Source organism: Bos taurus, chromosome 22, assembly GCF_002263795.3.
Source record: "Bos taurus isolate L1 Dominette 01449 registration number 42190680 breed Hereford chromosome 22, ARS-UCD2.0, whole genome shotgun sequence".
Classification (NCBI taxonomy): domain Eukaryota; kingdom Metazoa; phylum Chordata; class Mammalia; order Artiodactyla; family Bovidae; genus Bos; species Bos taurus.
The window spans coordinates 7,112,733-7,172,493 of NC_037349.1; the positions used below are offsets into that span (position 1 = coordinate 7,112,733).

At 41.6% G+C, this 59,761-nt stretch overlaps 1 protein-coding gene across 3 annotated transcripts; it reads left to right on the forward strand.

Annotated features, from left to right (window-relative positions):
• Positions 1-695: 695 nt before the first annotated feature.
• Positions 696-59,050, forward strand: CNOT10 (CCR4-NOT transcription complex subunit 10). 3 transcript variants are annotated; one of them, NM_001083755.1, is made up of 19 exons: positions 696-839; positions 16,057-16,151; positions 16,549-16,710; positions 17,916-18,066; positions 21,111-21,253; positions 22,326-22,412; positions 22,986-23,069; positions 24,414-24,531; positions 26,969-27,118; positions 28,886-29,088; positions 32,223-32,344; positions 34,139-34,315; positions 35,746-35,826; positions 50,721-50,834; positions 54,702-54,832; positions 55,754-55,789; positions 55,980-56,107; positions 57,611-57,686; positions 58,587-59,050. In NM_001083755.1, exons 1-19 carry the CDS (start codon positions 818-820, stop codon positions 58,736-58,738), a joined length of 2,232 nt encoding a protein of 743 aa, NP_001077224.1. In that variant the 5' UTR covers positions 696-817; the 3' UTR covers positions 58,739-59,050. The 3 variants fall into 3 exon arrangements, with proteins under 3 accessions (NP_001077224.1, XP_015314940.1, XP_024838717.2); XM_015459454.2 differs by lacking the exon at positions 696-839 and adding an exon at positions 9,809-10,082; XM_024982949.2 differs by lacking the exon at positions 696-839 and adding an exon at positions 9,814-10,082 and having other exon boundaries at positions 35,749-35,826.
• Positions 59,051-59,761: the final 711 nt, after the last annotated feature.

Genomic DNA, 59,761 nt, shown 5'->3' on the forward strand with positions numbered 1-59,761 from the left:
TTTAAACGCTGAATTTAGTTAATAATAATATATCAACCGAGGTGGTTTCTCATATGTGACAGACGTGCCTCAGTAGGGTACGTCTTGAATAATTATTCAAGATGCTCACAACAAGGGCAACTAGGTGAGGAGTACGCAAGAGCTCCAAGTATCATCTGCAATTTTTCTGTAAATCTAAAACTTCTAAAATAAAATGTTTTATTTTGCTTTCAAATACGGACCCGCAACTGGGCTTTCTCACAAAGCTGTGAGAAATTATTACAGGTGTACAAGCCAAGTGCAAGGCTCAATGCTTAACACATAGATATGAGGTGTAGTTGTGGTTTCACGTGAAATAAGGGACAAGAATTCCAATACTCATCAATTGTTACCAACTGTTATCAGTGTAAGCACAAGGGACCCCGTACAGCCCAGCCCGGCCAGCACACGCGCAAACGAGCGAGTGCGCGCGCGCGCGCACGCCGCGGGGGCGGGGCACCGAGGACGCTGGCGTAGGGCGGGGCCAGGCGCAGTTCCCACGCTGGCCTCGGCGCCCGGAAGTAGTGTGTCAGGGGACTCCGCGGGGCGGAAGCCGCGCATAAGTGGAGGCAGTGGCGCCGCCCGGGCAGGGGACGCTCTGGTGCGGTTGCTAGACGACGCGAACTAGCCTTCGTCACTTCCTTAGCCCGCCGACTGCCCACTCCCCAGGCCGGAACCCAGGGGCCCGGAACCGGGGTGGGCGCAGGCTCGTCCTCCGACGTCCAGGACAGCAGCCAGCTGGGCAGCTGGAGTGGAGGCCACGCCACCTGCAGGGAAGAATCCGAGCCGAGGCGGGAAGATGGCTGCAGACAAGCCGGCAGGTGAGGTGCCCGCGCGCTGGAGCGGCGGGAGCGGGCAGACCCTGCGCTGCTGCCGCGGGGCCCCAGTTGGGGACTTCGTGGCTGCTCTCTTTGGGGCGTGCATTTCTCTCCCGTAGACCCTCCTTCGGCCGCCGCTAATGTGAGTCTTTGGGCCCCAGGTCCAGTAGTTTCTTACCAAGTGCAACACGAAACCGCTTCTGTTCGCCTTTGCCTTGCTCTTCGGAATTTCTTTGGTTTAAAAAGCATGAGTCTAGATGGCCGTTTCACAGACTTTTCGGCTTCCCACTGGGGAAGGCAGAGCAAGGAAAGTTCACCCCGGAGACGCAGTGCCGTGATGCCCGTGGCTCAGGCTACGGCACTTAACTGGGTGACTTCGGCCACACCAGCCTGCCTGTGGTCAGCGACGTCCTGTGTAATTAACTTTGTCGAAACCACTTATTGAAATAGACATAACGTTATCGTGTCTCACTTCGGTCTGTGCTCTCTAGTGCCTTGTTATTTAGAACCTTTTTCCCTCTAGTTCATCAAGATTAATCTCAACGGTTTTCTTTATGGATTACTATTCCATTCCTAGACTCTTCTCTATTTGAGGAATATAAAATTCTTTCCTGCCTACCTCTGGGACGGTCTTGATACCTGTTTCCTGTAAGAAAATAATGTTCTCTGTGGCATCCATCCACGTTTTGTTGGAAGGCGCTTAAATTACGGGTTTTAGAAGTGGTCAACACAGACTTTTTACAATAAAATTTATATATTTTTTAAGAGGGAAAAGAAAATGTGCTCCAGGATTTTTTAATTAGATCCTGATCTCAATAATTGACAAACTGGATTTGATATTAAAGTGAGCCAATCCTGATACATGCGTGTGTGCTCAGTTGCTCTTTTCAACCCCATGGACTGTAGCCCGTCAGGCTCCTCTGTCTATGAAATTTTCCAGGCAAGAATAGTGGATGGCGTTGCCATTTCCTACTTCAGGGGACCGTGCCAATCGTAATACAGGTACAGATAAGTAAAATCATTAGAACATCTCTTCAGTAATCTAAGAAAAACAAGAGAAAAGATCTAGAAAGCAGGGCTAAGCATTTAGAGCGTGCTAGAGAATTTTAGGTAGGCTGATCAGGAAAAGCCTTTCGTGAGGTGATGGTTGAGCCCAGTGAAATGGAGTGAGCCTCATGGAATGGGGAGGGGTGGGTTGAGAGAAAGTTCCACGCAGGGAATAAGCTTGGCCTGTCCAAGTCTGACGGAGAAGGCGATGGCACCCCACTCCAGTACTCTTGCCTGGAAAATCCCATGGATGGAGGGGCCTGGTGGGCTGCAGTCCGTGGGGTCACTCAGAGCCAGACACGACTGAGCAACTTCACTTTCACTTTTCACTTTCATGCATTGGAGAAGGAAATGGCAACCCACTCCAGTGTTCTTGCCTGGAGGATCCCAGGAACGGGGGAGCCTGATGGGCTGCCATCTATGGGTCACACTGAGTCGGACACGACTGAAGCGACTTAGCAGCAGCAGCAGTCCAAGTGTGAACCAAGGGGACCAGCATGTTGTTGTTGTTTAGGTGCTAAGTCATATCCTACTCTTTGTGATTCCATGGACGGTAGCCTGCCAGGCTCCTCTGTCCTCCACTCTCTCCCAGAGTTTGCTAAAATTCTTGTCCATTGACTCCATAATGCTGTCTAACCGTTTCATTTTCTGCAGCCCCCTTCTCCTCTTGCCTTCAGTCCTTCCCAGCATCAGAGTCTTTTCCAGTGAGTTCACTCTTCACATCAGGTGGCCAAAGTATTGGAGTTTCAGCAACAATTATTATATACTAATAAATATATATATATTTATTTGCCAATGAATATTCAGGCTTGATTTCCTTTAGGATTGACTGGTTTGAATTCTTTGCAGTCCAGGGGGCTCTCAAGAGTCTTCTCCAGCACCACAGTTTGAAAGCATGAATTCTGAAGTACTCAGCCTTCTTTATGGTCCAACTCTCACATCCTTACTAGAAAAACCATGACTACTAGAAAAACCGTAGCTTTGACTATACATGCCAGTCTATCACTGCTTCCACTTTTTCCCCTTCTATTTGCCATGAAGTGATGGGACCAGATGCCATGATCTTAGTTTTTCGAATGTTGAATTTCAGGCCAGCTTTTTCACTCTCCTCTTTCACCCTCATCAGGAGGCTCTTTCTTTCCTCTTTGCTTTCTGCTATTAGAGTGCTATCATCTGTGTATCTGAGGTTGTTGATACTTCCAGCAGTCTTGATTCCAGCTTGTTATTTCATCCAGCCTGGCATTTCACACGATGAGCTTTGCATAGAAGTTAAATAACCAGGGTGACAATATACAGCCTTCTTGTACTTCTTTCCTAATTTTGCATGTCAGTTGTTCCACGTCCAGTTCTAAGTGTTGCTTTTTAGCCACATACAAGTTTCTCAGGAGACAGTTAAGGTGGTCTGGTAATCCCATCTCTTTAAGAATTTTCCACAATTTGTTGTGATCCACACAGTCAAAGGCTTTACTGAAGCAGAAGTTTTTCTGGAACTCCCTTGCTTCTTCCATGTTCCAAAGAACATTGACAGTTCCATCTCTGGTTCCTCTGCCCCTTTGAAACCCAGCTTGTACATCTGGCAGTTCTCAGTTCAGGTGCTGTTGAAGCCTAGCTTGAAGGATTTTGAGTATTACCTTGCTAACATGTGAAATGAGTGCAATTGTACAGTAGTTGGAACATTCTTTGGTGTTGCCTTTCTTTGGGATTGGAATGAAAACTGACCTCTTCCAGTCCTGTAGCCACTACTGAGTTTTCCAAATTTGATGACATATTGACTATAGCACTTTAACAGCATCATCTTTCAGGATTTGAAATAGCTCAGCTGGAATTCCATCACCTCCACTAGCTTTGTTCGTAGTGATGCTTCCTTCCTAAGGCCCACGTGACTTCACATTCCAGGATGTCTGGCTCTAGTTGAGTGACCACACCACTGTGGTTATCTTAGTCATCATGACCTTTTTTGTACAGTTCTTCTGTGTATTCTTGCCACCTCTTAATCTCTTCTGCTTCTGTTAGGTCCATACCATTTCTGTCCTTTATTGTGTCCATCCTTGGATGAAATGTTCCCTTGATATCTCTGATTTTCTTGAAGAGATCTCTGGTCTTTCCCATTCTATTGTTTCCCTCTATTTCTTTGCATTGGTCGCTTAAGAAGGCCTTCTGGTCCCTCCTTGCTGTTCTCTGGAACTCTGCATTCAGTTGGGTAGAGCTTTCCCTTTGTCCCTTGCCTTTCATTTCTTTTCTTTCCTCAGCTATTTGGAAAGCCTCCTCAGACAGCCACTTTGCCTTATTGCATTTGTTTTTCTTTGGGATGGTTTTGTTCACTGCCTCCTATACAGTGTTAAAAACCTCTGTCCATAATTCTTCAGGCACTCCAGATCTAATCCCTTGAATTGTTCATTACCTCCACTGTATAAGGGATTTGATTTAGGTCATACATGAAAGGCCTAGTGGTTTTATCTACTCTCTTCAGTTTAAGCCTGAATTTTGCAATAAGGAGCTCATGATCTGAACTACATGCAGCCCCAAGTCTTGTTTTTGCTGACTGTTTACAGAGTCTGCATCTTTGGCTGCAAAGAACATAATCAGTCTGATTTCGGTATTGATCATCTGGTGATGTCCACGTGTAGAGTCTTCTCTTGGGTTGTGGGAAAAGGGTATTTGATATGACCAGCATGTTCTCTTGACAAAACTCTGTTAGCCTTTGCCCTCCTTCATTTTTACTCTGTGGCCAAACTTGCCTGTTATTCTGGGTTTGTCTGGACTTCCTACTTTTGCATGCCAATCCCCTATGATGAAAAGGACGTCTTTTTTTTTGGTGTTCGTTCTAGAAGCTCCTCTGTCCTTGGAATTCTCTTGGCAAGAATACTGGAGTGGGTAGTCATTCCCTTCTTCAGGGGATCTTCCTAACCCAGGAATCAGTCCTGGGTCTCCTGCATTGCAGGCAGATTCTTTACCATCTGAGCCACTAGGGAGGCCCATAGGTCTTCATAGAACTGGTCAGCTTCAGCTTCTTCAACATCAATGGTTGGGGAATAGACTTGAATTACTATGATGTTGAATGGTTTGCCTTGGAATCGAACCGAGATTATTTCATTGTTTTTGAGACTGCACCCAAGTAATGCATTTTGGACTCTTGTTGACCATGAGGGCTACTCAGTTTCTTCTAAGGGATTCTTGCCCACAGTGGTAGATGGTCATCTGAATTAAATTCACCCATTCCCCTCCATTTTAGTTCACTTATTCCTAAGATGTTGATGTTCACTCTTGCCATCTCCTGCTTGACCACGCCCAATTTATCTTGATTAATGGACCTAACATTCCGGGTCCCTATGCAGTATCGTTCTCTACAGCATCAGACTTTACAGCCACACGCATCCATAGCTGAGTGTTGTTCCCATGTTGGCCCAGCCACTTCATTCTTTCTGGAGCTATTGGTAATTGCCCTCTGCTCGGAGAAGGCAATGGCACCCCACTCCAGTACTCTTGCCTGGAAAATCCCATGGATGGAGGAGCCTGGAAGGCTGCAGTCCATGGGGTCGCTAAGAGTCGGACACGACTGAGCGACTTCACTTTCACTTTTCACTTTCCTGCATTGAAGAAGGAAATGGCAACCCACTCCAGTGTTCTTGCCTGGAGAATCCCAGGGACGGTGGGGCCTGGTGGGCTGCCGTCTCTGGGGTCACACAGAGTCGGACACGACTGAAGCGACTTAGCAGCAGTAGCAGCTTCCCAAGTAGCATATGAGACACCTTCCAACCTGGGGGCTCACCTTCCAGTGTCATATCTTTTTGCCTTTCATACAGATACTCATGTCCATGGGTTCTCCAGGCAGGAATACTGGAGTGGGTTGCCATTTCCTCCTCCAGTGGACCACGTTTTGTCAGAACTCTTCACTGTGACCCATCATCTTTGGGCCCTGCATGGCATGGCTCATAACTTCATTGAGTTGCAGAGCCCCTTCACCACAATAAGGCTGCTATCCATGAAGGGAAAGGTGACCAGCATATTCCTTCTCAATTTACGACATTGTCTCTCCCCCAGCTTTACCATTCCTGCTTGTCCATATCAGTGCCCTTGCCTGGAATGACCTTTTAGCTCTGAAATCTATCTAGGTTTCAAGTCTTACCTCCGTTATTCTTCTACTTAATCATTCTTTGGTTTGCCAGAATTGAGTGCCAAGCCCTGCCTTTGATGTTGAAGAAATGGATGTGACACAGCCCCCGCTTTTGACGGTCTGCTCTTCAGTCTGTTAGAGACAGCCCTGTAATAGTGACACTCCCACTTGGGAAGAGCTATTAATGTGTGTCACAGAAAAATAGGGTTTAGAGTGATTGTTGCTTTGATTGGTGTAGGCTTATAGCCCACACTGTAGGAAACTTCCTGCCTGGATAACCAGGTTGACTTTGTATTAAGTAGGTAAGGATAGAGTTAAATAAAACAAAACTGGAAGCCCAGAGACTGAAACCAGCTAATGTTGTGGATTAATTTATTCAGTAATATTCACCAGTTTAGCCTACCCTGCCAGGCGCTGCAAAGTGTCTGTCCTCATGGAGCTTGTAATATACATGAAAGGCAGATAAATATGTGAACAATGTAAGAAATAATTAGGATTTCAAGCTGTGATAAATTGTGAAGAGGGACTCTCCTAGGGATTCAGTGGTTAAGAATCCACACTTCCTCTACAGGGAGCGTGGGTTCCATCCCTGGCCAGGGAACTAAGATCTCACATGATGCATGGTGTGCCCCACCCCCCAAAAGAAATGTGAAGAGAAAATAAGAGGGTAAAGGATAACTGAGAGCAGGGATCCTACTTTGAGTGGATTGATGAGAGGAGGAAGGGCTCTGTTAGAGACGACATTTGAACCAGACCCTGACGATAAAGAGCCAGCGGGCCGAATGGGGGAAGAAGGATACAGGTGGGAGGAGTATCCACTGTGCAGACCCCTTGGACAGCAGGAAGACCCCTGGAGCCTAAGCACCGTGAGGACAGGCACGTTTGTCTGTTTAGTAGTGTGCTACCTCCAGCTCCTAGACCAATAGCTGGTGTATCAAAGCACTCAGCATGTTCATAGCCTAGTCAGCAGAGGAAGCATAGCAAGAGGCGGTTAGAATTGTGGCAGAGGCCAGCTTCTTCCAGCCTTGTACAGGCCATGGAAGAAGGTGGGATTTCTTTCTAACTAAAGAGGAGCCTTAGAGATTTCGGCAGGGGCATCCAGGACCTTTTAGTGGCAGCGTGAGAGATCTAGTTCCGACCAGGAAGAGAACCCGGGCACCCTGCCTTGAGAGCTCGAAGTCTTAGCCACTAGTCCATGAGTTCTCGTTTTAAGTGAGCCAGCTAAGTGATGAAGAGTTAGGAGCCTGGGGTGTGAAGTCAGACAGCCTAGGTTCATCCTGCTTGTGCTACTTGTTATTTGTGTGACCTTGGGCAGATTTTTTTAAGAAACCATTTTTTTAAGCCTCAGTTTTCCTGTGTGGAGAAAGAGAATGATTATATCTACCTCACAGTTTTGGAAAGGGCTCAGCGTAGGCCCTGGTTTTTAAAAATGCCGACTAGTATTACTTTAGGGTAGGGGTTGATGGAGAAGAGGGGCAGGTGTGAGAATCTTTGAAGGAGTGAAATTGGCAGAACTTGTGGATGACTCGGACTAGTTGGTGAGCATGAAGCCTTGCTCTTTGAAAAAGGCTCTAAATTGAGCCTGTTTCTTCATTTGTAAAATGGGGGTCCTAATAGTCTTTTAGTTTATTCCTAATAGTTTCCTGATTTATTTACCTCACCTGGTTATAGCTTGTGACGATCAGCTGAGGTGAGGTGTGTGTTTGCTGATTACGTGAAAAAGGGAAAGACGACCAGATGAGTAATAGGAAGTCAGGAGAAGAGTATTTAAAGATGGCTTTGAAATCTTTTTTTTTTTTTGGCTTTGAAATCTTGAGCCAGGATGACTGTAAAAATGGCAAGAAGACATGAATGGACCTGGTGACCGTCGTATAGAGTGAAGTAGGTCAGAAGGAAAAAGACAAATATGTATTAACGCATACATGTGCAATCTGAAAAAATTGGTATAGACGATTTTATTTGCGAAGTAGAAATAGACACACAGACATAGAGAACCAATACATGGACACCAAGGGGAAAGGAGGAATGTGGGAGGAGCTGGGAGACTGGGGTTGACATGTATCACTACTGATACTATGCATAAAGTAGAGGACTCGCGAGACCTAGTGTGCAGCGCGGGGACTCCGCTCGGTGCTCTGTGGTGACCTCCATGGGAAGGCAGTCCAAAACGAGGAGATATATGTATACGTACAACTGGTTCACGTTGCTGTGCAGTAGAAACTAACACAACGCTGTAAAGCAGCTATACTCCAGTAACGGGTTTTTTTTTTAAACGGTAGGAAGAACAAAATGAGAGAACTTTAAGCCAAGGCTACTTTTATTTTAAACACCCCCAACGTTTTGATTGTTATTAAGTATATAAGGTAAAAAACATGAAGTCCTCTATCACTTCTGCACAGTCTCACTCTCCAGGTAACTGAGTTTGTGTGTTCTTCCAGACCATCAAATATATATTCATACACACACACACACACACACACACACACACACACGTATCCGACTCTTTGCGACCCCATGGACTGTAGCCCTCCAGGCTCCTCTGTCCATGGAATTCTCCAGGCAAGAATACTGGAGTGGGTTGTCATCCCTTCTCCAGGAGATCTTCCCCACCCAGGGGTTGAACCCCAGTCTCCCACATTGCAGGCAGATTGTTTACCACCTGAGCCTCCAGGGAGAACCGTATATATGTGTATGCCAAAGAAGAAATAAACTGTGCAATACTGTCTTGCCATTTGCTTTTTTCAAGGTCCAATAAGGAATCTGGGTTTTGTTTTTTAAACCTTTTTATTTTTTAATCAAAGTGTAGTTAATGGAGTCTGTACATAAATTATCTTTAAGTGACCTACATAGGATATTTTAAGTGTTTTTAAGATTTAAGAATTTAGTCTTATAATTCCAATTTAAAATGTATAATTGAGTAAATAATTGACTTAGAGTTGTGATTGTAAATTGAAGCCTTTATATTATTGCATGCACATAATTAAAGAGTCACTGTTCTCATAAGCTTAATTTTTTAGATTTATAAGCTATTTGAGTTCTTCGGAAATTTTGTATTTTTAAGTCGAAGATTGTTGCTAAAATGGGTTATATTAAATTATTTAAAGTGGTTAAAATTTTATGTTTGAAAGTGTAAGTGAAATCAAACATTCATCACAGCCCTTTAAAATGAAAACTCCAAATAGAGTAAGATATCTAAGTTGAATGTAAAAGTTTGAGGAAAAATCTCAGCTTTCTGAGCTCATAAATTAATAAGTATTAATATCTGAAAACTATAGTAAATCTATGCCCCCAAACTACTCTCAGGTATGAAAATAAAAATGCTTATCTGCGCTGGTAGTGTTCTGCTTTGCCTGTCTTCCCCAGAGTGTGCTTGCTTTTCTGTTCTTTATCTCTTCTGTGTTCAAGTCTGCAGCCTTGCTGGTCACATGGTGCTCCTCTGAGGTGTGGAGGAAGCAGCCATCGTACGTAGGACTTCACTAAGACAGGTGTACTTGTTCCAGTGATAGAAAACCACGTGTGAGGTTTGTGAACCTTGGCTGGATGGTGGCTTTAGTAAACCTGAATTATTTTTCTTTGAAATGGCATCTTTCTTATTTAAAATTTTCCTTCACAAAGGCATCAACATTGTTTTGCAAGTATAGCAGCAGACTTCATTAGGCCTTCATTTCTTTTGTCCTGGGGGAAAATTTTCTTTCCTTGAACCTCATCGGAGCTCTATTTGGAAAAGTGTAACTTGTATGGCAGATCCTCCTCCAATCAGATTTGAATTGTTAACATTCTGTACTGGAATCTGTCTGGGCTTTCAGTTAACTGACTTTTTTCAGTTTGGGGAAAGTGGTGTGTTTCTTTTCTACTTAGTTTAAACCTAATTGTTTGGTTAGAAATGAAGCCTGTTGGCTTAAAAAACGTCAAGGTTTGTGTGCCAAAGAGCTCTGTACGCCTCCATGGTCAGCCCTGTTCATTAGGCCAGAGTAGAAGGAAGGTCAAGCTTATGGATGAACGGTCATATACTCTTTCAATTGGCAACGGAGACTATTTTTGGACAAATAAAGACACATTGTGGAATTATGTGCAGACTCTTTCTGGTAAGAAGTCAGTTACCTCCAAAATGAATGTTTTAGAGACTATTCCTTGGAGAAAACTTGAAAAGTGCATAAAGATAAGGAAAATAAAAATAATAATCTCATTGAAGTAATATTTTTTTCCCTTAAGTTTTATCTTGAAGTAAAAGAATGTAAGTAGAATAATGGCTGGTTAACATGTAAGACGGAGAAGGCAATGGCACCCCACTCCAATACTCTTGCCTGGAAAATCCATGGACAGAGGAACCTGGTAGGCTGCAGTCCATGGGGTCGCTAAGAGTCAGACACGACTGAGCGACTTCACTTTCACTTTTCACTTTCACGCACTGGAGAAGGAAATGGCAACCCACTCAGTGTTCTTGCCTGGAGAATCCCAGGGACGGGGAACCCTGGTGGGCTGCCATCTCTAGGGTCACACAGAGTCGGACACGACTGAAGCAACTTAGCAGCAGTAGCAGCAACATGTAAGAGGCTGTTTATGAGCTCAGATCTCTAAAATGTCTGTGTCAGAGTCTCTTGTCAGCCTTAGAGTCTAGCTTATCAACGTGCTTCTGTCCTTATTTAGAGGATTTTAGATTTACTTTCACTTTTCACTTTCATGCATTGGAGAAGGTAATGGCAACCCACTCCAGTGTTCTTGCCTGGAGAATCCCAGGGAAGGGGGAGCCTGGTAGGCTGCCGTCTATGGGGTCGCACAGAGTTGGACACGACTGAAACGACTTAGCAGTAGCAGCAGCAGCAGGGGCTTCCCTGGTGGCTCAGTCTCCTGCCTATAGTACAGGAGACCTGAGTTTGATCCCTGGGTGGGAAAGATTCCTTAGAGGAGGAAACAGCCACCCACTCCAGTGTTCTTGCCTGGAGAAGCCCATGGACAGAGGAGCCTGGTGGACTTGTGGGCTACAGTCCATGGGGTCGCGGAGTTGGACACGACTGACGTGACTAAACCACCATCACCACCACAGTTTCTAGAGGATAATGATAGCAGTGGCCACATGAACCAATCTGTTCTAGTGGAAAGTAGAAGCTTAACTCTTCAGTGACTTGGTGAGTTGTCTTGTGTTTCCCTCTGCCCTGTATTTATAAATCACAATTTATAAATGACATTAGGACCCAGAAGCCCTGTTAAAGAATGTCATCTAATGTCGGGAGGCTGTATTTTTAGAAGAAGCTGTGGAGATAACTTGACGGCAAACTAAGAATTTGGGGTATTTGGTTTCAGTTTAGTGTACTTCTGTATGAGGGGAGATACGTCAGGTTTCCTTTAAGAATTTTTTTAAGTATTAATATCTATGCTCATTGTTAATATGTTGACTCTACCTAGAGTTGAGGTTCCATCTCAATCTAAACTCATACTTTGCTTTTTGGGGATCCTGAAATCCTGTGTCCTTAGTTTTACACATTTTAAAGAAATTGGTTTTTCCTGTAATTGGGCACTTGAAAGTTTTGCCAGGCAGGTGTATTGTGTAAGCAGTTGACTTAACAGAAACTCACTGTTACTAGCTTTTTAATGAAAAAGCTGTTTGACAGAGTCTTCTCAAACCAGTGAGCTCTCTTCATCAAACTATTAGTTTTTCCTCTCTGTTAGGACTCAGTTCTTATCTATCTGTATGCAAAGTGGAAATGAAATACTAATTTATGTAACTTTAATTATCAGAAGTAACACTTCTTTGAACCCAAATACCAGAATACCTCTTTTTTTTTTTTGTTAGCAGATCTAAGTCTTAGATAAGTTCACAAGTTGCATTTTGTTTTAAAGTATGTGGTGATTCTCAAGAGTATTCAGTCTAAGAATAGGGGTTTCACAGTGATCTAAGGAGCTGTTCACACTAAATGTAATTCATTGTTTATTTGTATATTTAAAGTGCAGAAATCAGTATTTTGTTTAAAAAAAAGCCTATCACAGAACGAGAAAGTGGGAAGGAAGCTAATATTTAGTTACATCTCTAACCAAAGAGATTGGTGGCCAAGGGAGACCAGACTGGAAATGTGACTAATTCTAAGACACGTGTTTTCATTGTACTGTGACGATAGGGAAACTGGGAGTCTTTACTGACTGTTGTTATGTGCCTAGCCAGGGCTTCCACACGCTCATCTCACACACCAGCAAAGTAATGCTCAAAATTCTCCATGCCAGGCTTCAACAGTATGTGAACCGAGAACTTCCACATGTTCAAGCTGGATTCAGAAAAGGCAGAGGAACCAGAGATCAAATTGCCAGCATCCATTGGATCATCGAAAAAGCAAAAGAATTCCACAAAAACATCTACTTTTGCTTCATTGATTACGCCAAAGCTTTTGACTCTGTGGATCACAACAAACTGTGGAAAATTCTTAGAGAGATGGGAATATCAGACCGCCTGACCTGCCTCCTGAGATCTGTATACAGGTCAAGAAGCAACAGTTAGAACTGGTTGTGGAACAACAGACTGGTTCCAAATAGGAAAAGGAGTACGTCAAGGCTGTATATTGTCACCCTGCTTATTTGACTTATATGCAGAGTATATCATGCAAAATGCTGGATTGAGTGAAGCACAAGCTGGAATCAAGATTGCCAGGAGAAATATCAATAACCTCAGATATGCAGATGACACCACCCTTAGGGCAGAAAGTGAAGAACTAAAGAGCCTCTTGATGAAAGTGAAAGAGGAGAGTGAAAAAGCTGGCTTAAAACTCAATATTCAAAAAACAAAGATCATGACATCCGGTCCCATCACTTCATGGCAAATAGATGGGGAAACAGTGACAGATTTATTTTGGGGGGCTCCAAAATCACTGCAGATGGTGATTGCAGCCATGAAATTAAAAGACGCTTGCTCCTTGGAAGAAAAGCTATGACCAACCTAGACAGCATATTACAAAGCAGATACATTACTTTACTGACACAGGTCTTTATAGTCAAAACTATGATTTTTCCAGTAGTCATGTATGGATGTGAGAGGGTTAAACTATAAAGAAAGCAGAATGCCGAAGAATTGATGCTTTTGAACTGTGGTGTTGGAGAAGACTCTTGAGAGTCCCTTGGACTGCAAGGAGATCAAACCAGTCAATCCTAAAAGAAATCAGTCCTGAATATTCATTGGAAAGACTAATGCTGAGACTGAAGTCCAATACTTTGGCCACCTGATGTGAAGAACTGACTCATTAGAAAAGACCGTGATGCTGGGAAAGATTGAAGTCAGAAGGAGAAGGGGAATATAGAGGATGAGATGGTTGGATGGCGTCACCGACTCGATGGACATGAGTTTGAGCAAGCTCCAGGAGTTGGTGATGGACAGGGAAGCCTAGTGTGTTACAGTCCATGGGGTTACGAAGAGTCTGACGTGACTGAGCAACTGAACTGAACTAAGGGCTTCCTAAAATCAGCTCTTTTGACACTGGGTTCTTTGACATGCTCCTGGAAAACAGTTTTCTAGGCCATTATCAAAAAATACCAGGACTTCCCATGTAGTCCAGTGGTTAAGACTCCACACTTCTGCTGCAGGGGGCACAGGTTTGATCCATGGTCAGGGAAATAAGACCCCACATGCTGAGCTGTGCAGCCCCACCAAAAAATGCTCATGCCATAAGGGTACCTATGGTTTAATGAAGTCTCACAAATCCAGAAGCAACCCACCCCCACCAGCCCCGCCGTAGTTTCCTCTGATAGATCTGCAGTCACTAGACCCCTTATCTTCTAAACCTTACGTTAGTTTTAGACAGACACTTATTTATTTAATGTTTGTTTTTGTTTATTTGGCTACACTGGGCCCTAGTTGCAGCTTGTGGAGTCTAGTTCCTCCACCAGGCATCGAGTTCCTCCACCAGGCCCAAAACCCAGCCTCCTGGATTGGGAGTGTGAAGCCTTAGCCACTGGAACACCGAAAGTCCCTAGGCAGGCATTTAAAAATAAAACTTAAAAAAAGTGATCAATGATCATTATAAAAATTTAGACAGTTGTTAAATGCAAGTTTGTGTGCCTGAGGCACAGTGAGGCCAAACCAAGATGTCAGAGTTTGGAGCAGAAAAAGATTTATTGCAGTGCCAAGAATGGAGAATGGGTAGCTTGTGCTAAAAAAAACCCAAACTCCCCCAACAGTTTGTAGCCAAAAGTTTTTGTAGGCAAAACCTGGGTTGAGAGCTGCAGGGTTTGTGGCTTTCCTCTGATAGGCTGGTGCTGAGGTAACCAGAATCGTGTGCTCAGCCTGAAGTTACCATCCTCCATTGGGTAGGGACAGAGTTCCTGCAAAAGAACTCAGAGATACATATATTCCTTGAGCAGGAACCAGGGCCCTGCCCTGCTGTTTCTCGACTGCTCCGTCTTCCCTGTTTGCTGTTTGAATCTGCCCTTTGAACTTAAGGAAGATCTAGGAGTCGGAAGCTTTTTCCTACAAGCAAGAAATGGGACAGGACGTGGGGGTGGGGGGGTGAGGGGGAAGGGTCGGAAAGTTTTGTATCCAGGAAAACACCATAGACAGAGCCCTCCTGGGTCTCACAGTTAAGAGCAATAGGAAGGAAAGTCATATCTCTCTCCTGTCCCATTCCCTGAAGGTAACGACTACAAACTGGATGTTAATCCTTCCAAATGTTATTCTGTATACATTCAGAATATCTGTGTATTTTTATAAAACATGGAGCTCTGTTGTATAAAACTGTTTGCAGTCTGCTTTTTCTATTTAAGAAGATGTTGAGGATGTTTCTCCACGTCAAGGCATTGTCAGGACTCAACTTTTAACAATTGTTTAGTGTGCCATTGTATTTCTATACCACAGTTTACTTAGCAGTTTTCTTAACTGAAGGATGTTTATTTCTAGTCATTCACTATTATAAACAGCGCTGCAGTGAGCATCTTTGTGTATTTGTAGAGTGAATACCTGGAAGTGGGGTTGTTTGGTCAAGAGGTTGTACATGGACAGGTATTGGTGATTACTTCCCAGGAGGTCTGACCAGTTTACACTCAGACTCGACAGGTGTTGTCCTTGAGTAGTTTAAAACTTGCATTAGCTGAGATTTTTGCATTTATTTGGGAATTTTTTTTAATAAAAAACTAATTTTTAAACAGTAAATTGTAGGGCAGAAATAATATATACAGAAACTTCTATTAAGGAAGCTTTTTAAATGTATTAATCCTGGCTTTTCGATTTCTAAGCCTATGAAAGCCTTCATTGCTTGGTAATTACCTATGAATTCTTATCGGTGTCATTTTCTCATTGTTAAATGTTACTACTTTCTAACTAGATGATAAACTTCTTGAAGGCATCTCACATGTGCTTATAAATTCTTCGTGTCTCTAGCGCCTAGCATAGGTTCTTGAATACGTGAGATTTGGGGTGTATTGCTGTGGTGGGAGGCAGATCTAGTTCTTTTTTTTTAAGACAGGAGTTGTTCGTTTTTCTTTCCTTCTTTCTGGCTGTGCTGGGTGCTTGTTGTGCGTGCAGGCTTTGTCTAGGTGCAGCTGGTGGGCTCTAGAGCGCTGACTCAGTAATTGTGGCACACGGGCTTAGTTGCCCCGTGGCATGTGGATTCTTCCTGGACCAGAGATCGAACCCATGTGTCCCCTGCGTTGGTAGGCAGGGAAGTCCCAGGTCTGATATTTTGAAGAGAGCACGCTATTCTCAGCCTGGATGTCCTAATGGACAGAGCTATAATCCTTATATAAAGATTTCCACAGCAAAGGGAGACATTTTTTAAGTTTTTGAAAGAATGCTTCATTCCTCAAGTATAACATTAGTTAGCAAACTTCCCTGATGGTTCAGTGGTTAAGAATCTGCACTTCTGATGCAGGGGGCAGGGTTTAATTCCTGGTCTGGGAACTAAGATCCCACTTGCTGCATGGCCAAAAAATAAAAATAAATACAAAAAATACCAATTATTCATTGTAGCTGAGAAAGGTCTGACTTTGGCAACTCCAGGAGGAAGAAGACAATTAAGAGGAAAACTCGGGACGCGTTCACTGGACAGCTGTTACTTCTAAAGAACTATCAAACTTGTGTGTTTGCAGATCAGGGAGCAGAGAAGCACGAAGGGCCAGGCCCGTCCTCTGGGATCACTGATCAAGAGAAGGAGTTGTCCACCAGTGCTTTCCAAGCTTTCACAGTAAGACACGGTTTCTCTTAATCTGTTCCATTTTTAGAATCTGTCAAGCATGAATATTTTCACTGTGAATTTATGATCTTTGCTCTGTACTAATTTAAGAGTTAGCTTCAGAGAGTAGGTTTAGGTTTAAGTTTCTTTAATTTTAGAGTTTAAATATCGTGAAAGGAATGGGAATAATAATAAATAATAATAAGCCATTGCCAAGTTTTTGTGTTTCCAAAATCATATCACAGTTTTTTAATTGATGTGACTATTATTTCATCTAGTGACTTTAGTATATTTAGGGGGATTATATCTTTGTAAAAGCTTTTAAATAAAGATGAATGAAATATATTTGGAAATGAATGTAAAGTTCTTAAAGTTGGTATGTGATTTTGTTTGTGTATTTTTGTTTTAGGCTGGAAATTACGATGTCTGTCTGCAACATCTTACCTGCCTACAAGATATAAACAAAGATGATTATAAAATAATATTGAATACAGCAGTAGCTGAGTTTTTTAAAAGTAACCAGACAACAACAGATAGTTTGAGACAAACACTTAACCAGCTGAAGAATCAGGTAATACCATACATGAATTTCATTATAAGGTATTGTGGTGCTCTCTATGAAATTAAATTAGTTAAGTAAAATTAATGTGACTTTTTATTTGATATTAATAGCACAATTTCTAATGTATCTGCAACATTTGTATTAGTTTTATTTGTATACAATTTATTTTCTAGGAAATGAAGGTATGCTATGTGATTTTACGTTCTGATGCGTTTCAAACTTGAACAGAATAAGCTAATATACAAAATCTGAATGAGCTTTGGAGTTTTGAGAAAGAATTAGAAATATATGAAAAATGTAGCTGTTGAGATTATAATCTTATAGCTTAAAGATCTGATTATTAATAATAATGTCATTGTTTTAGCATTTGGGGTCAGGAAATGATAAGTCTTTTAAATAGAAGATACAACTTATTTACGGTTTGTGACTTGCCTTGGTCATTGGTCTGGTCATAATAGCATCTCAAGGTTAGACTTTTGATACTGAAGAGGGCTGGTGGCAGACCTTCAGTGCTGACCGCACAGTGAGACCTTACGTAACTAAGAACCTCTGTCTGACATCTCACTTATTCTTCCCAGCAGCCCGATGAAGTAGCTACTACATTTTTTTTCTCATTTAATAGACTTGAACGCTAAGGTACGGATGACTTGTGTAAATTGTCCAAAGACACAGAGCTTTTACGTAGTAAGAGCTACATGAACCCAGTTCTGTTTGGCTTTTGAGCCCCCGTGCTAAATTCATGAGAACCACCATACTGTAGCGTGTCTGCGGGCCCAGTCAGTCAGTCGCGTCCCACTCTTTGAGACCCCATGGACTGTAGCCCACCAGGCTCCTCGGTCCATAGGACTTTTCCAGGGACAAATACAGGAACAGGTTGCTGTTTCCCCCTCTAGGGGATCTTCCTGACCCAAGGATCAACCAGGGATCCAACTACTAGAACTTGCATCCCTAGAGCCGGTGCTCCACAATGAGAAGCCCCCGCTCTGCGACTGGGCAGTAAGCCCCGCTCTCTGCAACTGCAGAAGGTCTGTGTGCAACGGTGAAGACCCAGCACAGCCAGAAATTTACAAAAAAACCTATAGGTCCTATTGACAGTGTGGGAGATTTTAGATTAAAAATGTTGGCCTGCCTTCCTGCTTATTCATTTAGATTCTCGGACCTTTACTCTTTATTTTCTCACTGTTAGAACACAATCTCCTTTGATTGTTCTATAGGTACACTCGGCTGTTGAAGAAATGGATGGGTTGGATGATGTTGAAAACAGCATGTTGTATTACAATCAAGCAGTCATCCTGTATCATCTGCGGCAGTATACAGAGGCCATATCCGTTGGCGAAAAACTTTATCAGTTCATAGAACCTTTCGGTATGTCATCTGTCAAGAAATTTGCCTATCTCCTCACACTTGCAAAGGTCTGTGATACTTGTGTCTAGATAACCTAAATCAGAATCCTTTATGAGTGTTTAAAGAAAGAAAAAGCAGTGTCAGATTATCTTAATGGTTAGAAAAAAAAAATTCTATCACTTCTAGATAAATCTAGGTTTTTCTTTAATATCCTGCTGTTACCCCCACCCCAGTCTTTGAAGATAACTGTTGGAAATGCTGTTTCTGATTGGAAAGATTCACTGATTTTTTTTTTTTCTTTGCTCTTTAAACACTGCCTTCGTGTACCTGATCCTTTCTTTCTTGACTGCTGTATTAAGGAAGGAGTGTTTTGGAAGTGAGGGGGACAGGGTAGTATTTTACTTCATATATTGCCTAATTGAAATTCTTGTAGGTAATCATAGAGTAGATCATATAGAATACAATTAGCTTTTTGTTAACTAGCTTACAGTTACCGGCCTCGAATAAGAATGCTAAGAAAAGTAAGGACCACTGCTCTGCGGTGACCTGAATGGGACAGAAATCCAAAAAATAGGGGTATATGTTTAAGTATAGCTGATTCACTTTGCTGAACAGCAGAAACTGACACAACGTCGGAAAGCAACTATACTCCAATAAAGTTAAAGTAAGGGCACGGAAAGAAGAGGGCGTGAATAAAGCACCAGCAAAGCTGGACCTAAGAAACGCGTAGAGAGGGCTGTTGGCTTCCAGCCTGTGAGCAAGCGGATTTCAGGTGTCTTGTTCTCTACGAGGTCTTTCTTCCAAATTCAAAACACTAGTGTGTGTTCTTGATTTATAGATCGCTGATTGCTGTTACGGTCACTATAGGACAGATGCCGCTTTGGGAAGATTCCAGGTCCCTGTGCTGACGGCTGGCTGGACAGCTGTCACTGTGGCTCCAGGGAGGCCTTTTCCAGGCACTCTTCTGTCCCTCAGCCCTGAGGACGCCGTGCCGGGCAGACAAGGCAGGAGTGGAAGACTGTGTGACTAGGGACCAGATCCTTGGCCCTGTAACGCTGGGAATCACAGTTCTACTTCTAGGATGGCATGGATGTGTTTTCTCTCTAAAGCTGGTTTTTAGAATTTCCGAAACAGTGGTCATCTGTACTATGAGCACAATATAGCAGAAGGGGATGATAGAGGATAAGGTGTTTGGATGGCATCACCAACTAAATGGACATGAGTTTGAGCAAACTCCAGGAGATAGTGAAGGACAGGAGAGCCTGGCGTGCTGCAGTCCATGGGGTCGCAAAGAGTCAAACACAACTTAGCAGCTGAACCACAAACACCAACTCAGTATTCAGATCCATTTCCTTCTTTGAAACTTTTTTTTACTTTATTACTTGCCTCTTCATACAATATAAGTTTATTGAGCAGATGCTGTTTTGGAGTCGGAAGATAATAGTGAATGCAATCAAGTCTTCACTTTCATTAAGCTTATCTTCTAATGGCAGAGAGAGCAATACAACAAATATGTATTGTGAGGTAGTTAAATCCTGGGCAGAAAGGATTACCCCTAAGGTGGGGTAAGAGGATTGACTGGGGATGTCATTTTTAGATAAGGTAATTGAGGAATGCCTGGAATAAGACAGTGTTTGGAAAGTGACTTGAGTGAAGAGGAGAGGCAAGTGCTGCAATGGGCGGGAAAGCATCAGAGCCAGAGGTTGTAGAGTACGCAGAGGCCCTGCGGTGATGGCAGTTCCGGGGAGTGAGAGGACGGTGTCACGGGGACAGGAGCAAGTCGGGGCCCGGGGGAGCAGCACACGTCCGGCACTGTGGCCTGGGTAAGGACTGGCGGGTTCTCAGCTGAGGTGGGTAGCCCTTCTAGACGTGTGACCTCGGCACGTCAACTGCATCGCTTAGTCTTAAGTGGATTCCACCGTGGCCGCTGTGTAAGCGCAAGCGTGGAATCAGGAAGGCTTGTCAGGCCCCGGATCGCACCCCGGCCCCATCACCGGAAGCATGGCGTCCCCACCCCTGGGCCACCAGGGGCTTCCCCTGAAATGTTCAGTTCTTGATTATAGCAGCCTTCTTTTCTTTTTGGCATTTAGTAAATTTTTATTGGAGTATAACTAGCTTCCTTACAGTGTTGTGTTAGCTTCTGCTGTACAGCAGAGTGAATCAGCTACGTATATCCCCTCGTGTTTGGATTGCCTTCCCATGTAGGTCACCACAGAGCGCTGAGTGGAGTTCCCTATGCTGCACACTAGGTTCTCATTCGTTCTCTGTTTTATGCATAGCAGTGTATAGGTGTCAGTCCCAGGCTCGCAGTTCATTCCATCCTGCATTTTTCCCCTCGGTGTCTGTATATTTGTTCCCTGTGCCTGTGTCTCTTCCCAGCAGCCTTCTCTTAGACCCTTTCCGTTTGTCTTCTCTTCTGGAAGGAAAGGAGAACGGTGTCATGTCGTGTACCAGCTTACCCCTCCTTCCTGCACTGGTTCTTTTTGTCGTTGGGTCTTCCTCTTGGCTGGTTCAGCTTCTGGTGTACTCCAGTCTGCATCTTGTTTCTTTTGTGTCTCTGATCCCCGTGTTTATTTTCTCTATCTCAGTGCCTAGAAAGGAAGTCTATTTTCCTAGAGACGCAGACCTTTTTAGAGTTAGATGGAACAAGAGATCACCTAGTCCACCCCCTGCCGTGAAGTATTCTCTCCACTTTTCAGGTTGATCAGCTCAGTTTGAATAGTTCTGTGTTGTGCAGAGGCTGTGCATCTATTAAGTAACCAGGCTCTGGAATTAGGGTTTCCTTCCACCTAACATAATACTCCTCATTATAAGCGCTGATATTTGGTAGAGACTTTGCCAAAGGAATTTCGGGCACTAGAATCCCTGATATGCGAGGCCTTGGGAAGCCTAACAGGAGGGCATAGTTGGTACTGCACTTGGCTTCCACACATGGTTCTGGGGAATGAACACTCCTTTAGGTAAAAGCCTCAGGCTTTGCTTTTTAGAGCTTTCTGTGGGGGGAATGGTCTGAGATATTATTTTGGATTGTGACTTTTCTTGTTTTTTCTTTTTTTTCCCCCCAGAAGAAAAATTTGCCCAAGCAGTGTGTTTTTTGCTCGTAGACCTGTATATATTAACCTACCAAGCTGAGAAAGCTTTACATCTTCTTGCTGTTCTAGAAAAAATGATTTCACAGGGAAACAATAACAAAAATGGAAAGAATGAGGTGAGTGCTCTGAGGTGATCAAATTAAACTGTAAAGTATGTTTAGTGTTTGTGGTTATAAGTAGTATTTTAATAGGTTTATTGAAATATAACTCACATACACAGAATCTGTCGTTTGAAAGTGTACGGTTCAGTGGTGTTTAGGGTACTCACATAATTGTGCAGCCATTACCACTATCTGAATTCCAGAACATTGCCGTCACTCCAGAAAGAAACCCTGTACCTGTGAGCCATCATCCCCATTCTCTCCTTCCCTCAGCCTCTGGTGCCCACTGGCCTGCTTGCTTTCTTCCTTTTGTTTAATGATAGCTTTGTTATTACTTTTTTTTTTTGGCTGCACTGGCTCTTAGTTGCTTTGTACAGGCTTTCTCTCGTTTCAGTGCTTGGGCTTCTCATTGTGGTGGCCGCTCTTGTTGCAGAGCACAGGCTTTAGTATTTGTGATGCATGGGTTTAGTTGCCCCACAGCATGTGGGATCTTCCCAGACTCTGGATAGAACTGGTATCCCTTGCATTGCAAGGCAAATTCTTAACCCACAGGAAGTCCCAAAGAAAGTTTTTTATTTTTTTTTTATTAAAGATTTATGTTATCTTTAGACTGTGGGGGTCTTCATTGCTGCGTGCAGGCTTTGTGTAGTTGTGATGAGTTGGCTTCAGTAGTTGGAGCACGCAGGCTCAGTAGTTGGGGTGGGCAGGCTTAGTTGCTCCAAGGCATGTGGGATCTTCCCAGACCAGGGATCAAACTTGTGTCCCTTGCATTGCAAGGCAGATTCTTCACCACTGGACCATAGGGAAGCCCACAGAGAAAGTTTTTAAAGAGGGAATGACATGATCTGTTCTGTTTTAGGAAGATAATCAGTTTTGCCCAAGTAACATCCCTGCTTTTTAAACCTAGCCCATCATTATACGCAACTGTGAGCTTAAGAGTTTCCTGTCACCCACCCAAATGGGACCTGGGATTCAGAATTTTGAAAATGTTCTCTAAGTGATTCAGATTAGCTCACTTGTAAATCAGTGATTTCAGTTATGGTCGAAAATATTTAATCTTGGATAACTTTGTTTTACTACCCTACAGACTGGTAATAATACCAACAAAGATGGATCTAATCATAAAGCTGAAAGTGGAGCACTAATAGAAGCTGCAAAGTCAAAGATACATCAGGTAGCGTAAAGTTTAAGAGGAGTTGTACCTGACATATATTTACTTGTAGTTATGAATAATGAAGGATGTGATCATTGGAAACAGTAAGTAATTAAAGGCATGCATGTTTATTGGTTTTGAAGTATTAAAGTTTAGAAGCACATTTATCTAAGTATATTTTGCTTAAGATGATAATGCAATATTATTTCTTTTAATTGTCTGTAGAAAATTGAGAGAAATGGCCCAGGAACGTATTGGATGATAAAAATAAGTTTGTAGAATTTGAAAATTCATTGTTAACCATATACAGTTAAGGATTGATAAGATTTTTGTTTGGAACTTAGATATAAATTTCATCAACCATGTTTTAGTTTTTAAAAGTGTATTCCAAGAGAGAAAACTTTTTTTTTTAATGTATATTCCAAGAGTACAGTAAAAATAATCAAAAAAAAGTTTTTTTAAACCCACTTTCACAAGTACCTGGTATAACTGTGTTGTGAATAGATTGGGTTTAATTTTCTTAACTAGAAAGTAAAACTTCAGCATGTGTAAATCCACCACGGTTCCTACATACTAGTGTTTTTCTTTTAACAGTATAAAGTAAGAGCGTATATCCAAATGAAATCCCTGAAGGCATGCAAAAGGGAAATCAAGTCTGTCATGAATACAGCGGGGAATGTAAGTTTCTTGACTTTTTTTTTTTTTAATGAGTAGCTTTTATGTCCCAAATTTTATTTGCACCGTAGGTATTTGTCAGTTTTAAGTAACTTACGTTTATTGTAGTGTATGTGTACTGCCAGATATAAACCTTTATGTTGAGTTCTGAGCTACTGATCATTCTGTGTCCATAATTTATTACAGTGTTTTTCTCACTTAAAACTATAACAAGCGTTTCCCCCTTAGTATATAGCTGTCCAGAATTCTGTGAGTGGTTTATCACAATTAACTTAACATTTACTGTTATTAGATATGGTAGTATTTTTTTTAGATTATACCCAAAACATTTATTAAAGGTAAATAATTTGATTGTTGCCCAAACCTGCCCCTTCCACATGATCTTTGGCTCGACAGTACCTTCAGTTTGATTGGTGCTAGAGTATTTTGAGTTAAAAATACCCTTTCCTTTCCCTCCGCTCCAACCCTGCACTGTTAAGTAGCCTTAAGACAGTAAAGAGATACTTTTAGGAAAACTGTAAATTAAAAGTGTGAAGTCATAAAGAGATACAGTTTATAGTAGGAAAAGTTCAGGAAAGTTGACTCTAGAAATCTCAGGCAGGATCCAAATTAGCCACTGGGTCAGTTTCAAGGGATTTCAGACCTGAGGGGTAGACTTGAGGCTATTATCAAGTCTTTTCGGGGAGAAAAGACATGATTCCCTTTCTTAAAGGATGCTATCATCAAAGGGAAAAGATGAACAGGGAAATAAATCATTGTTAGTCATACCCACATCAGGGAAAACTTCAGGAGCAAGTTTGAGGAGAAGCGAAAGATGGTCTGTGATCCAAAACACGATTATTCTGTTGTTGAAATAATCACCGTTGAAAACAGGCATTCTGTTAGGAAATTTTTCCATCCATAAAATGACACCTTTTTCCCCTTACATGGAAAAGCATTTAATTATTTGTACTTTGAGTTCTAATGAAGGTGTATTTGTGTCCTAGAAGATAAGAGAGATCACCAGTCTATAATAATCATTAAGATGAAGGATCTAGTTCTGTTAAATTGGCTTTCAGTTAATAGTATAATAGATGAAGACAGTTTGCAGACTATATTCTTATTCATATATGTTGTATGTGTTTTTTTAGGTAGACATTTAATAATTCAGGTTGTAAAGTGCTGTCTGCCAGGTTTCATTGTTTTAGATTGTGAAAACAATAGGAAAGCCAGAGACTGTAGTTTTCATGACCTTGACTTAACGTGGTTTGGTTTTGCTGTTAACCGCATGCCAGTGCAGTGGTGTGATTATGATCTCGCATTAGGTGTGTGAGAACAAATTGTAAGAAACTTGTGTTTTCTTTACAGTCTGCACCTTCCCTGTTTCTTAAAAGCAATTTTGAGTACTTACGAGGCAATTATCGAAAAGCTGTGAAACTGTTGAATAGTTCAAACATTGCCGAGCATCCAGGATTCATGAAAACAGGTAAAAGAAAATTGTGACGTGTTGGTGTTTTCTTCCTGATCCTTCTGTGCCTTGCTGCTTTTTGTTCTACGCCTAGGCTGCTATTCCAAGTGATTTTTTAAATGAAAATATTTTTTATTTCTGCTGCAGAAAATTCCTAGAATTTTCTTTCATTACTTGTTTCCATTTTAAAAGATGCCTCACTTCTGCTCCTTGTCTTTCACCTCAGGCACTCTTTCGGTCGTTCTGGTTTTAATACCAGCTTAGAAATTGTGTCCAAGGCATAAGGACTTTGGGAATGCGCTCATTTCCCAAATGAAATGACAGTGGTTTTACTTTTTCCCTTCTCTCCCATAAAAGCAGTGATATTATGAAATGTTTTTTAGACTATTATATCGAAAATATTTTTATAAATCAGGAATTTACTTATTGCTATGTATTCTTTCCTCTATTTGGAAAGCCTTAACAAATTGCTTAATATTAATAGTAAAATGAAAGGTAAAATTTGCAGCTCTCATTTAAGTTCATGTCATTGCTGTTTTATGGAGAAGGAGGAATAAAATCGGTTTATTCAAGAAATAAGGTTAAACTAGTGAAAATACTTTGGACTAAGTTCAGAACGCAAAAGATGAATAAATATTTGTTTCATCTGACATCCTGTTTAGACCAGTGCACAAAACACACATGTAAACACACTCAAACCTCCCCGTGTTCACCCCTTCAGTTCAGTGGAGTCATAAAGGAAAGAAAAAGGCAGTGTTTTCCATTACAGTTCTCTCAGGTACTCTGCTTATTCTGAGTACCCATGTCTAATTCTGCTAAATTTTTACTTTTCATGTTTTTATTGTCGTAATTTCCCCTCAGAGACCCTCTAACACCCAAACTGAAATGGTCTCTCAGACTAAAAAGATAATATACATTGCAGAAATTTTACCTAGGATTGTCTTGACACTGATTTCAGAATTGATGTTGTCAGTCTTTAAAATGGAGCCAGACATGTAGTTGACTAGTCAACACTTATAATCTAATAGGAAAGATTTTATATATAGTTGTATACTTTATGTATTGATATTTTTCATTGTATTTATTTTAAAATCTTTGCCATATATAAAATTCAGTGTTTGCTGCTAATAAAGTAGGCCTATTAGAGAAGATTTGGGAATAGAATTTTTCTTAATTGTTCATAATGCCACCCACGAGAAACAACCTCCTTTAAGACATACTTCTTACTCTTTTTTTCTTCAGCCTAGCTTTTTTCTTCCTTAAATATTATTGCTGCTTAATTTTAAGGTAAAATTTAAATTTAAATTAAAAATAAGTTAACTTTAAAGCAAAATGAAGCCAGCCTTCCGTTTTTAGCATTAAGCATTGAATGAGTATTCTGATTATTAATTTTATCAGTCTAGTTTGGTGTTTTATATCATTGAGGAAAAGACGGACTGTCAGCAAATTGTTTAGGAATGTTTGGGAAACCATTTAGAAAAAGAGAACTAAAGCTTGGGTTGCTTTCATTACACCAAAATAAAATCCAGACACATGCAGGATTAAAATGTAAAAATAAAATCATAAAGACAACAAAAGAAAACTTGGATGACTGTCTTATTTTTGTGGTGAAGAAGCCTTGATTAAACATTATCCAAAATCTCAGAACCGTACAGTTTAGAAAAGATGACTAAGTTTGACCACATAAAAATGTGAAACTTTTTATGATTAAAAACATAAGCACACACATACACACACTCTAACCAACTCACAAGACAGACGACAAGCTGGCTGCGGGGGAGTCATGGAAACACACGGGACAGAAGGTTTCTATAATGTACACGCTGGCAGGTAACCAACGGGAACACATCTGTAACCGGGTCTTTTAAAGGGATTAAGAGCTAGGAAGAGGCAAGTGTACAGGATAAGAAATACAAACGCCCGACTCACACAGGAAGGTAGATGCTCTGCCATCATCGTATTTAAAGGAGTGTGAATGGAAAGAAGAGTGAAGCCAAGGTTGAGCAAAACAAAGCAGGATTTTACACGTTCCATTTACATGTTCTTAAATACACTTCTGTCGCTTCTATAACTTGCTGCTTTCCTCCCAGAACTGTTGTGTGGATGCAGTTCATACTTATTACGTTACTAATAAATACTTCTTGTCTTCTGCATTTTTGTATCATTTGCCTGTGGTTATTAAAAATGAAGTCAGAAAAAGATAAACAGGCTAACAAAATCAGTATGCTTAAAAAAAAAATTAATATGCTAAATTTACTTATCACTTTTAATAAGGGATTTTAAGAGAAAGGAGGTTACAGAATTTTCAGATGTTTTCCTAAATTTCGAATGCCTTGTAAACTGTTCTCTAGTGTCTGAGTGAATATAGAATTTACTCAGGCCCCAAAAGCCTGATTCTTGTAGGATGTGTATCAGCAGTAAAATTTGTTTGTGGATAAATTTGTGTTTTTCTCAGGTGAATGCTTGCGCTGCATGTTCTGGAATAATCTTGGTTGTATCCATTTTGCCATGAGCAAGCACAATTTGGGAATTTTCTACTTTAAAAAGGCTCTACAGGAGAATGACAACGTCTGTGCCCAGCTCAGTGCAGGCAGCACTGATCCAGGTGAGCCCGCGGACGGGAGCCAGTTTGTGTTTCACTGCTCGAGGAAAGCATGATTTCAGAGAGCAAGTATCTGATTAAAATGCACGGCATGTGTCCTTACATACACATGATCCCACCCCAGAAATTGACTCTGGAGTTTTAGTAGATATTGCTACTTTGTGTAGCAAGGTGTTAGGGATAATAATCAAAAAAGTTTAAATTACATTCAAATTTGTGGATTTGAAATAACAGTAATCTCATGTGGTAATGTTATAAAGCAAAGTGTTTTCCTAAGATTTCTTAACTCTGCCAAACTAGTTTGTTTTTTTGTTTGTGGTTTTTTGGGTTTTTTTTATTCATTTTGGCTGCTCCAGGTCTGACTTGCAGCACTCAGGATCTTCTTCCTTGCAGCATGAGGCATCTCTTTAGTTGAGGCATGCAGGATCTAGTTCCCTGACCAGGGATCAAACCCAGACCCCCCTACCTTGGAAGCATGAGGTCTTAGCCACTAGACCACCAGGGAAGTCCCTAAACTAGTTTTATTCTAGCCTTTTTTTTTTCTTCAGGGGGTTTCATATGTGATACTGTTGGCAGCACCTGACAATCTTTAAGCAAATTTATGAAGTTTATTCCTTTATATTCTTAGTATATGGATCCTTGATCTGAAATCCTTAAAATCAGGTAATTGTGTAGCTTAAAGACTATTTAGTTGATGAAAAACATATCCAAAAAATCACACATAGTCTCTCTCTGTCCTTTTTTTTGGCCACACCACACGGCTTGTGGGATCTTAGTTCCTCGACCAGGGATCAAACCTGGGCCCCAGCAGTGAAAGCGCCAAGTCCTAACCACTGGACTGCCAGGGAATCCCTCCTCTCGTTTTCTTACGGCCTATGAAAGGAGAAGAGGGAGGCAGGGGAGAAGATAGTTAGATAGCATCACCGCCTCAATAGATGTGAATTTGAACAAACTCCAGGAGGTAGTGAAGGCCAGGGAAGCCTAGCATGCTGCAGTCCATGGGGCCACCAAGAGTCAGACGCAACTTAGTGACTGAACAGCAGCAATGAAACTTAGAATAAGTGAATGAACACTAGTCATTGTAGGTATAGGAAATTTTTGTTTCCATAGTAAAGTTCCCTAAAACCCTAACATTAGCTGAATACTTCTGGTTAAGAAAATACATGCTGATAAAATGACTGTGATGTGCTTAGTCCCTCAGTCTTATCCAACTCTTTGCAACCCCGTGGACTCTAGCCCATCAGGCTCCTCTGTCCATGAGATTCTCCAGGCAAGAATACCGGAGTAGCTTGCTATGCGCTTCTCCAGAGGATCTTCCCAACTCAGGGATCAAACCCAGGTCTCCCGCATCGTACGGGGATTCTCTACCATCTGAGCCACCAGGGAAGCCTAGCTGAACTGAAAGTGAAGAGGAGGGGCATCTTCTTACAGGTGCTCAGAGTGTGGAGAGGTAGTGTAAGGTTCATTGGAGTGAGAGAGGGTCCTGTCTCGGTCTCTGCCTTCCTGGAACATTGTTGCCTGAGGAGCTGGCACGTGAGAAGACACATCTCTGGCTCCATGAGCACAGACAACTGAGATGCCTCTGGAGGATATTTATTGGGTTGGGGGTGGAGATCATCATTGTGGTGGGAGGTGTTTACACCTTCAGATTGAGGATTGGGCTCCTCGGTGTCAGATGAGGTAGTGGTTGAGTACTTAGTGAAGAAATGTTTTCAGTGGAGCTGCTATTTTAAATCTAATAATTTGTTCTCATCTGCTTTTTATCATCAGGCAAAAAATTCTCAGGAAGACCTATGTGTACATTACTAACCAACAAGAGGTATGAGTTGCTGTATAACTGTGGGATTCAGCTGCTTCACATTGGAAGGCCGCTCGCTGCATTTGAGTGTCTGATTGAAGCGGTTCAGGTTTATCACGCAAACCCCCGCCTCTGGCTGCGGCTGGCTGAATGCTGCATTGCTGCTAATAAGGGAGTGAGTCTCTATCTTTTTGAACCCCCACCCCCACTTGCTGCCCCCCTCCCCTTGCTGACTCTCAGGGACTTTGTAAAGATAGTCTTCTGTTCCTTATCAGTTGGACAGAATTTAGTTTCGTGAAGTCATGTTTTCACTTTCTGGCTCTTGGTGAGAATGACCACATGTGTCAGCAGTCACGGTGAAAAGTTGAAGCCGTTCAGAAGGTCGTATCTGTTGCACCAGTGGTCTGCTAGCTGCCAGGGCAGGGGCCACGCCGTAAGCTGGCGTGAAAGTGCTGTATGCACCCGGAGATTAAACGGGGACTGCTGATAACACTGCGAGTGTGGAAAGAACCGTGTTACGCTGTGTCCTCCAGTGCCCGCACGTTTCCTTCTGATTCAGTAGGTGGTGTGGAGTTAGTGGATTACCAGGCTTTTTCTCTCTGACACGTGTCCATCCACAGGGGTTATGAGAAATAGACCAGTTTACACTAGCGTCCGTACCTAGATTATCGCCAAACAGCGGGTGACAAAAGCCTTTTGGATCTCAGGTCGGGGAGGGGTCAGTGGGAGGTGGGGGAAAGACAAGTAGTATCAGATTCACCAGCTGTCTGTACCACCCCGTCTCCTAGCCACCCCCGCCCTTGCTAGGCTCTAGGGGGTATGGCATCCAGAGGTTTTGCCTGGCATGTCTGCCATGGGGAACAGCACTTCCTGAAAAGCAGCTACAGGAACTAAAGGGATTAAAGAGGTGTGTCTGCCTGGCACTTGTCACACTTGATACAAACAGTTTGATTTGAGTTTGCTACTACTGGGGGTGAGTGTTGTCTTTGAAAGGCTTTAGTGGGTTATTTCATTGTACTTTTCCTTCGTATCAAGAGATAGCTTTCTTAATGGGTAATTCTTAAATTAACTGATAAACAATTCTAGGTATAATTTGTTGTTTTTTTTTTAAACAAAAGGGATCTCTAGAAATTGCTTATTCTCTTTAATGAGATGAATTTAATTAGTGTTGGAGGCTCTAGTGAGGTTTAATTGTTTTCTTTTAAAATGACTTATTTTTAGAAATGGTGCTTTTAGGATTGTCTGTCTTCTATGGATTTCATGAGTTTTTTTTTTTTTTTCTCTCCTGTTTTCTTCTAGAAAATTGTAGATTTGAAAAAAAAAAAAGAAAATTGTAAATTTGTAAATTTTTTAAAAAATAGCAAAAATGATTTGGTTGTGAAAACCTGGTAGATACCAGAACACTCACAATCCTGTGCTATTAACAGGAAATTTGCCATAAATAATTATCTATCTTTGCACTTCTCCTCCATCTAGAACCTGAGGTAAAATGAGCCCCAAAATACTCTTGAGTAACATGAGAGAGGAAAATCCCAACAGGAGAAATTATAAACTCCAAATAAAAATGTGCAACATTTCTTTTAATTTACTCAGGACAGAAGGAATGCTGGACAAAGCTTTACTTTCTGAAAATACACTTCTTTACAATAAGCAGTAACCTGGTGACACCAAGGAGGTGATTCATCCTCATGATCAGTGCACGCTGTTGCAGACCTCTTTTGGCAGATGCAGGGTTTTTGTTTACCTGAGCAATGTATAGTATATATAAGAAAATATTTACTAAATAAAAAATACAGACTCAATTAGAGTATTTAAGAGAAGACTACTTAAAAAAAATCACCACATGCCGTTTACTTTTCTGGATATGTGCCATTTATTTTTCTGAGTTCTGAAAATTACTTCTTGAGTGTGGTTACTGCCAAGCCACTCTAAAATTATGACTGTTTTAATCACATAATATTTTACATAAAGACCGTTCTGGCACACTCTCTGGCTGTTGGTGTCCTATTGACTCCGTGGTCTGTTTTGTGGATTTTTAGTCCCATCCAGATCTAGCCATCTGATCAGCTTCTACAGCCTTAAGGATCAGGGAAGAGAGTATGGACAAGCTGTTGAAAGTTTTTATCACCCCTGCGAGGAAAAGAGGTCAGAAGAGAAGGCCTTCTAATCGTGGTTCAGAACATCTACCCTGTCTTTATTTTTCACTAGTATTCCTTAGCTGCCACCTCAATAAAAAAAAATTAGTTCCAGTCACTCAGTCACTTTTATGGTATTTTTGATATGTCATGTAATTGTTTCTATAATGAAGATACATGTAAATCCTTGCTTTGTTAAAAAGTCACATGTATATGGAGGTAGAATCATGAGAAAGTTGTATTAGGGAGCAAGAAGTAACAGCACAGAAACAGTGCGTTGAGAGGTGGACTTTCTGTAGGGCAGAGTTTATCTCTGCGAGTTCATGTGAGTTGTCACCAGTCTGTCCCTGTATGTGAGAACCTGCAGGACTTTATAAAATGCAGGTAAATCAGAGACTTAGCATGAAGGGGAGGGGGGACGATAAAGGAAGTTGACACCACCAAGCTCCTGTGTTGAGATTATGTATCATAGTGAAATATCCTAAAATATCTCTATATGAGCTAGTAGCTTTTACTATTTTCAGTTTAATGTTTACAGGACTGTAGGATTTTAATTTCCTTGAAGGTAAGAATTGTGCCTACGATAAATTTTGACATATGTAGCTTGTTTGTGTATATATTTTTGATGCTGTAATTAATACTTGCAGTTAAGAAGGGAGAGATGTGTGTTTTAGTAAATGGACCTGCTTCCCTTCTCTCATTCACTGTGATTCTGTGGCTCTTACTTTCTTTAAGAAAGAAAACGCCCATAGTGCCCGTCATATCCAGCATGGTGCCTAGGGCACAGACTGGTCCAAATAAATCATTCTGAATAAACACTTGAGTCATTCTTTTTAAATAACATTCTTTTTTCATATTCTTCTCCATTATAGTTTTTTGTAGGATATTGAATATAGTTCTCTCTGCTGTACAGTCGCACCTTGTTCCTTGAGTCACTCTTGAATTGCTCTATGCCTCAGATTTATCTCAGAGCTTATGTAATAAAGTGCAGTGTATGCCACCGACTTTCAGCCTCATGTACTCTTCTCTTCATTGCCAAACATTTATCACCCCGAACTCCACACTGATGGATCTTAAGAAGGTTCTTAGAGTAATTGTGAAAGGTCCTGGGTTATTTTTCATACCTCATCTTACAATTCCATTAAATTAATTAGAAATGATTTGTGTTTTGTAGACTTCTGAACAAGAAACAAAAGGTCTTCCAAGTAAAAAAGGAATTGTACAGTCTATTGTTGGTCAAGGCTATCATCGTAAAATAGTTCTGGCATCACAGTCCATCCAGAATACTGTTTATAAGTAAGTATTTTGCCAAGAGAAAGTGTATATGTTTAATACTATTTCATAATAGTGTTATTTATTTAAAAATATGGTTGGAAATCACCTCATAGGAGGAGCCACTTTGTAACTAGATTTTATTGCTGCTTCAGCAAATAGACTGCTGTACACAGGTCAGCGGCGAATGTTATTTCATACATGATTTTGGTTTATTATATCCATGGGTGTTGAGGTTGTTGCCCTAAGAAACCCTGGTCTATTCAGTGCCATTATCCAGAATGTCCAGAAGAGGGCATCTTGTTGTTTCCTTGTTATATAGTTGATCATTGATGCTTTTCATTTAGTTATTATTTTCTCATAGTCCCAAAAGCTAATTCCTTAGTACTAGGAGAAAAAAGTACTATTATATATATATCAACAGAGGTAATATAAAGCTGTCTCATGTAGAACAGGTTTTCAACTGAACAACTTTTAAATATGACCAACTTTATCTCTTACAAAGATTCCAATTTGGAGTTGCTACTATTTCTAAAGTAGTAGGCTTTGTAAAAAAATTTCTGCTTTTCTCTTCTGTCCAAAGTAAAATTGTTCAGTGCGGTTTAAAAGTTTTCCCAAAGTTTCAAAAATGTATCTGGCACACAATAATTTGCTCTTTATTTCAACAGTAATATAGATTTCTTTCAAAGACAAGTTAAAGCATCACTTCCCTACCATTTTAAAATTGTTACACCTTTTCCCTTTTTTCTCCCTAATAAAGCTGATTCAGCTTGATATATAAAGCCAAGAGAAAATTATATAAAATCTCAACAAAGTTATAAGACTGGTAACATTACTTTTTCACAAGGTAACTGTAAGTAAGATATTTTTAAAAGCAAACGTCAACCAAAACAAAGCTCAGATGTGAAAATCTACTTTTTCCCTTCTTTTCCGTTCTGATTGTATCTGTCCTGGCCTTCACTACAGTTCTTATTGTCTGTAACTCCTTTATTAGATTAACACTGACATTGCAGGTATCCGTCAGGTTGTCCCTGAGGTCCCATTCCAGTAGAAACAGCGTCGTGTATAATGTATATACTTGGAATCTTTTACTTATACTTTACATCGTATATACAGACATACCTCCCTGTACTGCACTCGGCTATTTCTATGTTGCACTTGCAGATGTTGCTTTTTTTTTTTTTCTTACAAATTGAAGGTTTGTGACAGCCCTAAGTGGAGCAAGTATGTTGGTGCCATTTTTCCAGTAATAGCTCTTCACTGTGTAATCTCTGTGTCACATTTTGGTAATTCTTGGCACATTCTCAGACTTTTTCGTCATTATTTACACTTCCTCAGACTTTTTCGTCATTATTTGATATGGTGATCAGTGATCATTGATGGTACTTTTGCAAGAAGATTTTGACTCGCTAAAGGGTCGTGATAGTTAACATTTAACAATTAATATTTCTTAAGATATGTACATTGGCTATTTTTTTTAGACATCATGTTGTTGCAAACTTAATAGACCACAGCATAGTGTAGGCATTCCTTGTATATCCAGTGGGAAACCAAAAAATTTTTGTGTGACTTATTTTATTGTGATACTGTCTTTATTGTGGTGGTCTGGAACCGAACCCATGATGTCCCCAAGGTACTCCTCTATGATATTTAGGCCTTGGACTCTTTAGCATTCTCTCATAACTGCTTGTATTACCATTTCTGCCTGTCCGAGGGCAAAGCCTTTATTATTTAGTTACACTGGTTTTATTCCTGATAATAGGGAAGTCTTATTTATGGTTGTCGTTTTGTTAGCTGACTTGGGTTTGTTCTTTTCAGTGATGGACAGTCTTCAGCCATTCCTGTAGCCAGTATGGAGTTTGCAGCCATTTGTCTCCGAAATGCCTTGCTGCTGTTACCTGAAGACCAGCAAGATCCGAAGCAGGAAAATGGATCTAAAAACAGTAATCAGTTAGGCGGCAACGCGGAGAGCGGTGAGAGCAGTGATGCTTGCAGGTATCCCGACCGCTTCGACCTCCCTCGGCCAGGTCTGCGGGGCTTCGTTAGTCAGCTTTGTCCAGTAGATGAGTTCCTAAAATCTGCAGCCAGAATTTCCAAAGTTTTCTGTTTTGAGTGATAGGAAGTATGAATGTATAAGTATTTCTGGGAAATTCCCTGGCGGCCTAGTGGATTCCACGCTTTCACTGTAGAGGCCTGGGTTTAGTCCATGGTTGGGGAACTAAGATCCCACAAGCCACGCAGCATGGCCAAATGTATATACAAATATATATATTTTTTTCTTTCTCTACAAGAGAAAAAAAAGGTGAAGGCCAAGTGAGGAGAGAATCTTGAAAAAGAAAAGTAGAAAGTAAGCTTTTCACTGCCATGAGGAATCATTGCAAGAAATCCTGTTGCTGTCAGAGATGGCTTTTTTAAAAAAAAACCTTTACTAAAATAAATACTTAAATCCCTAAAACTTCTCTTTTCTTATTATTTTCTGCCTTTTCTCTTAACATACTAAAGTTAACCACTGACCTTCAGGATATTTCTGTATATTTCTGATTTTCTACATTAAAGGAAATATTATGCCAATCTATAGAAATTGGGGGTCTTCCCAGGTGACTCAGTGGTAAAGAATCAACACAGGCTCAATCCCTGGATTGGGAAGATCCTCTGGAGTAGGGAATGGCTACCCACTCCGGTATTCTTGCCTGGAAAATTCCATGGAGACAGAAGCATGGCGGGCTACAGTCCATGGGGTTGCAAAGAGTCAGACATGACTGACTGACTAAGCACCGAGTGCACAGAAATTGGGAGAATTCTATCTCCTAATAAAACAAACACTATTATATGTAAAGAGCTCTTTTTTACATATGGCACCTTTAAACTCGAGTCTTCCATCTCAGCATCTTTTCTAAGATGCTAAAAATATAATGTTTATTATAGAAAATTTGAAATAAAAATTTTGGAATTTTTTTCCCTCAATCAAGGGGTTATGCGTTACTGTAGTTGGTAAAAGACAACTAGAAGAATGAGAAATTTGTAAAAATACTGGAATGGTTTCCTTTGTATAGTAGAGATATTGTTTTCTGTTACAGATTTTTTAGAGCGGTAGGGAAAAGAAGCTAATACGTGGTATAGCTTTTTTTTTTTTTAATTTCTTGGCTGCACCGTGGAGCATGTGGGATCCCAGTTCCCCAACCAGGGATCGAACCTGTGTCCCCTGCATTGGAAACACAGAGTCTTAACCACTGGACCACTAGAAAAGTCCCTGTGCTACAGCTTTAACATGTTAGTGATACTGCATTACCAAGTATTTTTCAGTTTGATTCTTTTACACTTTTTTCATTAAAAAATTGCATGAGAGTGGGGATAGGGAGATGAAACTTTATCAATATATTTGATTATTTGTGCTCTTCATAATTAGGACTCTATCTTTATTTTAGCAGTAAAAGCCACGATGGAGACAAATGCATTCCAGCTCCACCTTCTTCCCCATTGAGAAAACAGGAGTTAGAAAACTTAAAGTGAGTATCTAAACAAAATTAGCATTGCATTGGTCCTTTATTTTGTTAATATTATGAATTGCATTGATTAAGTGTCAGATATTAAACCAACCTTTCAGTCTTGTGATTTAAGCCTACTAGGCAGGATGTATTTACTACCTTTTTAATAAACTGTTGGATTGAGTCTTTTTGTGAGGAGTGTTTGCTCCCATGCTCACAAGGAAAGGTGGTCCATGCCCTTCATTCCTGTAGATGTCTTGTTTAGGTGTTAGTTTCAGGGTTATGCTGAACATATGAATGGGTTGGAAAGTACTTCCTCTGTTTTCTGAAAGAGTTTATCTAATCTAGGTGTTGTTCCTTCCTCAGATGATTGATAGAATTCACCAGTAAAACCATCTGGGCTAGGGTCTTTGTGGGAAAGGTTGAATAGTGAATTGAAGTTCTTCGGTAGTTAAGTGCTATTCAGATTTTCTCTGTCTATCTCTATCAGTTTGGGTAAGTTATGTTATTGCCTATGTAGATTTACAAACCCCATTATATTTGCTTTGAACAGTCATGTATATGTTAAAAGAAACAGAGCAGTCTTTTATGTCTGACTACATGAGTACCATTTCCTGATGATTCTCATTTTTATAGAAAATCATTTCCCTTCAATCTGAAGATCTCCCATCAGTTTTTCCTAAGGTTTTATGTTGTTTTGTTTTCCTTTTTAAATCTAAAGTTGTCTTCATTTCCTCTTCATTCTTGGAGGATGTTTTCATTGCATAAAAGTGTTTTAGGTCTTGTTCTGTTTTCAGTCGGCTTTTCCGAGACGGCACCGCATCGTCTCTAGCCGCCGGTGTCTGACTTCAGCCGCTGTGTTACAGGTGCCATTTTCCTGTCCCCGTGGATTGTCTGTGTTTCGTTCAGCAGTTACACTATGATGGATCTAAGTGGGCTTTTCTTTGGTTTTAACCTCCCTTGGTGTTAGCTGACTTTCTTAAGTCTATAAATTTATCTTTCAACAAATTTGGGATGTTTTTGACCATTGTCTTTTCATGTTTTGGAAATAGGGTTAATGGTTCAGCATCTCTTAAGAATGATTTCAATAATAGGACTGCAAATTAAAATGGAAAGAAAGAGCCATCATTGCTTATGTTTTCACCTACTAAGTTGCAAAAAGTGACAAGAGTACAGTTGAGACGTTTCTGTATTGCCAGTAGCATTGTAAAGTTTTGGAAAGCATTTCATTTAATCACATTCTTTCCAACAAGCATTAGTGCTGATCTGTGCTAGCTGCAGGGGAATCAGAGGTAAAAGAAAAGGCACTGCTCTCAGTAGCAGATGGCAAACACTTAGGAGAAAACGGCATTACTTAGTAGGCTAGTTACCAGGTGGTGGGATTTGGGGCGTGTCCTTTCTTCTTGTGATAATTTGATCACCCTAATAAGTGGGGAATGACTTCACATTATAATTTTACATTTCTTTCAATCCAAGGTGCTCAATCTGATGCCAAAGTTTATTGATCACCTATATTACTTTTACTGTGAACCTCCTGTTGGTAGGATTTACTGTTTTATTAAGGAAATTGATCTTTATCATTTGTCTTATAACACTGTTTCTGATATTTAGTTATAAAACAGTTTCATGTATTAAGTATCATATTTATCAATGTTCTTTACTTTGTTCCCCCATTTTGTGCGGTGTTTAGAAAGGCCTTCTTGCCTCCAAGATTTAAAGAATAATTTAGCCACATTTTTCTAGCACTTTTTGTTACACTGTCACAACCACCAATCTAAATTTTTGTTTTATCTAGAATTTATTTTATATAAGCTTAATAATGTAAGGCTCTCTCCATGTTTCATGTAATTTCTCATAATATATTTGATTAGTTTCATTTACCTTTCCAAATAAAGCTTTGGACAGAGCTATAAAATGCTAAGATTTGTGTCTAAATAGTTTACAGTTACATTTTTATAAAATAATGTATATATGTGTCTGCATGATAAAAGTCTGGAGGGATCTGTGTCAGAACCTTCATAGTGGTGGGATAACTGATGATTTTTATTTTGTTACTGGAATATCTGTTTCTTCCAACTTTTAAAACATGAAGTTACTCCATTAATCTTAATGAATCTCTTTGGAGGAAAGACTGGCCATGTGCCCTTTTCTGGTCGTGTATCATCAGATCAGTGTGTTGATGGCATGGCATCGTTGTCAGCGAGCTCAGGGCTCCAGGCACCCTGTTCAACACAGCAACAGCTTTTTTTTTTGTCTGCGCCGGGGCTTTGTCGCTGCCCGTGGGCCTTCCCTGGTTGCAGCGAGCAGAGACTACAGGCTAGTTGTGGCGTCTGGGCTTCTCTTGTGGAGCACAGGCTCAGTAGTTGTGGCGGACAGACTTAGTCACCCAGACCAGGGGTCGAACCCACGTTCCCTGCCTTAGCAGGCGGATTCGTAATCACTGAACCACCAAGGAAGTCCAGACAACAGCTTTTTATCTCTTTATTCTGTCAAATTCCCACTTTGCAGTAATATAACCTCTCTTTCCTGGGTTATATATATGTGTAAATTCCCACTGTATCTTATTTTTGGGAAGAAAGCATTAATCTTCTGATTATATGAGGAAAATCTAAACTCTCAAATTTAGTTAGAAATAAGTTGGTCATTTAAGGTTTTAAAAGCAGCGTTTTTGTTTTTAACTTAAAGATAATTAAATTTTTTTCCCCAAGGTTTTATTTAAATTTTCTTGAATTCTTATTTCCTATATGAGTCAGAAGATAGCAAGAAAATAAAAAATACTATGACAAATAACTGGCGAAACAATGACAAAATATACAAAAGAATATAGCTATGGAGTGAAATAAAATGAAATAAAAAAAAAATCAAATTCCAACCATATAGCTAAAATAAACTCACTATGTTGGATTTTTGTCCTGAGTGGAAATGTGAAAAAACAAAGCAAATTAAGTAAAGCTAATCTAGGTTTGGTATAAAGTGAGCTGATGTAAAGGGATGGATTGTAAATTTCAGCCAAGGCTGCATTTGGGAAAACGCTTTAAATTTGCCCCAGAAATGCACAGTTTCCCCCAGGACGCCTACTGTTTGCTACAGACGTCTCTGTCTGTGGGGCCACCACACTTCACGTGCACCTCAGGGCTCCTCTGTCGTTAGTAGGTTACTCTGTAGGGTGAAGAGTCCAAGTACCGTAGAGGCCCTGCAGTGTAAAGTGAATCTTAGCCAGTCTCGGGCTGCTTTCCCTCCTGTTGGGCGGCAGCTGACCAGCTTCCTCTGTGTCCTTCCAGTGAGATTTCTCATTACCATCCCAGCATATATATATATGGATTTTTACACTACAGCCATAGCCTTCCACACTGCTCTGTACCTTACTTTTCACATTACAATGTGTCTGTAGAGATAGTTTGTATCAGTATAGAGCTCGGTTTCATTCTTTCTAATGGGTGCATTAGACTTCCCTGGTGGCTCAGACAGTAAAGCGTCTGCCTACAATGCGGGAGACCTGGGTTCAATCCCTGGGTCAGGAAGATCCTCTGGAGAAGGATATGGCAACCTACTCCAGTACTTTTGCCTAGAAAACCCCATGGGTGGAGGAGCCTGGTAGGCTACAGTCCTTGGGGTTGCAAAGAGTCGGACACGACTGAGCGACTTTACTTTCACTTTCACTAATGGGTGCATGCTGCTGCTGCTAAGTCGCTTCAGTCGTGTCTGACTCTGTGCGACCCCATAGACGGCGGCCCACCAGGCTCCTCCGTCCCTGGGATTTCCAGGCAAGAACACTGGAGTGGATTGCCATTTCCTTCACTAATGCATGAAAGGGAAAAGTGAAAGTGAAGTCGCTCAGTCGTGTCCGACTCTTCTCGACCCCATGGTCTGCAGCCTACCAGGCTCCTCCGTCCATGGGATTTTCCAGGCAAGAGTCCTGGAGTGGGGTGCCATTGCCTTCTCCAGTGGGTGCATACAATTGCATTATATGGATATGACTATTTAATGTTGATTTATAGTTACAGTGTTGTCAGTTTTTGCTGTTATAAATAATGCTGCGGTGATTTATCATTGTACACATTTAAGGGGAATCCTTTATGATGAATATTTGCAGCAATATTTGAGTTGGATTTAATTTTTCAAGTTTATTTGAATGAGTGCTGATCTTAGGATTGCTTTATGTGTGCATGTAATTTAAGATGTTTCTGCTTCCACACTGGTTGAACAGCTACCGAGTTGTGTAATTTAAATTTACCTTCTGTAAGTGGCACTATAAAACAGAAGGGTATGTGCAGGGTGGCATTCATCCTCTCAGAGAGTGTTGTGCCTTTGACAACTGTTTGCTTTCCACACATTCTAGCAGGAGGATTGGTGGTTTTCAGAGAGAAAAAAAAAATTACTTCCCTATTTTTGTGGAAAGGGACAGAGGGTCTCCACAGGGAATTCCATCATCATAAAGTGAGGTAAGATGGGTTTGCTGATACATACTAACCTTTTTTTCTTATGGAGCAGATGGGAGAAGGGAAATGGAACAAGATGGAAGGAGCCTTAGGGTAGATTTCTAAAAAGAACCGCTGGGCAGGACAGTAGTAACCATAATGTGGAGACAAATGGTGTGGGGGAAGGAGTCATAAAAGATTTGTGTCGTAATTTTCAAAGCTATAAAAGCTCCCAGCATAGTTGGGTGTGTTAGAGGGCAGTTCTGTGGCAGGAGCCAGCTGTCTTCTGCAGAAAGGAGGAGCCTGAGCACATTGGTTCTCCTTTGAGATCCTAGAATTGTCAGAGATTTTATCTGTTTCTAACCTGAATTCATTTATACGATTGGAAACGTGTATGAGGAGTGCATAGTTTAGTTTTTATGGACTGTTATATTTGACCCCTCTATGCTCTAATACCCAAGACACCAATGCAAAACCTCACTTCCTCTTTTCCAGCATAACTAATACGCAGTAAATTATCATGACGGTTCTAATGACCACTTCTTACTGTATGGATTCAGACAGAGCTTCTTGACTAGTTTCCTTTTTTTTTTTTTTTTTGTACATGAATGAAGATGGTTCCCCAAAAAAATCATTCTAACCAAGTTACAGGTATGTTTTCAGAAGGCATAGGATACCGGAAGCAATTGTGAGATTCTGTATTAAAATCAAGGTAGCTTTCAGAAAAAAATATTCTCAAAATTAAAACAGAAATTTGTCCCCCAAGCAGGAAGAAGTCTCAGAAATTAATGGTTTAATCATGAGGCTCAGATGAATTTAGAGATACTGATACATTGGGTCAAGAAGGCATGCATATAATGACACTGTAAGAATATTCCTTTATTTCCTGAACCACCCAAAGCAAAGCCATTGGTTTCATGCGGTTAAGAAAACACGTGCGCAGACACGCATACTCACTCTCACTCCAGTCTTGAGTTAAATAAGTGCTCTGACTTACATTATTGAAATGAAAGGTGATTCTATTTCTCAGTTTTTGTCTGAGAGAAATGAAAATTTGTCCACGTAAGAATTTTAAAGCAGTTTTACTTTTGATAGACAAAAAGTAGAAATAACCTAGGCATGTATCAGTGGGAGATTGGCTTAACTAAATTGTTGGCTAGGAATTCCCTAGTTGTCCCGTTGTTAGGACTCCAAGCTCCCATTGCAAGAGGCCTGGTCGGGGAAACAGATCCCACATGCCAGTCACTCAGTGCAACCAAAAATTCTTTCTAACATAAATAGGGACTTCCCTGGTGGTTCAGTGGCTAAGACGCCACGCTTCCAACTCAAGGGGCCTGAGTTTGATTCCCTGGTCAGGGAACTAGGTCCTGTATGCTGAAACTAAAGATCCCACATGCCCCAGGTAAGATCGAGTGAAGCCAAATTAAATTTTTTTAATTTTAAGAAATAAAATAAATTACAGGCCACTCTGTATATTGGAATACTGCTCAGCTGTAAAAAGAACAAGCTGCTGCTGCACTAGTCAGCATGATGCAAATCTCAAAACATTTTGTTTCTTCTTTACTCAGTGTAAGGTACATACGTATGATTCTATTTATACCATTTGTACGACAGGCAGAAGCTGTCCTAACTTATGTTCATAGAAATGGGAACAGTGCTTGGGGAATTGACTGGAAGGAATCTTTCTGGGGTGAAAGAAATATTCTGTGTCTTAATTGGACTGGCGGTTTACATGTATATGTTCAAACTTACCAAACTGTACATTTAAGATGATGTATTTTAAGATGATATAAAAATCATACCTAACTTTAAATAGTTTTAAGAAATTTTGAAAATTTTCAAAATTCATATAACTCTAAGTATATTCTTTGGGGGAATACAATTAACCAGTAATGATTCATGAATGGTCAGTTTCTCTGACATATCACTCATAGGGTGACATGTGGAAAACTTGGTGTTTTAAGAGCAACAAAAAAACTCTCCTTGTATTTTACGTGTATTCCTTAGACGCTAAAGCCTCAGTATCTAAAATCACAATCACTCATCACTGGGCCCTGAGCACATGGGACGTGGCTGGTGAAAGGCACACACAGATGTATGATACACACCCATTTTAGGACATCTAAACCTGTAATATATGTTAGTAATGTTGTGTATTGATTATGTTGAAATGACATGTTAGATATATTGGGTTAATTTTAAAATATGGAAATAAATTCCACTGTTTTTTTTTTTAATGTGTCTACTGGAAAATAATGGCCCCGATTACATTCCTCTTGGACAGTGCTGCCTCTAAGGTTTTAGAACCATTTGAAGTGTTTGTATTTTTTGACACGTGGTTTTTACCAGTGTGTGATACTGTTCTATGCCAGTTTTCTCACATGGCACAAAATTTAGCCTAGTATCTCATCAGAAAATTTCGTCTTCAAAAGGCCTAACTCCCAAATGACTCTTACAGTGCAAAAACATGTACAGGGTTGATATTTTGGCCATATGCTTTGATTTAAATATTAATGTTGCCATGTGCATTTGGGAGATAATGATTTTCTTACACACTATACACACCTAATATAAGGGTTGACTTCTTACACTATACACACCTAATATAAGGGTTGACTTTTTTTTAAGTCAAAATTTATTGACCATCACTGATAATTGGCTTAGCAGTAACGAATCTGCCTGCAGGAGTTGAGGGTTCAATCCCTGGGTCAGGAAGATCCTCTGGAGAAGGAAATGGCAACCCACTCCACTATTCTTGCCTGGAGAATCCCATGGATGGGGGATCCTGGGAGGCTACAGTCCATGGGGTTGCAAAGAGTCAGACAGGACTTAGCAACAAAACAACAAAATAACTGATCACATATTTTTAAAAGAGCTGTACTGAGATACAATCCACATACCATACGATTCACCCGTGTAAAGTGTACCATCCCGGGACTGTTCGTTTATTCACAGCACTGTGCAGTCATCACCGCGGTCAGTTTCAGGACCCTGCACCCTTTGGCTGTAACCCCTTTCTCTTCAGTCTACTCCCCAGCCTTAATCAATCCACTTTTTGTCTCTCTAGATTACCTGTTTTGCACTTTCCTGTGAATGGGATTATGTAATATGTGGGTTTTATGACTAGCTTCTTTCACTTACAATGTTTTCAAGGTTCATTCAAGTTGTAGCCTATGTCAGTATTTCATTCATTTTTATTTCTGAATAATATTCCATTGTATGGATATACCACATTTAGTTTATTCAATTCATTTTGGATTGTTTGCATCTTTAGGCTACTAGGAATAATGCTGCTCTATACATTCATGTACAAGTCTTTGTGTAGACATGCTGTTTATTTTTCTACCTAGAAGTGGAATTGCTGGGCCCCATGGTAACTATTTAATTGTTTAAGGAATTACCAGACTGTTTTGTAAAGTGGCTGCACCATTAACAATCCCACCAGCAGTGTATGAAGTGAAGTGAAGTGAAGTTGCTCAGTCATATCTGACTCTTTGTGACCCCATGGACTGTAGCCTACCAAGTTCTTCTGTCCATGGGATTTTCCAGGCAATAGTACTGGAGTGGATTGCCATTTCCTTCTCCAGAGGATCTTCCCGACTCAGGGATCGAACCTGGGTCTCCTGCATTGTAGACAGATGCTTTATCATGTGAGCCACCAGGCAAGTCCAGCAGTGTATGCGAGTTGCAATTTCTTCACATCCACACCAACACTTGTTATTCATCTTTTTTATTATATGGATACATTGTAGTGGGTATGAAGTGGTATCTCACTATGGCTTTTTTTTTTTCCTGACCTCTGGAAGCTCTTTTTCCTAATTTTATTTTATTTTTAAACTTTACATAATTGTATTAGTTTTGCCAAATATCAAAATGAATCCGCCACAGGTATACATGTGTTCCCCATCCTGAACCCTCCTCCCTCCTGCCTCCCCATACCATCCCTCTGGGTCATCCCAGTGCACTAGCCCCAAGCATCCAGTATCGTGCATCGAACCTGGACTGGCAACTCGTTTCTTACATGATATTTTACATGTTTCAATGCCATTCTCCCAAATCTTCCCACCCTCTCCCTCTCCCACAGAGTCCATAAGACTGTTCTATACATCAGTGTCTCTTTTGCTGTCTCGTATACCGGGTTATTGTTACCATCTTTCCCTGAAACCTAGTGATATTGAGCATCTTTTCACGTGCTTATTGGACACTTGTATCTTTTTCTTTAGAGAAATGTTTATTGAAATCCTTTGCTGTTTTATAGAGGGGTTAGTTGTCTTTTTTATTGTTGAGTTGTAAGAGTTACTTATATATTCTAGGCCCAGGGTCCTTATCAGATATATGACTTGTAAATATTTTCTCTAATTCTGCCTGTTGTCTTTTCAGGTTTTTTGCAGGTGTTTTTGAATCTCAAATATTTTTGATTTTGACAAAGTTCAATTTATGTTTTATTCTTTTATTGACTATACTTCTCGTGTCATATCGAAGAATCCTCTGCCAAATCCAAGGTCATGAGATTTACCCCTATGTTTTCATCTAAGAGTTAAATAATTTTATTCAGCACTACATTTAGGTCTTTGATCCATTTTCAGTTAATTTTTGTATATGAGGTAAGGGCTCAACATATTAATCCTTTTGCATAGAAGTATCTTATTAATGGGCTTCCCTGGTAGCTCAGACAGTAAAGAATCCGCCTGCAGTGTGGTGGACCTGGGTTTGATCCCTGGGTTGGGAAGCTCCCCTGGAGGAGAGCATGGCAACCCACTCCAGTATTCTTGCCTGGAGAATCCCATGGACAGAGGAGCCTGGCGGGCTAAGGTCCATAGGGTCGCAAAGAGTCGGACATGACTGAGCACTAAGCACATCTTATTAATAGTAAAAAAAGAAGTCCACAAGGTTAGTCACATTAACATTTCATTGTTGCATGATATTTTAATAACTGTCATGGGTATGTACAAAGTCTTATATGTTGCATATTACAGGACATCTTTGTTATTCATTCTGAGATTGTGATAGTAGCCAACTTTTAATTTCTAAAGGTAAATTAGAGGCTTCTCTAGAACCTGGAAAAGAGTATAACTGAACTGGAAAAGGGCAAGAAATAATGTTGGGGCCAATATGGGAAGTGTCTGTATGAGAAAATCAGAGCATACAAAATAAAAACGAAATTTCAAATTAGTCTTTTTTTTTTTTTGGTGACACAGTTAATTTCAATATTTCTTTCTTTCTTTTCTTTTTTTTTTTAGTAAGAGGCTCAAAATGGATAAAAGGAAATGTTCGGACCAAATTTAACTCGGCCCAGTTATTCCACAAGTATAAATTATGGAACCTTAATTGGTTCTTATAGACTTCTGATGTGACACCCAGTGAATCATTTCCCATTCACTTAAAAGGGACCTCCCATGGCCCAGTGTTTATAAAAGAGGATGAGCCAAACAAATGGTGGATAACATAAATATCACAGGCAGTTTTAGTGTACTTAAGGAATCCTATTTCTTTTGGTCTTAGCCAAGTACTTCTATTGTAGTTGTAGAGACATACCTAAAACAGTATCTTGACTAATAATCTCCTGACTCTCATATTGCTCTTGTTAGGAGCTCAGCCCCGATTCACTCTCTTAACCGGGTCTGATCCTACGGAAACATGTTCATCTAGGAAACTCTTCCAGAAAAGGGAACCTGCCTGTGGGATCCATCCTTCATCTTATCAGCAGCTTGTCTTCACACAGCACGATTCACATCTGAGTCCCGGGACCCCATTTAGATGAATGGTGATTGGATTAATCACAAGCCAGGGTTGGGATAATTCTTCAGTGGTCTCCCACTCTGGAGAAACCCCACAGGGCTCCTGCTGGCATTGGACAAATCGTTTAACCCGTTTGGGCCTTTCTTTCCTCTTCTGTCAAGTTAGATTGCATGATCTTACGGTCCTGCCCGTGTGTAAGATGCTGTGTCTGTGATGGTTGCATTTTACTTGCTGCCTGGGGTAGGACTGGATTCCTTGAGATGCTAGATTTGGTTGAAGAGGAAAACTTTCTCAGCTTTTTTGAGCTGGTCCTCTCTCGGTATTGGATTTGGGGTGTGTTTATCAGTAAGGCTCTTAGTAACAGAGCAGTTATTAGAAAGCGAAGTGTTTACAGAAGACATAAAGCTTTAAATTTTAAGAGCTGGAGTTGACAAGTTGAACATTTTCTAGATTTCTGTAGATAAATGGAAACAGTTTGAAATGTACATTTAAAAAATTTTAAATCCAGTACCATATTTAATTTGTTAGAAGAAATTCTTTATAGGATGTTTTGAGCCAATTTTTCAAATAACGTGTGTCATGAGGTCACTTTGTGAATTTATTTACCTTTGACAAATGGTGACTGACTGGGCTTACCCCCAGTGTAGCCTCTCTTGATATGGGTTGAGCTGTTTGCCAGCAACGGTCCATCTAGTCAAAGCTATGGTTTTTCCAGTAGTCACGGATGGATGTGAGAGTTGGACTGTAAAGAAAGCTTAGTGCCAAAGAATTGATGCTTTTGAACTGTGGTGTTGGAGAAGACTCTTGAGAGTCCCTTGGACTGCAAGGAGATCCAACCAGTCCATTCTGAAGGAGATGTCTTGAATATTCATTGGAAGGACTGATGCTGAAGCTGAAACTCCCAATATTTTGGCCACCTGATGCAAAGAACTGACTCATTGGAAAAGACCCTGATGCTGGGAAAGATTGAAAGCAGGAGGAAAAGGGGATGACAGAGGATGAGATGGCTGGATGGCATCACCGCCTCGATGGACATGAGTCTGAGTGAACTCCGGGAGTTGGTGATGGATAGGGAGGCCTGGCGTGCTGCAGTCAGTGGGGTCACAAAGAGTCGGACACGACTGAGTGGCTGCATTGACTTTCCTGTTTCAGGCACTTGGTTTAGATTCGTTTTACCCACAGAATATAGGCTTGACACATTTAATGCTCAGTCTTAAATGGCTTGTTGCTGTAGTTTGGTCTTTTAAGGAAAAAAATTTCCCTGTTTCTCTCCTTTCTTTGTTCTTTTTTGTTCTGTTCTTTACCAGGGGTTGGCATTCTGTGGCTCTAGAGCCAGCTCCTCCAGCGTGTGGAGGGGCGGGCAGGGTTGTATGGGATCCCCCACGGGGGAGGGGTGCGCAGCAGGGCGGGTGAAGCAAGCATGTCCCTTCCCCTGAGGTATAGTTCTTCCGGTCTGATGACCTGTCAGATCCACTGAGCGGTTGGTCAAGCAGATTGGACAGTGACTCGAGGAAGTGGTGGGGCAGGTTGGGGCGGCGGGGGGGTCAGTATTTTAAGTAGCAGCTATCAGAAGTGAAGCGATTTCTCCAGAGCCAAGCGTGTTTCTGGTGTGACCAGTTTGCAGGAATTATGCAGCGTGGAATGTTGTTTCCCAAGAGGAAATAGAGGTTGAGCGAGAGGGTGGTAAGAGATGCCTTAGGGTGGATGAGAAGGCACTCCATCCGAGAAGAAGAGTATGAATGTTAGTTTTAGTTTCATGCAAGGAAACGTACTTGAATGTGATGACTCTTGAGCAGAGAGTTTTGTGTTCACGTATTCAAGTATTTTTTAATAGGGAGCTTGCTTTAATAGTAGAATCTTTCACCCTGTTCTAATTTGACATGGTGTCTCGTGGGGAAAAAGGTAAAAACTGAGGAAAACCAGTTTTCACCTCGTACACAATTATAGTTCAGGAAGCAGAATCCTGCTGCAAATCTTACATGACTGATTTCTGGACCCAAAGTGGGCTTGACAGTGGGCTAGAGCAGTAATAGCCCCCCTACTGTCAGGAGAGGCCAGGGCAGGCTTTTCCCAGCAAGCCTGCCTGAGGCGAGCCCTGTCCTAGACTCTGGCCTGGAGCCTACGTCTGGGAGCCAGAGAGGAGTCGGCTTCCTCAGCAAGGTGGCCTGCCACCTGGGCAGGTGGGCGTCTGGGTGCCAGAGAAGTAGATCTGTGGTGCTGAAAGCTGAATCTTACATTGCTGGCCTGTTAAACACCTATGCAGACACTGAGAAATTGCTCCAGCCTTTGTGTAGGAAACAAAAGAGGCAAGCTTCTGCTTTTAAGGAGCTTGTGTTTTGCCCTGGCCTTTGGCAAGAGTCACAGACGGAAACGAATATTCAGTTGTGTGACTGTCATTCAAGTGACCGTGAGTTGATGATGACCTAGGGCCTCTGGAGACCTACGCCTTTATTTTTATTTTTTATTTATTTATTCTTGACTGCTCTGGGTCTTCGTTGCTGCGCACGAGCTTTCTCTAGCTGCGGCGAGTAGGGGCTCTGCTCTAGCTGTGGTGGGAGGACTTTTCTTGTTGCAGAGCGCGAGCTCCAGGGTACGCAGGCTTCCGTGGTTGTGGCACATGGGCTTAGTTGCCCCGTGGCATGTGGGATCTTCCAGGCAAGGGATCAAACCAGTGTCCCCTGCATTGCAAGGCAGATTTTTAACCACTAGACCACCAGGGAAGCCCAAGACCCCGGCCTTTAAAAGTCATTCTTTTTCTTCATAAGCAGTGCATATCTGAGTGATGAATGAATGTTTATTGCCATTCAAAAATAAAACTATAAATAAACCAAAAGAGGAAATTAAGTCACCCTAATCTCACCACACAGAGCTGAAGTGCTCCTGAAAATAGGAGATAACCAGCCAGTGCCTCCCTCCTTTGGGCCCTGGAGTCTTCCATCACAGAGGACTCCCCCTGCGTTGTTGCCATGGGATGGCCTTGTTAGTGAAGACAGCTGTTGGAGACATGAGGGTGACTGTAGGCTTGTCAGGAAAATCCCTTTGGTAATGACACTGCTTGCTGCTCTTAAGTACTCTCTTCTATGAACAGGGTTCGGATTTTAAATTAGGTGCTCAGTAACAAAATTTAAACTTGTAACGTTTCAATTAAATTCTGTTTTCTTCCTGTTTAAAAAGGCAGATTATGGGACTTCCCTGGCAGTCCAGTAGTTAAGGCTCCATGCTCCCAATGCAGGGACCGCAGGTTCTATCCCTGGTCGGGGAACTAAGATCCCTCATGCCACACAACACAGCCAAAAAGTAAAAAGAACAATAATAAATGATAAAAAGATAGGTTGCATGTGCGTGCATAGTTATGTATGCACTAGAAAAATCATAATGTAATCCATTCTTTATACTTTATTTTTAGGGCAGTCTTGTGAACTGACAAGCAGTGTGATAGTTTGGGAAGAACCATGAAAGGGGAGTCCACGGCGTTGACTGTTAGTCCTGACCCTAGTCATATACTCCAAGCTAGAGAATATATTTAGTCACTTTGGATCTCAGTTTCATAAAGCAAGGACCCACACTAGGCAGTCTTCTAGTCCTTATCATCACAGCTCAGGCCATCAATCTCAGTTTCCTTGTGCCAGTCTACTATTCTGCGTTGTCAGGGGTTGCAGGGCTACTTTTCCTTTAGTGGACAATTTTCTAAGGTTCTAGCAACCCGGAGTGAGGCAGTGAGGAGGAAACAGGCTGCTTCTGAATTTGCCCGCTTGTGGTTTTACCAGAGGGGCATTTCTAGTCAGAGAATTTCAGAGTTATTAGAAAACTGTGTTGCTAGGATGGTCACATTCTTCCCAGACTGAAATTATAACCGGAGTGCACTTCATGATATACATATGTATTGTAATTTGTAAACATAACTCAAAACCCTGTATCTAATGTCAGGTCATTTGCGGTTGGCCATTCAGACCTCATTTCTATTTGACAAGGGTTTATTTTAAGATTGCTTTGTGGAGCGGTTGTTTAACATTCAAATGATCTATTAGTGTCAAGTCTTTAGCTAGAGTCGTTTTAAATGAGCTGCCCGTTAAGTAGAAAACCAAACAGAAGTTTACGTTTCCAGCCCAACCTAGCAAAATCAGTGTAACTTACATTTTTTATCTTCACGTTTATTCATCCTGGGTTTTTTTTTTTTTTTTGCCTTGAATATTCATTTAGGATAATAGTACCTATGTGAATGAAATTCTTTTAGTTACTGTTGATACTGTGGCTTAGCAAAAGCTATAGACTTCTTAATGCTTTCAGAGAAGAACGCTTTACAGTAAGCTGAGCTTACTGTAAAAAATGGATTTTTTTTTACATCCGAAAAAATGGATTTTTCAGTAAGTTAACTGTGTTTCTTAGCAGAGTTGCAAATGTGCTTCCATAGCTTTATTTCTAGGATATTAAAAGAAATGTTATATGGGAGTAAGTTCCCACTAGGCAATTAACGACATTTTTTTAACAGGCTAAGCATATGTTGTTGACTCCAGAGGGTTATTTTGTGGGAGATGGGATGGAAGCTAAAGATGATTTAGGTAAACAGCTAAACTGAGCCTCAGGTGGCGGTTTGTACATCCTTCTAATTCTCACCGTTAGCACTGTGGCTTCCCCGCTCCTTGACTGGCATCCAGGTTGCCACAGCCGGCAATCTAGGCCGTCCTTTCCTCTGTAATAGACGTCATCCTCGCCGCCCTGCGACTCAGGTCTCCTCAGCCCTCGCCTTTTGTGTTCCAGATGCTCCATACTGGCCTGCAGTGCCTACGTGGCTCTGGCTCTGGGTGATAACCTTATGGCTCTGAATCACGCAGATAAACTTCTTCAGCAGCCCAAGCTGTCAGGATCTCTGAAGTAAGTGTGACTCACCCTGTGTGTTTGTTTTGTTTGGAGGGTTTCCGTGAGTCTGTGGTGCATATTGCCTCTCGGACTTCCCCAGTGGAATGTAAATTATCTTAGGGAAAGCAAAAAAGTTTCTTAATTTGCTAATTTTTTTGTGTTTGGTAGTGAAACCTTTTTTCACTCATTGCACTGCGAGGGTTATTGGAAACGGCTGCATGAGGAAGCAGAAACTCTGGACTCTGTATTCTGGGTCTGAGGGGGCACATTATCACATACTAGCTCCCAAAACAAGCTGAGTCCTCAGTGAAAAGACCCACATGAAAAGGAGTTTGGTCAACAGGACAAATCTGCTTTGAATTTAAAATATTTTCCCAAACGACTGCACCATTTCCAGAGAGCATGAGACTTATTTAAACTCTTCAGATGCCTCTTCAATATTAATGTCATTGTCACTCTAAAATTTTCTAAAGCACATCATCTTTCCTTTTATGAAAATTAAGTAACATGCAGCATTCTTTGAATCTTTGTATGATGCTGATGCTGGAAATTTTATCCAAGGCCATGTGTACTCTGTATAACGTCAGGACAGTTGCTTTTACATTCTTCCTGTATGTACATAGTTACAACTTCCAAAATAGGTTCCTTTCCCTTTCAGTGGCCTTTGTTTGTAACATGCAACACCTAGAAATGTGAGGTCATACCCTGAGGAACAGTTCTGTAAATGTTTATTTTTGCCTTTTATAAAAGTACTACTCTATACAAGCATGTAAGGTTAACATTGATTGGGACTTACCTAGCGGTTCAGTGGTTAACACCCCATGCTTCCACGACAGCGGGGCATGGATTTGATCCCTGGTCAGGGAACTAAGATTCCACAGGCTGCACGGCGAGGCCCCCCACCCCCCGCAAAAGAGCATCCAGGAACATAGAGACTTTGTCAGAATTCAAGTATGAGAGCTTCTGCCGTCCTGTGAGAAAATCTCGTCTGCACTCCGGGCCTGGAGGGTCCTGGGCTTGAGATCAAGGCAGTCGGGTTGCCCCAGCGCTGAGAAGCACCAGCCAGGAACCTTGGCCTGTGCCTGCCAGACACCTGCTGCTCAGACTGTGCTGCCCCATCGGCGGGGCAGAGTTTTGCGTATGTGTTTCTTTTAAACAAAAATGAAATACAGATCCTTGCTGCCTTTTTTTTTAATTCTTTGACTGACATGGTCATCACTGTTGTCAAATAATCCTAATTAGATTCTTTCCTTGGCATTTGTGGCAGGGTTTTCAACCTCCTTTACCAACTTCTTCCCTCTGAACTTCAAAGCAACAACATTCTTAGGTTTTATGATTTATTGAGGGATTGGCCATGTCTGATCATTTCATCTGTAATTCTCTTTAACCATTCTACCCTCATCTGTGGTTTCTAATCACGAGCCAGAACCCCCGTCTCTGCACTGAGGATAAGCTTTTGTGCCTTAGACATGCCAGGTACCACAGCGGCTTTACCTTCGTGTACCTCGTCCGAAGGTCTGGGCTTTGCGTGTCATGAAGGCATTTAATTGTTTTGTTTTTTTTTTTTTTTTTAAAGTAAATTCACAGAATATGAAGTGGTTTGAAGTGGTTCTTTGAATTTGTATGTTTATGGGTGGGAGGAGGGTTTTTTTTATTTTTTTGGCCTTGCCAGGGCATGTGGGTTCTCAATTCCCTGACCAGGAATCGAATCTGCACCTCCTGCTTGGAAGCATGGAGTCCTAACCACTGGACCACCAGGAAAGTCTAATGTGTCTGTGTTTTATAATGATTATTGGCTTATGGATTCTGGTTTAATGCAATTTTTTAAATATCTTATTTCAAAATATATTTAAAGTTACTGGTTTTTTAAGTTGTCATTTCTAATAGGGTATCTGGTGGGGAAGCAAAATGGAAGAGCATTACATATAAAATAGATTAATAAGAACCTAATTTGTAGCACAGGGAACTCCATGCTCTGTGCCGACCTACATGAGAATAGACTCTAACAAATAATGGATATGTGTATATGTGTAACTGACGTACTTGGCTGTGCAGCAGAAACTAACACAACAGTGGAAATCAACTATACTCCACTAAAAATTAATTTTAAAAAGTGGGCATTACAGCTCCCACTAGTTAGAAGAAAGAAATTGCTTAATAAAGAAATAGCTCTTAGGAAACAAAGAGAGAGAGAGAGATGAAATGGCTCTTGGGAATTCCCTGATGGCCCAGTGGTTAGGACTCCGTGCTTTCACTGCTGAGGGCCTGGACTTGATCCCCAGTCAGGGAATGGATCCCACAGGCCATGCAGCAGAGCCAAAAAGAGAAAAGAAAGAGAACTGCTCTTGAGTGTGCACAAATCCCAGAAAACGGTCAAATTGGAAAGAGTCTAAGGTTTGAGGACTCAAGGTCCATGTGGACAGACTCAGTTGGGACAGGCTGGCTCAAGGAGTTGGGAACTGAACCGGCCTTTCAGAGGAGTTAGGTTTTGGCCCGGCTTTGCACGCCAGGAGGCAAGGCTGCAGGCAGCACAGTGGCGTGTCCGCCCAGGACAGTGACGGGAACAGAGGAACCTTTGGGGGAGTGAGACGTTGACTGGATACAGGAAAGCGGAACCCAACTGTGGAGAGCTTTATATCTACAAAAGTTTAGTTTAGTTTAGTTCTCAAGTGGAAAGAGTCATTAGGATTTTGAGCAAAGGAGTATTATGTCTAAGGCTGTTTTAATTTTGAGAAATCAATCAGATGATCTTGGGGAAAATGGCTCAAAGCAAGACACTGAAAGAACCAGGCTATTGTAAATCTGGAGGAAACACATCTGCCTTGAAGCAGCTGCACCCAGAAAAGAGGATGTGAAGGGGAGGACACTTGTGCAGTATAAGTGAAGCTGATCCAGGGGCTTCCCTCATGGTCCAGTAGTTAAGAATCCACCTGCCAATGTGGGGGACACAGGTTCTATCCCTGGTCGGGAAAGATCCCACATGCCGCGGGGCAGCTAAGCCTGAAGCCCATGTACTACAAGCACTGAAGCCTGCGTGCACCTCGAGCCTGTGCTCTGCAACAAGAAAAGCTCAGCGAGAAGCTCATGCCCCGCAGCTAGAGAGTAGCCCCCGCTCGCCTCAACAGAGAGCGCCAGCATGCAGCAAAGAAGATGGACCCAGCGCAGCCAAAGTTATAAATAATTTAAAGAAGTAGAGCTGATCCGACCCAAACCGAGTCTGGTGCCCCGGTGCCTTCTGGCTGATTTGGCAGCACAGGCTGCTGCTGCTGCCAAGTCGCTTCAGTTGTGTCCGACTCTGTGCGACCCCATAGACGGCAGCCCACCAGGCTCCTCGTCCCTGGGATTCTCCAGGCAAGAGCACTGGAGTGGGTTGCCATTTCCTTCTCCAGCGCATGAAAGTGAAAAGTGAAAGTGAAGTCGCTCAGTCGTATCCGACTCTTCGAGACCCCATGGACTGCAGCCCACCAGGCTCCTCCGTCCATGGGATTTTCCAGGTGGCAGCACAAGCTGGAGAACCCTAACTCTGACCCTCCACTCCCAGGACACACACCCTAGGATCTGCCACTTCCTTTAGAACTTCATCGCTTCCCGATGGTATTTTCTGTATAAATAGAACAGCATACATTTGTCAACTGTATTTTAAATTTTTATTGAAAAACAGTTGATTCACTGCCCACTTTTAAACTGCTGTCTTGATGTGTGTCATTCTTCTTAGCTAACATAAAAATTATTGTATATTTTAAGATATTTTTAAAGAGAAAAATTTAAGTGATTCTTAACATATGTGAAATTTTTACATATACACCAGATTTTATTATACATTGGGTATTTTTGTGATGACCTACGTTTCAATTTGAAACCCGTTTTTTTTTTTCATTTCAGGTTCCTGGGTCATTTATATGCTGCAGAAGCCCTCATCTCTCTGGACAGAATCTCTGATGCTATTACTCACTTGAACCCAGAGAATGTCACTGATGTCTCCTTAGGGATCTCTTCAAATGAGCAGGACCAAGGTTAAGGAAGACATGTTTGATCAGAACTCTTCACCATTTCTACTCCCTTTCCGTTGTAACTCAGGACGTATAGAAATTTAAGGGCACGGTTGTGAAGGGAAGGGAGTTATAGGTCGGCAGTCTGTAGTTGCAGCCATACTTTACTATGTACTAATTGCTAAATTCTAACTTTTGAAATGCTGATGGTGTTAGAGTGATTCGTTTTTTTGGGGTTCTTTTATTTATTTGGTTGTTTGGAGCCTTAGTTGCAGCATACAAACTCGACTGCAGCAGGTAGGATCTAGTTTCCTGACTGGGGATTGAACCTGGGCCCCCTCCTTTGGGAGTGTGGAGTCTTAACCACTGGACCACTGAGGAATCCAGAACGATTTGTTTTGATTCTTATACTGTGTTTTTCTCTGTGGAGGGATTCCACAATCCCAGGGAGAGTAAAAACACATTCAAAAGTCAGTTTTAAATCATGGCTAAATTTTTGAGGGAGCAAGATTAGAATTCCCTTTATTTGAGGTTATCTCTCAGACTTGGGGTGCTGGTGGATGGCAGGTGGCATTCTCGTGTCTTTTATTAGAACCTGTGTGCTTAGGCGCTCAGTCATGTCTGACTCTTTGCAACCCCGTGGACTGTAGCCCTCCAGGCACCTGTGACCATGGTGATTCTCCAGGGAAGAATATTGGAGTGGGTTGCCATGCCCTCCTCCAGGACATCTTCCTAAGCCAGGGATCGAACCCAGGTCTCCCACACTGCAGGCAGATTCTTTACCGTCTGAGCCACGAGTGTTGTTAGAACCTCCACTACGTAGAAAAGGAAATACTGTGACAGATTGCCTCAATATTAGATTTCCATTTCATAAAGAAAATTAAGTGTTTGGAAAATATACTCTTTTTGTCTGGCCCCCTCAGATTTATGTTCTTGTCTTTGTAGGATCAGACAAAGGTGAAAATGAAGCAATGGAATCCTGTAAGTAAGACATTTTGTAAAGACTTCAGTAGCCCAGACTGCTTCCCAAAGACTCGCCCTCGAGCCTCCATGGCCTTCCTCTGCCACCCGAGGACAGCCAGGCTTACTTCTGGGCAGCTTCGCGGGCGGTGCACGGGTTGCCTCCGAGCCCCGGCCTGGCCTCTTCACTCGGGTCTGCTCTTCTCCCCAGCCGGGAAGCGGGCCCCTCAGTGCTATCCCAGTTCCGTCAGCTCGGCCCGGACCGTGATGCTGTTCAACCTGGGCAGCGCCTACTGCCTGCGGAGCGAATATGACAAAGCCCGCAAGTGTCTCCACCAGGTGAGGCTGGGCTGAGCCGGGTGCCTCATGGAGCAGCCATCAGGGGCTTGGAATTGCTGGGCTCTGTCATCCTGTTTGCCTTCTGACTTCTGGTCAGTTTGTTAAACACTGGAATGTGACTCCTCCAGACATACTCTTTTTAAAAAATACTCACTTGGCTGTGCCGGGTCTTAGCTGCGGATGCAAGGTCTTTAGCTGCTGCTTGTGGGATCTAGTTCCCTGAGCAGGGACCGAACTCAGGCCCCCTGCACGGGGAGCATGCAGTCTTAGCCACTGGACCGCCAAGAAAGTCCCCAGACATTCTTGCAACGCACACAACTGACTGTTGTTGCAAATGCACCTAGGCACCTAATGGAGAGTTGTCCTGAAAATTTTAATCATCAATATTTCAAAAGATTGTTAACCACATCTATATCAGTGCTCAGTCAAACCAATAATGAATGGTGTTCCTTATAGTTGAACCCAAGGCAGCTGTAAACCTTGCATACTAAAACAGTAACATATCTGAGACATACTTTAAGTGAAAGGAACAAATAAATGCACGACACTTTCTATGTAATCCTGTATATGCATAAAGGACCTCTGGATGAATACACCAGAAGCTGCTAACATTGGCTTCGGGGATGACAGGAGAGGCGCAGAGTAGCTGGAGCACTGAGGTGGGAGACTGTTCCCTGGATACCTGTTTGCTTTTTAGTTTTGAATTGCGTGAATCTCTGTCCACTCAAAAAGTTAAGTTACAAATAAACCTTTTTAGAAAGAAGGGTTCACAAAGTCAGTACCCAAGAAATTCTGCACACGATAAAAGTCTCTGTCGCTGTGTAACTAAACTAGACCTCTGACTTCTCCCACCCAGAGGGGCCGCAGCAGCCGGTCTCGGGAACTTTTGATCGGGGCTCTTTAGGTCCCCTGCCCCTCCTTGGACCAGTCACAAGCAGGGACCCAACCTGTAGTAGGGGAACAGGTACTGCCATCAGCAGCCCCAGAGGGGTTCCACAGAACTGGGAAGGGCTCATCCTCAGATGCATGTTAATTCAGTACTTTCCTGGCGGTCAAGTGGTTAGGTCCACGCTTCCACAGTAGGGGGCATGGGTTCAATATCTGGTTGGGGAGCTAAGATCCTACAAGGCGCAGGGCATGACCAAAACAAAACAAAAAACCAGCGTAGGCAAGAGCTAGAAAAATCCCAAGCAGGAGGAGACCAAGAAAGAAGGAACGCTTTCTCCTGTTAAGAGCTAGTTACGGACTAAGCAAGGGAAGATAAATATGTACTGAAAATTACATGTCTAGTTTAATTGTGAGGGATGAAGACAGACAGCTGAGGGCCATCCAAGCAGAACTGTAGTGTCAGTGAGCTCGAGTAAGTTGGCTGACTTGACATTGGTAGGTTGACATTCTTTTTCTTTTTTTGGCATTACTCGGAGTTTGTATCTTTTTTTTTTTTCCGGAGTTTGTATCTTAAGCTACCCGTTTCTCATGGGTCTCTCTTTTGTTTGAATGAAGGCGGCCTCAATGATCCATCCCAAAGAGGTGCCCCCTGAAGCCATCCTGCTGGCCGTCTACCTTGAGCTACAGAATGGTGAGTGGTTCTTCTCTTGACTATAGCCCTGCAGAGAGCCAGAGATTTTTGGTGTCTGCTTTTTCTCTTAGAAACGGAAGAGATATTAACCATCACATTCTTGTAAACAAGGGAGTTTCTGATATCTTACAAATTCTTAGTTCTTGCAGGTTAAGTGTATATCATTTTATCTGTGAAAATCCAGAATAGCATAACTTCTGACAGTTATAATTCATCCCTACTAATTAACCTTTCTCTCAGGCATCCAAATGACTCTTAATTGAGAACCTGAGACAGAGTGCAGTGGTTTTGGGTTGTACACCTTAGTGTTTTAAACACAGATGTCGTTAATAAGCTTTGCCGTAAGCCAGTTCCTGCTGAGGATTTTTTATTCAAGCCTAAATCCAGGTCATGCCTCTGGGGGCATATATGACCTAGAAGAAAGGCTGTGGGCCCTACATGAGAGATGATGTGAAGTAGAAAAGGAGAGCTGAATGGGAGAGATGAGGGGGGACAGAAGCATTAAGAGTTGTTCGTCATACCCCCTTGCTGATCGTGGAAATCCTTATGAGCCTCCCCTCTTTTTATTGCTGAAGAAGGCGCCCAGCAGGCCTCGTCCTCCTGAAAGGCGTGGCAGGGTTAGTGCACAGTCTAGAGCCCTTTTAAGTTCTCCAACTGGGCTCCACCTTAAAATCAATACAGAGCTTCTAACAATTCTGTCCCCTAGCTCACACGCTGAATTTCTTAAATGAGCATTTCCCAGGATGGTGCAGGGGCATTACGTGATTCTAGTGTCCAGCAGCGGCCGCAGACCACTGCTCTTCCCCATCGTCTTTTCCTCCCTTTTGAGACTTGACGGGCTTGCTTTGTTAGGTGGTGCTATTGTTATGTGCTTTTTTGTAATGGGAAGTGTTTTTATAGGTAATACCCAGCTGGCCTTACAGATCATCAAAAGGAATCAGCTGCTCCCTGCAGTGAAAACACTCTCTGAAATGAGAAAGAAGCCAGTGTTCCAGCCTGTCCACCCGATCCAGCCCATCCAAATGCCAGCGTTCACTGTGCAGAGAAAGTGATAGTGTGCCCGTGGAAAACTGTTACCTGAGACCCAGGGGAATATTTACAAGCCTTTTTAGTTGTATCACAGCAAAATGAATAAAAGACAGATGCTGAAGGGTGCTAGTTTTGAAGACACAATTTTGAAACGATTTTAACCCCTGATTTTTATTTTATTTTATTTTTTTATTTTTTTTTGGCTGGAAGCTTAATACAGTTAAGGGTTCACAAACTCATTTTCATCTGTTTTCCGTATAATCTTTGCTAGATTATTCATTTTAAGCCATTATGTGATATATCTGTCAAAGGCAATTAAAACAGTCTTATCAGAACAGTCTTGTTAAATACATTTTGTCTTTTTTGCAATGGTTACAATATGTTGGCATTCAAGATTTCATGTTAAAGTTTTAAAAATGGATACCACATCATGAGCAGATGAGTAGCCAGGCCAGACGTTGCGCAGGGCAGAAGGCAGGGGAGGCTGACGTGTCATGACCTAGTTGTGACTGAAGGGGCCAGAAAATGCATATAGTAAGACCCATAGGGCTAGTCAGGTTGGGTTAAGAAGCGTTGACTGATAGGAATCAATTACGGCTTAAAAATTACAGATGACAACAAACAGCATTCAGGGCACTGGCCACGTTCACCCTCCTGTACCGTCAGGCAGAAGCACCAGTTAGGGAGTTTGTGAGCAGGGAGTTCAAGGCTCATCGCTAATCACGTTGCAGATGCAAACGGGAACTTAAAAGCTTCTTTCTCATAAAAGACAGGTATGTGTTGTGGGATTGACCTGGCCAAAATTTGTCGATAAGGTCAATACGTTAAACTTAAAAGCAGGAAAAACAAAACACTCTGCAGACTGACTGTGGAGAACCTGGGTGACCTCCCAGTCAGTATCAGGCTTGGTGGCCTCATGAAAGCTGGCCATTCAGGATCGTCCCTGCTGCCAGCATCTCTCTAGTTCCTGACCTGGAAGACCGGGTTCACACTAGCTGAATGTACACGGTTCCTCAGTTTTCACAAATGGGAGAGGGGAGCGTTTA

Bases quoted from the DNA above. Each gene is read 5' to 3' on its own strand.
- CNOT10 (XM_015459454.2), top strand. From the start codon at position 9,881: ATGAAGCCTGTTGGCTTAAAAAACGTCAAGGTTTGTGTGCCAAAGAGC. The intron at 16,711-17,915 runs GTAATACCATAC...ATTGTTCTATAG, and splicing joins TTAACCAGCTGAAGAATCAG to GTACACTCGGCTGTTGAAGA. The intron at 35,827-50,720 runs GTGAGTATCTAA...TTTGTGTTCCAG, and splicing joins CAGGAGTTAGAAAACTTAAA to ATGCTCCATACTGGCCTGCA.